General features: G+C 42.9%; 1 pseudogene; it reads left to right on the top strand.

The window, feature by feature from the left end:
* The first annotated feature begins 37,258 nt into the window (after positions 1 to 37,258).
* On the top strand, positions 37,259 to 39,175 carry LOC144296418 (heterogeneous nuclear ribonucleoprotein C pseudogene; annotated as a pseudogene).
* The last annotated feature ends 32,914 nt before the right edge of the window (positions 39,176 to 72,089 follow it).

Consider the following 72,089-nt stretch of genomic DNA (forward strand, 5'->3'; position numbering starts at 1 on the left):
TCTGCTACCTCCAGAGCAGGTGTTACTTTCACTATAGCATATTACATTTGATTAGAATGTGGAGTGTGTGTTCCATAAAAATTACCATGAGATCTTAATGATCATGTATGACACTGTATGTGTTACATACACACATACCATATGTGTGTACAAGCAGAGACCCTCTTCACAGATCCGGTGGTAGTTCACAAAACTCTATTAAACACATAAAGCAGCTGATATTCACCATAAGACCTGATACCCTCATTTCCAGAGGATTCAGAGGCCTGAGTCTCCCCGAGCTCTTTTGAATCCAAGCTGGGAGGAGGCTGGGTGAGCTGCTGTGTAAGGGACATGTCTGTCATGTCTGTCGGTGGGGCAGGAGCTGGGAGGAGGACGGGGCAGGTCAGTGTAGGAACAAATCCCTGAGCCAGGGTTCTTGGGGCTTGAGACGAACATTGTCTAGAGCAGCTCCTTAAACTTTAATGTGCACTGCGCTTGTTAAGACACAGGTTCTGATTCAGAACCTGGAGTGGACCTGGAATTCTGCATTTCTAACACACTCCAAGTGATGCTGCTGCCCCCAATCCAGATGACACTTTGTAGAACAAGGATCTTAGCAGCATTAGAGAGGGAAACGTCACTCTGAGTATTCTGCTGTAAAGCAAGTCAATTAAGGAAGGAACTGGCCATCAAGAAGTTACAGGACACAAGAACATCAAAGAAATAGTACTGAGAAGATGAGTGTGGCCAGAGGGGTGTGGAAGAGGGGAGGGGTGGCAAGGAGCAAAGAGCAGCTAGGACCTTCCTGCCTGATAACCAGATTATCAGAGACAGAAGTGGCCTGAAGCTTTAAAGAACAGGAGTTTGTAAAATTGCAACTTCATATAGCAGGTAGCAAGCGTATGGAACTCATTATCCCTAAACTTTAGTAAAAATTAAAAATATAGTTATGACAATGCTATAAATAAAGTAGTAAATTACTACTTGCAGTAAGTTGCTGAGGGAAAGGAGGGTGTTTTGGGACACCTCCCTAACTTTTGAGGTTGACACACATGTGAGTTCTGTTTTCATAGTTTCTAAAACAAACATAGAGATTTATGATTCACAAAGGATTCCTTCCCCCTTGCCCCCCCCACCCCCCGCCCTCCTCCCTGCCCTTACTATCTCTGGATGTAAGAGATACTGGAGGATGCAGCATGGATGCTAGAGCATAGCTTTTTTAAGGGCTTTGTGATGGTTTCTGAGAACAAAGTGCTGGACGTCTGCAGTACATGTGAAGTGAGTGCCGTACCCGGTAATCCAGGGTCTATGGACTTTCCTTTCAGATACCAGATATCAAGTCGAGTTCCCTGGTCATCTGGGTAACAATGGGATGAGTGGAACGAAGATCTGATGTGTTGTCCTGCCCTTTGGGGCTAGGTGATCCAGACCTGAACCCCATGCACAGATACTTTGTCTATCCCATTATAGTAGCTCTTCCTCACAGCTTTTCTAGGTGGCTCATAGGATGGGTCTCTAAATATTCTGGTCATTGCATGGACTGAATTCACTCACTTATCCCACTATTATTTGTAAGTCACTACGTGCCCAACTCAGGGCAAATCAAAAGGGACAAAACAACCACCTCTCTCTTCTCATGAAGTTTGCAATCAAGTGGGGAAAAAAATGAGCAGCAAAGTTCGTAATTTTTTCATGTGTCTTTTTGATAACTTGTTAAAGAGACCCCAAGAAGGATAGTTTATAAGCACATATACCCAGGGACATTCTCTGGTGGGGTGGCTCTCAGAAATTGTCTCTAAGGAAATGACTTTCAAGCTGAAACTGAGGATGAGCGGGGCTTAGCTTGACAAAGAGGGAGGGGAAGAGCGTTCTGGGGAGCAGGCAAAGGCCCTAAAGCAGGAAGGGCTTGAAGGCAAGTGTCGACAGGCATCATGACTGGGATGAGAACGCTGTCTGCTGAAGCTGGAGACCATTCACAGAAGACCCTCTAGGCTGCGGGGGGGTTCAGGTCCCCTCCTATACATAGTGGAAATCTGGCATATTTTGAGCAGGAGTGCCTCTTCATTGGCCCTGGAGCTCAGGCTTTTCCAACTCACAACCCTGAGATGGAGACATGACCCAAGACTTGGGTTTAGATCCGACCAGCTCAGATGCTCAGTGGCACAGAGCCATGGGCACAGGCTGCTCCACAACCCACCCCCCACCTGATGGACACTAAGGGTTGTGTGTCCCTGCCCAACCTATAAGGCGTGGGTTGACTTTGTGACAGAGAAGAGGGGTGGCACAAACACATGCAACACACGACAGAGAAGGGCTCCGAATGTCCATCGTCATTCACCCTCTGGTGTGAATGATGGACACACAGAACACTCAGGCCTTTGTCATTAATTATGTTCTGTGCTTACAACACCTTCTTCCGGGATTAACGAGGAGAGTGCTGTAGAGACCTCTACAGTTATCAAAAAGCTGTTTTATATTCCGAATTCTGTCACCTGCATGTAGTATTCCCTCAGGTTTGAGGGATAATTTAGATTATTATCTGCTAAAAGGAGAAGCCTCTTAGTGGTAGCTAGTAGATGAAGGTGGAAAAACATTTGTTGTTTTATGGCTTACTATGATGAGTAGAAAAATCACTTGCATTTATATTTTTTTAAAGTCCTCTTATAATAAATTTAATTTGAAGGAAATGAATTCACATTATTTTCATTTGCTTTAGTCCTCTTGGTCTCATTTATTTATAGTCTCTTAGCCTCTAGATATGGGGCTGATTTTAGCTCTTGCCCTGCCTTAAAAACCAGGCCTCCCTAAGGAATGAGAAGTATCAACCAGGAAAGGGAAATCTTTTTTGCATTAGCCCAGACACCCCTTGATAAATTTTCTGGGGATATACTGGCAGTCTGGAAAATAGAAAAATGGAGCTTAGAAGACTGCTGCATGGTTTTTAGCCAAACAATTCACTTTTCTTGAGTGAATTCAATTTTAGCATAAAAATTTTTTTCTTGAGTGAATTCACTCAAAATTGTTTTCTTGAGTGAATTCAATTTTAACATAAAATTTTTTCAGAAAGAAATTCTTATGCTGCTTTGGTATTCCCCCCCCCCCCAACCTATACACCTCCCAAAAAGATGTGTCAAAGTTGGAGTCCAACAAGGGAAAGATGAAATTCAGTATTTGCCCCCACAGGAAGGCATACATAAGATGAGAGAAATTGAATTGTCTGAGACTATAGAGTCAATATAACTGAGGACTTGGCCTTAATTCTACCCCATTGTTATCTGGATTAACTTGCTATCTGAGCATCTCAAAGCAAGAGAGATGAGGAGAAGCTGGAGCACAGGCTCATTCTACCTATTTTGATGTGAGATTTCCCCATCAATCATCACAGATAAGGAGCTTCTCCAGGTACTATCTGGGACTTGGGGATGAAGGAAAGAGTAAATACTTAGATTTGCCTGTAACATGTATGGCGAATGGGAGTTCTCAGGTCCGAGTTGTGAGACCTCAGCTGAAGAATGAAAGCAGAAATAAATAGATGTTCAAGAGCTCAGAGGAGAAGTGTCTGGGGTAGAGAGAGACGATGTTAGAGAATGATCTTCTGCTTCATTATCAGCGATAACAATAATTAAAGGGCTCTGGAATCCCAGTGGTCACCACTGCACTGTTTAATAGTAATTATTGGGTAATTACATATTATTATATAAGAGAGATATAATTATATAATTGTTATTATTAACTATGATGTTGACCATTGTGGTTCCAACGCCTTCTTCATTTGTGGAGCCTCTTTCAGAATGGTAATTGAGATAATAAGGATAAAGTCGAGAAGAGGGAAAGTAACTGGGTGAGGGCATGTCTTGCTTGGCTAGGCTAGAGCACAGGACAGGGAGATAGGACCCAACGAATCTATAACACCTGCACTGGAGTGCTTTGGTTGCCACCTCTGACCTATGAGATGATTATGCTCAAAGAATTTCTGGCCCAGAGTGTGTTGGCTTCGTTGTTCTCCACTGCCTTTGCCAAGGGTCTAACTGTGGCATCTCAGGAAAACACAGAAGAAGTCACTCTGTGATACCCTGCATTGGTCTTCGGGCCGTCAGGTGCCTGGGGCCAGCTGGGAGAGCGGGACGTGGGCAAGGAAAATGGGGATGGAGAAGAAGTGGATTCATTACCAAGGGCAGCTCTGGCCTGGTGGGAGCTTCCTAGGCACACTGCCCAGGGTTCTTTTTTTGATCCTTCCACCAACCCTCTGAGAGGAGGCCCTGTGTTCTAATGGATTGAGCCTGGATCTGGAGCTTGGAAGACTAGATGGAGTCAAACCCAAGTGCTAACTCTTCCATGGTGGTGGCAATGCCCCTGGGTCTGTCTTCGCCAGTGTTGAGTGGAGATAATGTTGTCCTCCCTTCAGGGTAGCTAGAGGGGCTGAGGCCATGTGAGAATGGCTGCTAGAGCAGCCCTGGCCTGTGAGGAGAATCTAGTCATGGCTGTAGGCAGAAGTGGTTGTGGACATGTGCTGCCCCCGTAGGAATTTCATCCTCAACGAGGACTGTGAAATTTGCCCCTCAGCACCATCTCTGGGAAATGGGGGAAGTCCTGTCCTTACGCGGAGAGCCCCTGGGGACCCCTGGGTCTTCTTCTGAGGAAGGGCCTTCACGCAGCTCTGAGGAGACATGGCATCTGAGCTGCCAGTGCTGTTCTCTGTTGAGTGCAGCAAGAGGCAGGCCCAGGCTTGTTTGCCTTTGTCACCAGCGTGCCGGTAGCTACACGGAGGGAGTTGCCAGGTGATGAGTGGGAAGCTTTCCATAGGCAGTTAGATCAGTAAGAGAACAGGGCGGGCTTTGTGAAGAGGCCACGCATATGGCAGAACATGACTCTCCCCAGGGAGTTCCCCCTCTGGAGGAGTAGATGATTCCTGAGGGGAAGGGTACACTAGTTTTCACAGTGGAGATCATCCCCAAATCGTCCCTAAACGACGTAATTCCTTGGTCACCGGCACATTTGCAAACGCTCGGTAGGAAAATGAACCAAAGAGGCACACACTTAGGGTGAGGAGAGCACGACACTCGGAGCAGGACAAAAACCTCTGGGGTTTTATGTTAACTCCATTCTTCCTGGAAGGAGTCAGGTGGAGAGAAAGCAAGTCAATATTAGACTTAGTGTAGAAAAATAAAGGAAACTGGGCTCACTCGGTCACTTGCTATAATTCATGGGTGAGCCAGAGGAGTGAACTCTGTTGTGCTGTTGATGGCTTCCTGTTTCGTTAACTGTGTTAGAGGCATGGCTCCAAAAGCCTTGGACCAAGACTTGGGAGATTGGGTTCTGATCTTGGCCTAAGGTTAAGGCGACAATATAATTTGTTATTCAAATGAGGACACTTTTGAGAGTGTAAGGAGGCCGTTAGTAATTATGTGTAACTACATGTGGAAACAGGACTGTCCCAGGTAACCTAGTGCATCTTGGCTCCCCTTCCCACCAGCCCACCGCCCTGGCCTTGCTCTCAAGTAAGTCACTTAACCTCTTTGGCCTCAGTTTTGTCAATTTTATTTTATTTTTTATCATTTTTAAAGATTTTATTTATTTATTTGAGAGAGCATGAGAGAGGAGGGAGAGGGAGAAGCAGACTCACTCCCCACTCCCACCCCCTGAGCAGAGAGCCCGATGTGAGGCTCGATCCCCAGGACCCTGGGATCATGACCTGAGCCAAGGGTAGATGCTTAACCAGCTGAGCCACCTAGGTGTCCCAGTTTTGACAATTTAAAAACAATTAAAAACACCTGTCCTGTCTCACAAGGATGTGAGGCTCAAGGAGATAATACATTGGAAAGTATTTTGAAAATAAGGAATCACTTCAGAAATGTATAGGTTGTTTCCAGATATCCAAAAAGGACCCCCAAAGTGGGTGAAATGGGTGAAAAGAGTCAAAAGGTACAAACTTCCACGTACAAAAGAAATAAGTCCTGGGGATGTCGTGTACAGCATGGTGACTATGGTTACTGCATTGTCTATTTAAAAGTTGCTAAGAGAGATTTTTTGAAGTTCTCATCACAAGAGAAAAGTTGTAACTATGTGTGGTGATGGATGCCAATTAGATTTATTGTGATCATTTTACAATATTTACATATATAAGTCATTTTCTTGTACACCTAAAACGAATACAATGTCATATGTCAATTATACCTCATTAGAACTGGAAAAAAAAAACATATGAGAGAAAGGAATCTGCAAATAGTATTATTAGTGATCTATATTATTTTTTCCCCAAATGAAATGAATTATTTTTATTTTTTAGAGATTTTATTTATTTAAGAGAGAGAAAGCCAGAGACAGAGCAAGAGCAGAGGCAGAGGAGCAGAGGGAGAGGGAGAAGCAGACTTTCCACTGAGCAGGGAGCCCCATGTGAGGGATGTGGGGCTACATCCCAGGACTCTGGGATCATGATCTGAGCTGAAGGCACATGCTTAACCAACTGAGCCACACAGGTGCCCTAAATGAATTATTTTTCTAAAGGAGCCCTGAGAGCACTTCTTAATAGTGCTCAACCCTGCAAACAAGCTTTAAGAGTTCCAATTTTTGATTACTGCTTCATTGTTACCATCCTAACCCTTATATGTCTGTGGAGCCGAGACCATCACCAGATTCATCTTTTGGTGTGAAGAGTGAAGACCAGTGGTAGAGGTTACACAACGTCCCCATTTTCTTCTCGTGGTCAGGGAGTAAGGAAAAGAAATTTTTTTTACCAGTGTTTTGAGACACTTCTAACCACAGTCACAAGAATTAGCATCAGAAAACCAAGGAATGGCATCCAGTTTGAGGTTTCAGTGTGGTTTTTAAAACGTTTAGAAAATGATTATCTATCCAAGCTCGTCCGTCCCTGCTTATAACTATTTGGGTGGTCTCTAAGTGGCAATAATTGAAATATTGTTGCTTTTGTGCTTTTGTGCCATATAATTTCCCCATAACACAACGCCTAAATATATTCCCCTTAGCTCCATTAGAAGACAGTTGGTGCAAATGCACAGATTGGCTATGGCAATCTGTGTGTCTGTGGCCACATCGGATTGTGGGGAGGGCTCTCTTTGAGTGTCCCTGGGCCTCAGCACCTGATAAACTCACTGCTGCAAACGCTGATCTTGACTCAGAGATAGAAGCTGGGGATTTAAGGTCAAACTTGAAAAATATATATACATATACATAAGGTCAGACTTGTTATAATTGCATGGTTGGAAGCACAGTGTGCCTGGAGCCAAATGTTGATTAATGTTAATTTTAGGGTAAACAGAGGGAGAGAAAGACAGGAAAAGCCAGTGGACTCCTAAACTAAAAATATCCTTGAGTTGAGACTCAGCATCTATGGGTGTGCAACCTGATAATTACTTCTGAATAGTGATTACCTGTTGTTATATAATTAACCTCGAGGTTCATCTGGACTGCCGGAGCCTTTCTTCTGGGACACACCAATCGCTGTGATTCATAGACCACTGAACTAAATCCAGAAATGCCCACACACCAAGTGACTCCATGCTGTTCGTTCAGAACAAGTGTCTTCTCTTTCTGGAATACAGGAGGGATATTGTTCACTAGGACTAAATCGGTTGGGAAGGTAATAGCCATGGCAGTGTGGTCGATGTTTGACTTGCTGAGGGTGATGTGATTTGGAAGGGAGACACAGAGAAACTTTCAGCTTAGTTTAATGACGGCCACTTGAAGAGCCTTCCCATCCTAGAGCTCTTTTCTGTTTCACTTGGGAAAGCCTAGAAAAGAAAATGTTAGCAGCCCTTCAGCATTCTGGCACTGATTGCTACAAGCCGTATCCAAAATAAAGAGAAAATGAGAGACCCAGGGAGAAAGAAGAAGGATCTTGAAGTCTGTGAATGTGGAATGAAATTGAATACTTTAGAACCAGCTTGCAATGAAATGCAAGGCGGGGCAGGGTGGGAGGGAGACGAGAGGAGAATACTGTGCTCTCTTCTCTTTCAGACATCTGTTGACACTTGGAGAGACCAAGATCAATTCTAGCCAATGGATTTAATTCATTTTCTAGAGCAGAAATTGTTGGTGGCTTACCAACAGCTATTCTCCCTTTCGTCCTTATTAACAGAACCCTTGTTTTGTTTGGATAATCCACCCTCCCAACCACAGCCAGGTGTTTCAAAAAATCAGCCATGGGCATCCCATGTGCCTTTCAGGCACTGGTTTAGGCAAAGGCACACGGTGTCTTTTTGCTCAGTGAAGTGTGAAAGAATATTCTCTGGGAGATGAAAGCACCTGGCAAAGATTTTTTTTTTTTGCTTATAAAATGAGACCACCAGGATGAGGCAGGCACCTTCATCTCCTGCTGGACGTAGGTGCTTACACGTGGTGCTAGGCTCTGCCCTCTTGCTTCCACGAAATGTGCTAGCTTGAATACCCGCCAACCCGCTGAGGAAGGCAGAGCTGAAAGATAGGAGGAACTTTGCTCGAGGATGATGTCAGGGAGCCCATGAATTAACTAACCTCGGAGCTGCCCTGCGCTGGAACTTCTTACTGTGTGAATACCTCCCTGGTTGTTTATGGCAGTTGAGTCAGGGGTTTCTTTGTCCTGGCAGATGAAAACTGATGCAGTACTTTATTAGGAGAGTTACATCTCTTTTATAACAAATCTATTTCTCTGTCCATATTAGGAGTCTCAAATCCTTAGGAGCGGTCTTCTGAACACTACGTTGGGCCAGGCTCAAGATCAGTAATAAAAACTATAATAATAAACTATTTGTTTAGGCTATAAATTTTCCAAAGTACTATTACATTGATCCTTGCGAGGTAGCTAAGATGAGTATTATTATCCCTTTATTCAAGATAAGAAAACAAACAAAGAGGGGATCCCCGGGTGGCTCAGAGGTTTAGAGCCTGCCTTCAGCCCAGAGCATGATCTTGGAGACTCGGGATCGAGTCCTGTGTCGGCCTCCTTGCATGGAACCTGCTTCTCCCTCTGCCTGTATCTCTGCCTCTCTCTCTCTCCCTTTCTGTGTCTCTCATGAATAAATAAATAAAATCTTAAAAAAAAAAAGAAAACAAACAAGGAGGTAGAATGATTTACCTGACACATCTAAAGACACATTGATTACAGAGTTACAATAAAAAGAAAACAAAAACAAAAACAAAAAACCTAAATCTGGCCAAGAGAAATGTTTTGATAGTGAGAAAGAGTAAATGGCAAAAAGAATTAGTAAGTATGGACTTCGGAGGCCACAAGAACTGGGTTTGAATTCCTACTGTACTTCTTGTTAATATTATGGCCTTAGACAAATGACTTAAATGTCTCTCTCAGATCTTCAACTTCCTCATCTGTGAAATTCTAATGATGAAGCCCAGATCACCAGGACATTTCAAGAAATTAATTTAAAAATGTATTTAAAGTACTAAATAAGTACTTGGCACATGATAAGTCTCCAAAACACTGCTTACTCCTTACCGAAAGAAAATTGTGGTGACTCCATCCTTGCTGCTTTTTTTTTCCTTGCTGCTTTTTAAAGATGAAATGAGCAACCATGAGTCCCAAATAAGGTAGCAGACTAGATAGAACTAAATCATTTCTACAAATCCTTCAAAGTACAAAGAGTCTATGGAAATAAAGAAAGAAAGAAAGAAAGAAAGAAAGAAAGGAAAGAAAGAAAGAAGAAGAAAGAAAGAAAGAAAGAAAGAAAGAAAGAAAGAAAGAAAGAAGAAAGAAAGAAAGAAGAAAGAAAAGGAAAGAAAGAAAGAAAGAAAGAAAAAAAGAAAGAAAGAAAGAAAGAAAGAAAGAAAGAAAGAAAGAAAGAAAGAAAGAAAACCAGAGAATTAACATTGGAAGTGTTTCTGGCTAGTTGCTGAAGGTGAAAGATATAAAACAAGAGGCCACATAATGGAGACAGGGCTAGGAAGTTTATGTGGGAATGAAGAGGAAACCAGAAGAACAGCCAGCAGGGAGCTGACAATGTACAGGTATGGAAGGAAAAAAAGCCAAGGGCCATACCCACACTACACGTGAAGCCCGTTTTGTTTTGCCCTTATTAAGGAAAAGGCAGCCTTGGAATTTTTCCAAGCCTCATAGCCTTGGAATTCATAAACACGCATTCAGAGTGAGGGAACTTTAAGCTGACCATCCACCCTGACCAGCCTCTATCAGGTCTGACAGACAGTTCTATATTTTTTCTGGTTTCACCTCTTAAGTAAGATGAAAAAATCAAGAAAGGATTTGGAGAAAATCCAGAGAAGGCAAATGAAAATGATTCAGGAACTGAAGGCAGGACAGAAGGAACTGCAGTCCTTTAGTTTGTCTTACAGGACTGAAGGCAGTCAGGCAGCCCAATAATTGTGATGCCTGAAGGAATATTGTGCAGAAGATGGGATCCCGACCCTTCCAATCTTCCCTATCTTTTCTGCCTGGTCAGGTGTCTGCACATATCAAGTGTCCAGGTAAACAACTGCTAATGATGTTGGTGATGTCAGTTTTAAATGCCTTCTGGACATTTAGGTTGAACATCATAAAAATCTCTAAGACACTAAATATTAGAGAACCTGAAATATGAATGCTAACATCTTCTTTTAGGAACCGTTTAGAGAATATGGTAGAAACACTGCAAAGTTTATTTTATTCCCTCTTATTTAAGCTCTCAAAGAAACTAGGCCAAATAAAAGGAAAACTAAAACCCATGGAGGTAGGTAATTGGGTTCCGGTTTATGTCCCTGCTCTGCCACTTACTGACTCTGTAGATTTGGGCAAGATCATTAGCCTCTCTGAGACTCAGTTCTCTTAATTGTAAAGTGGGGTAATAAATGCTCACTTCATAGGATTGTGGGGGTTAAATGCAATAATGCTTATCTGCATTTACACAGTGCTTAGAACACAGGATAAGATTTAAAAGCACAGATATTTATGCTTAGGAAAAAGTCAGTAGATTTTAGCTAGTATTATTGAGTAGGCAGGGAGTGCCAATTTGTTCGTTTCAGGAGGTGACTTAAAGCGTCCTTAGTCTTGACCGGTTTTGTGAATTCGCCGGAGTGTCTCCGTTCTGGACTGTAGCGGTGTGTTGGCCTATTGCCCTGCCACGCCCAAACCCCTCTGCCAGGTTAACACTGACTCCCTCCCATCTGCACCCCCCTCTGAACAGGGAGACAGGTGGCTGCTGTTGTCACATGTGCCTCCGCTCTGTCCTGATCTGCTGCGGGGGCCAGATTCATCCCTTACCTTTACTTTTCCTTGGAATTCCAACTAAGAGACAAAACAGGCCAGGATTCAACTGGTGGTGATCTCCAAAGTTGGAAGGTCATCTAGATTTGGTGGCTGGGGCTTCCATTTCAGCGCAGGCTGTGTGGGCCAAGGTTGTGTGGTCCGTGGGCACTGCAGCTGGTCTGCAGAGAGGGGACATCCGTCAGAGGTGAGAAATGATGTGGCCTCAGGGAAGTGGAAAGCTCTTTGCCTGATGACCTCCCAACTGGCCTGAGGCCTGGCTGTGATGCTGGCTAATTTTCTGCAATAAACCCTCTTGTGATTTGAGCTGCTTAGTTCCTTGAAACCACCTGACTCTCACCTGGGACACTGGCCTGTAGTCTCCTTTGTCAGGCATGAGAAGCCACCCAGGAAATGTCAATGACAATGGCAATAAAGGTCACGAGGTGCTGGGGGTGTGCACAGACAGTCGCTTTTGATGCTAAGTTCTGAGATCCCTCCGCGTCCCTGGGGTTTCATTCCTGCCCTTTCCTAGCCCTTGTCTGAGATAGTGAGGAATGGGACAGCAGATATAACTTCAGATCCAGTTTCTACTGAAGTCTCCAACTTACCCTTCTGTCCTTTTCTTCTTTATGTCTGTGGCTCAGGCTCTTGGGTACCTAACAACCATTATTTACCCCAACACTGGGTCCTTTCATTTAGCAGTTTATGAGTTAAACATTCTAGTCAATTAGTGTAATTAAACAACCTTTTATATGTAAAAATGTGGAATTGCATCTTTTAAGGAGATTAAGTCCTAAAGTCCGTATAGGAGGCAAAGATCAAGTACACTAAAAATTGGGGCATCTGGGTGGCTCAGGGGTTAAGCCTCTGCCTTAAGTCATGATCCCAGGGATCCTGGGATTGAATCCCACATTGGGGCTCTCCGTGGAGAGCCTGCTTCTCCCTCTGCTATGTCTCTGCCTGTCTGTGTTTCTCAAGAATAAATAAATAAAATCTTTTCAAAAGGACACTCAAAATTATTGTAGAAAGCCCCCTCCATTGTCCAAGAGTAGGCAGCAGTATATGTGGTTTGCACATGTAAATCTGCACAGGAATACTCTTGTATAAATGTTTAATCATTCATGCAATAATTGGAGGGAATGATAACAGTTTATACTAAATGAATATCCTGCTTCCCTCTTCCTGGGCCCCCATTTCTCTTTTATGCTGAGCACCCATAGTTTCATGCACGGAAATTAGATAACATGCACAAGGCACTTTGCTATTCTGAAGGACGCTGCATTTTCCAACCTCAAGGGTTTCGGGGGTAGGGGGTGGGGGGAAGCACTTGTCATCTCTGGTCTGAGCTAGGAGGGTCCCAGCAAGCCCTCCCTCTTCCCACCCTTGCTTCACAGACACTTCTGCAGCCCCGCAGGCGAATATACTCATCTGAGACCTAATCAGGAAACTAAAAGGGAAAATGAGGAGCTGGGAAAAGATGCTAAAATCATCAATTATCCACCTGGGACAGCCACTCTTGGTTTCCTGGGCAAAGACAGATTATGAAAAAGGAATACAGGGTCGGGAGGGTTGCAGGATGGGGTGGGGTTGTGAGTGGAAGGGCCATTTCAGGCTCTTGACCTGGGATCATTTTATCTGCATCCACGAGCTCTGGAGGGCAGGGTGTGAAACAGAGACAGCTGGAACCTCAGGTTTTTACCATGCTCATGGGTCGCATATCGGAAACTGGCAATCCCTCTGAAAACTTCAGTTTGCCCTTCAAATATCAATAACGACATCCCCAGGAATGGGAATGCTTTTGTTCCCATGGAGCGCAGGATGTCTGACTGTATGTGCCTTTTAGTTCTGCATTTGGCATGACGGACTTTTCAAATAAAAATCACCTAGCATGGTTTACCATATGTCTGGTGAAATGCAGATCTGCACCATTCACTCTTGAGCAAATACATATGTTGTTGCATCTCAGAGCTATTTATTTCTCCTTATTTTAAGTGTGCCCAGTGCCACCCATCCAGATGCACATCAAATGCACAAGTAAAAATGGAAAATAATTTCTTGATTATTTGAATATTTGTATTTTATTTGTAACAAGGAACAGATAACAGTGTTTTTGATGAATAAAATTTTGAAAATAATACAGTGCATTTTATAAAATATAATAAAGGATTTTGTGTGATAAAATTACAAATAATAAAAGGCAATAATATAATAAAAACTTCAGGAGAAAATAGGCCAAATGTGTACCTCTTAGGAGTTGGAAACTTGACTCAGGGGTTTGGAGATGCCATTCAAGTCTCGCTCAGGTTCTATTGTGCCCTGTGTCATTGGATAAACCAGGGTGCTGTTCAGTGACTTATTTTCCTGACCCTCCATGGAGACTAATTCTACTGGGGTCAGACCACCTTGACATAAGGATCATCACAGGAACGAGAGAACTAAGTGGTTCGTAGTAAACCAGAGTTCAGCAAGAAGGTCTTACATGTGTGCGATTTCATGCATGTTTTGAAGGCCCGACAATAGGTTTATTTAAATAAAAATCGATTATTAGTTACTAGCAAGAGAATTGCAGAAAAGCTGCTGCCCTCTGACCCTGAGCCTGAGCCTGTCATCTGTGACAGGACAGATGGGTGTGGGCTCAGCGGGTGCTCGGTGATGAGTGGAGGGAGAGCCTCCTCCATCTTGAGGGAGTGGGGTGAGCAGGAGACTGGGACCACATAACATTGCCGCCCCCTCAAGGGGTATGAGGAGCTGGTCTTTGCACTGAAGTGTGTGTGTGGCTGTAGCTGCCACTGCTGTCCTGGGATTTGCAGCTTTTTAACATTCTGGCTTCTTGTGTGGCCTGGCAGTGTCCCTGGAGAGGCCAGGCTCTCTGCGTCCCCCGAGGCCATGCAGCCCTCTGTAACAAAGAAGAGGTCCCTCCAAGCTGCCAATGTCACACAAGTAGATGGGCCCGGGGTGCAGGAGAACAACTACCCCGAGGTTGGCCCCAGTACCACCCTGACTTGTCAAGCAACCTTTTCCATGGAGAAAGAAAAAGCCAATTCACACCATATGCTGCGCCTGGCTCTGGTTCTCCGGTTTATTGGCTTTTGCGCAACACATGCCAGGTTCTCCACAGAAATTATGGAGCATTCAAACCACTGAACTACTTGTCAACAGAACAATCAGCTCAGCTTCTTCTTTCAACCAGCTTGCTCCCCTTCTCTGCTGCAGGAATTTCAGATGAGAAAGAAACTTTAAAAATCATGGAATTCCATGCCCTCATTTCAGCGGTGAGTCATTAGCCAGGCTAATGGCTTGCCTACAGGCAGTCTGCAAGCTGGCCTGTCCCCTGCTTCTGTCCAGTAGGAATCGGGAATGGCAGAGAGTGTCCAAAACCTTGGATTCTTGAGTCTTGGCTGGGGGACCTGCTGCTATGTCCCCCACCCCTCTGCAGAGCAGAAGCCCTGTGTATTCCTCCCAGGAGGCCATGCCCAATCTCTGTCTAGCTGTCTCTTTCTTTCAGTAGGTCAACCTGTGTCTAGGGACACAAGGGCCTGTGCATTAGGTTTTCAGGGCTGCCATAACAGAGTGCCACAGACTAAGGTGCCCGAACAATGGAAATGTATTTTCTTGCAGCTCTAGAGGCCAGAAACGCAAGATCAAAGTGTTGGCATTTTTGGTTTCTTGTGAGGCCCCTCCTCTTGGCTTGTAAAGGACTGTCTTCTCTCCGTGTCCTAACATGGTCTTCCCTGTGGGCTGATCTCTTCTTGTAAGGACACCAGTCAGACAGCATTAGGGCCCACCCAAAAGGCCCCATTTTAACGTAATCACCACTTGAAGGGCCCCATCTCCAAGGGTAGTCACATTCTGAGGTCCCGGACTAGGACTCCAACATAGGAATTTTGAGGGGGACCCCACCTGCCCCGAAGACACTGGGCTTCCAAACACTCAGGAGGTCACAGGTGACGGTGATGCTGGAAACACAGAGAAGGGGCTGTGCCCCTTGCCTGCATCTCTAGTGAGCAGGGGCAGCAGTCCCCCTGCCGCAGGACATTCGGCCTGAGGTTCCTTCCCATCTGCTCCTCTGGAAGGGAGCTCTCGCCAGGAAGGGGGGGGCTTATCTCACCATTTCCAGCAATGTAGACCGAATCCCTGAATTCCCCACGGTCAGCCCCCTCCTCCTGTGATGGAACCCACACGCATGAATGTTGAATATCAGCGTGATTCCTGTTCCTCTCATCTTGGCAACTGGTGGCTGGCACAGCTGCCCTTTGCCGTGGCTCCTGTGGGTGGCAACCCTCAGGCAGCAGCTCACCTTGTGACAGCAGTCACTGCCATTTATCAAGCCCCTGGCATGTGCCTGGTCAGCTGAAGTGCTAGGAACATATTGTGGATATTTAATAGAGTCCCACAGCCATCCAGTGAGGTCCCTCTTGTCCCTCTCCTGTGACAGGTGGAAGAGTGGGGTTCTAGGAAGTGAAGGGGACATAGCTGGGAAACAGAGGAATCCCAACTTGAACCTGGGTCTGTGTCAGTTCCTGAGCTTGATCCTACACTGCCTCCCTCACTGACCTGATCAGCTTCTCTCTTAAAATCCTATGTATTCTATGAGACTTTCTCTGACCACCTGGAATAGTTCTCAGGTTCCAACCTCAGTATCACTCTTTCAGTATTGTCTCCTGAAGACAGAGCTCAGACAGCGCAGGGAAGGAAAGGGGGTGGCCTTTGGAATTAGGGTTGGGGTCACCTCCTGGGTATGGCGTTTACTAGCCATGTGACCCTGGGTGAGTTACTTAACTAGAGAAAGCTTCAGTTTCCTTATTTGTAAAAGGGATGAAATTAGATAAGATCTGCCAAGCCACTTGCACTTAGTTTAGCATGCAGTATGTTCTCGGGAAAGGTCCTTCTGGATTAAAGGAAACTCAAGGAACATACAGTTAAGTGTATTCGGGATCCTCGATTGGATCTTGGATCAAAAATAAAATGAAATAAAATTGTATTATAATAAATTAGTAATATATTAATAATGTGTGTATGTATATATACATATACAAAGTTCATATGCAAATTCCTCCAATTGTGTGTATATATATACCACTCATATGTGATGTGTGTGTGTGTGTATACATATATATACCGATATATATGCATATACACAATATGTATTTATGACATATTATATATTAATGTGACATTAATTATATGTATATTTGTGTCCATACAGTTGTACATATAGACAGACACACATATATTGGGATAATTGGAGGAATTGGAGTGTAGACTGTACATTAGCTCATGAAATGGTATTAACATCACATTTCTTGAGTATGGTCATGGTATTATGGCACTGTAGGAGAATGCTCTTGTTCCTAAGACACACATTCTGAAGTATTTAGGGGTGAAATGTCCCAGCATCTGCCACAAATGGCTCATCAAACAAATACACGTGTGTGCTTATGTGTACATGTGTGCACATGCAGATGGAAATGTGACAAAATGAATATTTGTTTTATTATCATTGTAACTTTGTTGCAGTTCTGATAGTTTTCAAAATGAAAAATTGTAGGGCAAGGAGCTGCTTGCAGAGTGTGGGATCCAAGCCTGTGGAGCAGCATGGTGGGAAATGGGAGTTCATTGTCATATTCCTCCTGTGCTCTGTCATGACCAGAGGACTGCTTCTGTCCAGACCATGGGAAACTGCCTCTGTTAGCATGGAGGGTGACTTTCCTGGCTCCTCAGAGGGCTCATCACCACCTGAGTCCCTATGCTGAGCTCATCTGCTCTCCCACTTGTGTCCCCACCCAGCATTTTAGAGATATGCAGAAGCCCACGTTTAGGATTGCCAGATTTAGAAAATAAAAATACAAAATGCCCTGTTAAATTAGGAGGTAAATAATGCATATTTTTGTTCAGTGTTAAGAATGTCTCAAATATTGCATGGAACATAACTTGTACTAAAAAGAAAAGTATTTGTTGTTAGTCTGATTTCCAGTGGAATGCGGCATTCCATATTTTATCTAGCGGCCTTACTCCTACCCCATCCCCATCTCACCCGCACCCCTACAACTGAGGTCATGGTTATCTCTGAAGACTGGAGTCTTAACAACACAGCAGAAAGGGTTCTCAGTCCCCTTGCAAGGTTTGCAGACTGCCTCAGTGACCCTGGGCGCTCTGCACCAGGATTCACAGGCAGGCAGATAAGGGGCAGACAGTTGAGGGGGGACAGACCCATTAGCTGCAGGGGGCAGGTGCAGAGGACAGCCACAGAAGTCCTCCAGGAAATCTGAGTGGACTCTTGCCCCAGCCATGCCCACTCAGATGAGCCTGAGAGATCATCCCCTGCTCCTTACTGCCCCAGCTACCAGCTTCATGCAAGCCCAGGGGCTGCAAGCAGAGAGACTGGAGCCCCTGGCTTGGGTTTGAATCCTGGCCTGACTGCTTACTGGCTGGGTGCACTGGACAATAGATGATCTTATTTATCTTAGTTTCCTCATCTGTAAGATGCAGATAACAATAGTGCCTCCCTTCTAGCCTGGTTGTGAGGATTAACTGAGCTAATATTTGCAAAGCACTCAGGCCACTGCCCAGCAGGGAGTAAGCTCAGTGTAAGTGTTTGTTAAACAAATAACCCACCTGTGGAGGAAGGTGAGGGTCCCTGTGTAAACCCAGTGGCTGGAGACCCTGCCAGGGCTGCACCAGGTCTGTTTGATGGCACGGGCAATGCCTCTGTCCTTGACATTCTTTCCTTGCTGAGACCCTCTGGTATGAAGTCAGGAAGATGCTCCAGAGAAAAAGCTGGTGGTGGGAGTGCTGCACCCAGCTAATGCCAGTTGGAGGGGAAATGGTCAGCATGGGCTGTGTTGGAAAAAACCTCATGAGCTATCCCACTGCTGAGATGTTTTATTTATTTATTCTTTGCTGCCTTTTTTCATGCAGGCAGTGCCTTGCTCCCTTTTCTGTAGTTTTCAGTTTTGATTCATGGCTTCCTTTCCCCTGTTTTGATTTATACTCCTTCCCTTCATTCTTGGTTTCAGAAGGAAAAAAAAGTCACTCACATGGATGTTGAGGGTTATGGTTGGGGTAGGTCACCTGGTGTCCCCACCTAGCCCCATGGTGGAGATACTGGTGATGACAGATGGACTGGGGCTAGGGGCTGACCTAAGCCTCGTGTCCTGGAGGGACGGATGGAATTCTCGGGGCCAGGGAAGCAGTGCCACAGTGATGCACGCTAACAGCCTGGAGGCAATGTTGCTTAAAATGGAAGAGCTGGTTTCTTCAAGTACAATGAGAAGTGTAACTTCCATGTGGCCAGTGGACTCTCGTAGGCAAAGTGTATGAGAAGGAGCCTCCAGAGGATTCCAGCTCCTTCTGTGGAGGCAGCCCAACATTCAAGTCTTCCTCACTGATGTCCCACACATCATGGAGCAAAGACAAATGTCCCTACTGTACTTGGTCCAAATTCTTGACCCACAGAATCCATGAGCATGATAACATAGGTGTTGTTTTAGGCCACTGAATTTTGGTTTAGTTTATTTTTTATGGATTAGTTTATTTTTTATGCAGCAAGAGGGACCAGGACACTGTTTCCTGTCGGCTGCACCTGTGGTTTTTTTCTCTGTTAATCTCCTTATTCTATGCTTCCATTGCTGACCAAGCCTTCTTATAATTGACATATTTAACACTTTTTCTTCTAAAACACTATTACTATAAAAATAGAAATTCTGGGGTTCCTGGGTGACTCAGTGGTTGAGCACCTGCCTTTGGTTCAGGTCGTGACCCTGGGGTCCTGGGATTGAGTCCCACATCAGGCTCTCCATGGAGAGCCTGCTTCTCCCTCTGCCTGTGTCTCTGCCTTTCTCTGTGTCTCTCATGAATAAATAAATAAAATCTTTAAAAAAGATAGAAATCCTAGGTATAAGTCACCTAAACAAAATTTCTTATTTATTTGCCCAGACTTGTCATTTAGATCCATGAGTGCTTTCTACCTGCTTGCTATGTGATAGGAAGGAAAGAACCAACATTCCCTCTTTTCATACTCTCCAACAAAACTGTTTTTTCCATATAGATGAGCCCAGGTTCATGTGAAGGAAACAATTATTCAATGACAGTTGTTAAAGAGCTTATTCAAGTGGTGGTTCAATTGTAATGGGTGTGGGAACCACTGAAATGGGGTCTAACACAAGGAGAGAGAGAGAGAGTGAACTCAACTCTGCAATACAGCCTGGGCCAGTAGGAATTTACAGCCAAGGATCGGGGTGGGCATTGGTGGATGGAAAGTTGCTAAGAGGGAACATGAGGGGTCAAGTGGGATTCTGGGTAAGCTGATCTAATAGGGTTCTTGCTGAAGGCAGGCCAGGTGACCAGACATCACCTGGGGGATGGTGATATCAATATCTGATATTGAGTGTGGGGGTTTCGGTTAAAAGTATCAGATATCAATATCTGATATTGAGTGTGGGGGTTTCGGTTAAAAGTACTTATCAGGATTCTTGCTAAAACTGGAAAATGCACAGAGAAACATGAAATCCCAAAGTTAGGGTTAGTTGAAACGTTACTCAGAGGAGCCTGAGTAGAAAGATTGGTCAAGGAGAGAATATTTGTCATTCATACTTTTTTTTTTTAATATACTAGAGTTACAATCAAATCTTGCTCTCCTGAGATATATTTTCACTTCATAATTGACTCTGAATATCGTTGATATATTTTTTAAATTATTTATTTATTTATTTATTCATGAGAGACACACAGAGAGAGGCAGAAACAAAGGCAGAGAGAGAAGCAGACTCCCTGTGGGAAGCCCAGTGCAGGACTTGATCCCACGATCCCAGGATCCCGCTGTGAGCCGAAGGCAGATACTCAACCACTGAGTCACCCATGTGGCCCTCGTTGATACTGATCTACATATTATTTACCTAATTTCCAAGTTACTGCGGTGGTAGCTGGCACCTACACTTACTTTCCACCTGTATTAGTTTTCCTACTTCTTTTCCTCTCCTTTTATTATTACCTTTTCCCCAGGACAGGTTTGTCAATCATATGGCCTAGGGCATGGGGTATCAGCAAAATCCCGAATAGCTGGGTACTGGAGATGTGGACTGAGCCCAATAATGTGGACGTGGACTGAGATTCATAAATTTGAAGAGGCCAGAAGACTAGAGTTCCCCCACTGTTCCCATTCCTGCTTCTGGACTGTTAATCTAACACTAATCCATTCTGTTTTTTGAACCTGATTTTAAACTGAGTTTAGGCCTTTGGGTCTACCAATTCCCTCATCTCCTGCCAACTCTCACTGAGGTCTTCTGTCTCTGTGTCTACCTCCTTTCCCCACTGTTAGTGCCTTTCCCTCAGGCACAGAGGCAAGGACCTTTCCGAGCTTTAAATTTTATTATTTATTTGTTTGTTTGTTTGTTTGTTTATTTGATAGCATCTTTAAATTGTTGCAGATGGGCCAGGAGACCCAAGGCTGGAGTTAGAATGAAGCCAATGAGAGAGGATCATATAAATGCAGGGTTGGAACTATCTAAAATTTTGATAATCTGTTTATCATGGAGTTTTCACAGGGATTTTGATTTTTTTTTTTAAACATTGCTACAAAAGGCTCCTGTCTTGATTGGTGAGTTTTGGGGTACCCCTTACATTTTATGCCCAAGACAAGTGCCTTCCTCACCCTTTCCTGACAGGACGGACCACAGGCCTATTTCCTTGTGGGTCTATTCTCCTTCCAGCTCTTGTTCAGGGGAAAGGAGGCATAGACATGTGATGTTGTCCTGGTCCCAGCTCTGTCCACCCTTGCAAAGCCACTGCCTTTTCTCTTCCTCACTCCTGCTCCTCCGCATCGTTGCCTTTCTCTCATTCTCGAAAAGGCCCGCCCCCTGAAAACACTGGAACATCTGGTCAAGGTCTGTACCTGAAGCAGAGATGAAGGACTGAAACAATGAACTGGACAAAAATCTGGTCCATGTGACTCTCAGGATGTATGGAGGTGAGTGAAATGATGTTTTGTTTTCCCCCTGAATTATTAGAACAATCATTTCAACATTCCTATTCAGGCTGGGGCCCAGAAATGGCCCTCCGCTGTGACTCACATGGAAGGATGGCATTAGATGCGTCTGGTTAAGGACAAAAATCACTTTTTAAAGCCAGTAGTGTGGGCCCCACTTGTCCCCTTCCTGAACATCCTTTATCCCTTTGAGTGGGAGTGGGGGTCTGAATTTCAAGGATGTTGGGATGGATGGTCCCTTGGATGGGATGAAGTTATCTGCTTTCCTATTCATTTTTAAAAATAAAAGCTGAAATATTTTTAAAGACAACAACATATTCTTTCACCACATTCATTGTATCAAAGCAGCAATGTCCAAAATTATGACCCCCACTTTGCTGATTATACATTCTCAATGCATACTTACTATGGTTCTTGTAACTGGAAATTTAAATTTAACAAAGCTAGGAAATAAAAGCTAACAAAATGGCAGATTTCTCTGACATTATGGGTATATGCATAACTCTAGGCCCCTTCCCTCCCTCCTTCGCTCCTTCTTCCTTTCCTTCCTCCCTCCCTCTCATCTTCCCTCACTTCCCTCTTTTCTCCCCCACTTCAGTTTTAAATATTCAAAGTCATTTGGGTTTGGTCTGTTAGCCATTTACAGCAATGCGTTCTGTTATCCTAGTAAGCCAGATACAGTTTTGTCTACATTTTAAGTACTGATAAATTTGGTTTAGCAATGATAATCTAAGGATTATTTTTGGCCAGATTAGGCGTAAAGAATGTTTTCTTCTAGATGTTTCTAGGCATTGAACAGTACTGTCTTTTACTGCACAGACAGAAAACGTTTGGATAGACTGCCATACAGTATGGGGCACATCAGAACATCAAAGTTCCTCTTTCTGGAACATGTTTTGACTGAAGCTTAATTCACCCTCTAGAGGAATTTAAAGTAGATTCTTTACCTATAACATATATTTGGCAACACTTTGAATTTTAATGTGAACCTGTGCAATGGAGACACAACTAAACCTGGCAGCATATTAATGTCACCAATAGCACACTTTATTTATAGAATTTACCCTCTCCCCAGTTCTCAGTTAAAAGCCCATACACAGTAATTAAGCCATTATAATAACACAATAGGATATAACATAATAGAACTATCCTGCTGTCAAGGCACACAGAGCAGGAAAATCAGGATAACACAAAGGAACACAATACACCCAATTTAGTCTTGCTGTGGAAATGCCATAAACCAGTGCCCTCCAAAGGATAAGTAGGGGGAAAAGTTATTTCCACAGACAACTGGGGATTGAGTCTTCATTTTCAGAAAACAGCAAAGCAACAAGCAAACTAATCAATCAACCAGCCAATCAATCAGTGAGGAGCAATTGTCCATGGCATAGTGAGGAATATAAGGTGCAGTCTTTGTACTCAAGAAGCTTACAATCATTTGGGAAGTAAGGCTTAAGACAAAAATACGGTGTGACAGTAATGCAAGATATATAACAAGAAGGACAGGATTAAACATATAGAAAGCACAGTATATAAATCCAAAGGAAGACCATATTATAACAGCCCAAACATGCTGGAGAAGACTTTACTCAAGAAGGGAGCACTTGAAGTGAACCTAAAAGAATGTTGAAAATTTGCATAGCAAGGAAGGAAAAAGGAAATGATTATAAAATATATGTATATATTAGGAAGCCAGACATTCAACAAAATATTCATATTCAAATATTTGCATAGCAAGGAAGGAAAAAGGAAATGATTATTATATATAGGTATTGATTTATATAGATATACATATTAAAAGCCAGACGTTCAATAAAATATTCACATTCAATATTTAGTGTGTTAGTTCATAAAATAAAATATCAGACAATTAAATTGTGGATATATTGTCTTTCTTTTAAAATTGAGCAATGATAAAATGATAATATATAGTAAAAATGTAGATACAAGACATATATAATACAATACATAAAAGAAATTCCTATGTAGCAGAGAAAAACGACTGGCAGGAAATATGTCAAATGTTAATTTTTTTAAATGGGAAATAGGAATATGGGTGATCTTTATTTTCAATTTAAACTTTTCTGTGTTTTCTGAATCCTATCTAATACAATCTCTACAATGAAGCAAAAACAAAAGGAGGCCAAAAAATCTCAAAATTTATTGTTAATGGCTTCCATATATAAATCTTGCATTCTACTGTTCATTCATCCATAGACTAATGGGTAGAGTGTGTTAAAATGATTTTTCTAGACTAGGTATATGAACTAAATTGTTTCTCTCCAAATTCATATGTTGAAGCCCTATGCCCCAATGTGACTGTATTTGGAGATGAGGCTTTTAAAGAGGTAATTAAGGTTGAATGAGGTTATAAGGGTAGAATCCTAATGCAAAAGGACAGGTATTCCTATAAGAAGATGAGGAGACACTGGGGATATGCATTGCAGAGAAAATCAATGTGAAGACACAGGAGAAGGCAGCCATCTGCAAGTCAAGGAGAGGGGCCTCAGGAGAAATCAAACCTGCCAACACCTTGATCTTGGACTGCTAGTCTCCAGAACTGTGAGAAAGTTAACTTCTGTTGTTTAGACCACTCTGTCTGTGGCGTTTTTCTACGGAAGCCCTAGAAAATGAATATACTATCTTTATATAACTTATATGGATAATATCATTTGTCCACCAATGTTTTTACTATAAAATTAACATTAAAATTACTCATGACACTTATCCCCCAGAGAGAAACTTCAGTACCAGTTATGTCTCTTGGTAATTTTTACTGAGCACAACCATTGGCCATTGGTTAACACCTGAAGAAACTGCAGGTTGTATGAGACACAGAGGATAGTTTCTACGTGCCATGAAAAATAAAAAGTAGTATCAATGGGCCCTGCTGGTCATCTAAAGAGGCCATCCAGGTAGGAGATCCCATTCACTTCTCTTCTTTTGTATGTGGCTCCATTCAGCTCTTCCTTCCAGATTGAACTATTCCCTCAGCTCTGGGTGTGCTCCACTATCAGCCTTCTTTTGGGAACTGCCTTCTATGAAGACTGCCTCTTCACCCAAGGACTCCACCTTTCCTGGGGGCAGCCTCCATCAGATGACTGGCAGATAATTGGAGGCAGATAAAGGTCTGATCCCCTTCTCCCAATTGGAGACATTTCTGAAAGTCCAGCCCAGCTTCAGAACTCACCATGCCATCAGCTGAGACCTTTACTGAGTCCATCATCCAATGTTACCCTCAGGCCAATCTTACTTTCTTCCTTCTGGACAGGTATTAACCCAGAGGCCATACCCTAATAAATTTCCTGTTTGCTAAACCCTATTGCAGAGACTCTAGGGCAGTGACCTACAACATTTCTTGGTTTATCTGCACCATCTCTTCCGGCCCCAAACCCAGATTGCTTATCTATGTAATCTCAAGGCAATTACCTGCACATCAAGGATCATGAAACACCCAGTGAAACATCTGTAATGCACTCAGGGGGCATGTCGACTTCCGGTGAGGAGGAAGATTTATTTTATTTCTTATTTGAATTCCTAGTGATACTGTTGTTGATTACTGGGATTAAGTCATGAAGATTGTTCAGCTCCATCTGCCTTTTCCACCAGGTAGTTTTTGTCCTTATCCAGCCTTAGGAGTTTAAAATGGGGGAATCTAGGTCTCCCTTGGTCTTAAGCAATCGATCTATATTAGAACCTTAGAATATTAAATGTCAAAGCTGCAAAGCACTTTAGAAATTTTCTAACTCTAGAATGGCCAAGGAGTTTTAATACATGTTGTGACTTAGATTCATTAGTAGTAGCTGTTGGAGAGCTGCCTGGAGGATTCTGAGGATGGCCTGGGCTTATTTGCAAAGAGTGTTGTGGTTGGTTATGGATGTCAGGGGTGGATGTGGGATGGGGACTGGTGGCAAGCATTTCACTGACATCCTTGATAACCCTACTCTTCTTTTTTCACTGGAGATAAAACTGACCCAAGGTCAGACTTACCCAAGGTCATATGGCTGGTTATAGGAATTTGAACCATAGCCAATATGTCTCAACTAACAGTCCAGAATCCTACATCCCATGGATGCTATATTTAGCCTCTCAGTCTAAACCCCCTCTGTTCCACCCCTGGTCTACTTCAGCACATGAGTCTTGGGCTGGATCCCAGTCCCCTCTTCCTTCTTGGCTGTCTTCTGTTGCCATATGTGAGCGTGATTCTTTGGGCCAAATTCCTAGGAGTAGTTTCTGTTTCCTCTGTGTCTCTCATAGTTAAGCCCAACAAAGTTCTAGCACTTCAGGATGGGTAAACTTGGTAACAGATTAATTCTCTGCCTCTGATTTGCCTCCCCTCCCATCCGTTCATTTATTCATGAAAACATGTTTTAGGTGCTTGCCATTGGAAATATTAAAATTGTGACCAAAAAGGCTACCAACACTTTCGAGCAGTGACTTAAATGTGTAATTCTGCCCGTTCTGTCTCGTAGTGGACATTTCTCTCTTTTTCCTCCCACTGCCAACAGCATCCTGTTCTTCACCAGGGGTCTTATTCTTCCTTCCCCTTCCACATGATTCTATTGGAGATGTCAGTCACACCAGCCCATGCTATGACTACACAGGTGCATATATGACAAAACCTGTCTATGATAGTTAAATAACGCTGCTCTTCTTTTCCAAAAGATGGTGATGCTCTCTTCTCAGAACCTGGGAATATGTTTTACATATTGGCTTCCATTTACAGATGAGTCTGCTCTTTGAAACACATTGTCATTACATGGCAAAAGGGACTTTGCAGATGGAAGTAGGGTTGTGGACCCTGAGATTATCCTGGGTTATCCAGGTGAGTCCAAAGTGATTTCATGGGCTCTTATAAGTGGTCTCTAGAAGCTGAGAATGGCACACAGAAGAGGGAATAAATTCTGGCAAAAAACTGAATAAGCAGGAAAACAGATTCTCCCCTAGAGCCTACAGAAAGGAATGTATCCTTCCGGCACCACCTCTGCAGGATTTCTGAGCTCCAGAACCATAACTTAATAAATGTGTGCTTTTTAAAGCCACTTGATGCGGCAAGAGAAAACGCAAACACCAATCAAATCTCCTGGCCACAGGGACTGGCCCAGAGATGGGCATGTGATTCAAGCTGAGCCAATGAGAGTCCTTCTCCCAAGAGTCCTTTTCCCAAGGGTCCAAGAAGTCTTTTTCTCTTGATGGAAGCTGTAAGTTGCGTGGCCCTGGACCTGCTGGGAGCATAGTCCCTGCCAAGTAGAGAAGCTGATAAAAACTGGGCCAACACATGGCAAGGGTTGGGATGGGAGTCAGTGCAGGTCCTGACAGGGTTCCTCTCCAGCTGGGCTTAGCTCCAGCTGAGGACAGCTCCACCCCTACCCTTCCGTGTCACATAAGCCAATTAACTCCTTCTTTTGTTCATATTCATTTCAGTTGGCTTTCTGCTACTTGTCATTGAAAGACTTCTGATTAATTCATGCCCGTCAAAATACCAATCCCTGGTCTTCCGTACTTCCATACAAGATCACTTCTTCAGTTAACACATCTTCTCTAAAAATAACCCAGTGAATGCATATATCCCTTGTGAGTCTTGGTACATGAGCAGAAATGATTTTATCAAATAACAGCTTCCATTGAGCGATGACAGAGCCCAGAGGGAACAGTACACACAGTAGGGGTTTTGATATAAGAGGGGATGGGGAAAGATCTGGACCATGGGTGTAACAGACCAGGGAGGTGTGGGAGAGGGTGTGGTATAGAGTAAATGAGTGAATGCAGGTGGAGGCAAACCATATTGATCTTAAACACTGGGACAGAAGTAAGGGTTAAAGAAGAGAAGGGAAGTAACCTTCTGGAATCTACGTGGTGCTATATACTTAGCCAAGATTTTCAGTCATCCTCGGCTTTCATGACAATTTTGATAATCTGTCGAATCACAATTCCTGTAAAAGCCAGGTAAGTGGCAGAGCCACCCCAGAGGAAGGAGGACACCTGTTCCTGGGCATGCCGCTAGGGCTGCCAGTGCTCCCCTACATCAAGTGCCTCTCTACCCCTTGGATTAACTGCCCGAGTAGGCTGCTCTGAGGGCTACCAGGGTGGCCACTGAAGTCCTGAGTGGGCACAGACAAAGTGCCCACAGCTTTCTGGAATGTCACAAGGTAGAAAGGCATTTTTCTATAGAAAAGCAACACAAGACAATCTCCCTATGCCATTTGCTTATTGTTGGAGTTTGAAATTCTGCCCAAGTGTTCATAGTTCTTAGTTGTCAGCAGTTTAGCTTGAAACAATAGTGAAAACAGTCCTCTTGGCCTCTACCTAAACTTCAGCAGAGAAAAAACAGCTTCAGAAGTTGAACTTGAATGGTCTCCTTACCTTATTTGCCCTGACCTTGAGTTGCACTGCACTAACAAGGAATCTAGAACATGGGGCATGGAAATGGTGTGTTTATAAGATGAGGCTCAGGCTTACATATTCTTTGAGTCAGAGCCTCTGGAGTTGGTGATTTAGTAGGGATGTGGGAGGGAAGTGTGTTGCCAACTTGAGAACCCCCTTCTTAGGTTCAGCATTTTAAGCAAATTTGAAAACTCTAATCTTTCAGCTTTGGGAGTTTATTTTCTCTTGGAAAATGTCTGGATCCTTGTTCTCTGTAAGAAGGGAAGGAAAAGGCTAAGAGTGAAGATGACAGGTTTACTTGGGCATGAAATCACTGTTGGCCAACTCATTATGTTTGAGTTAAGTGTCAAAAAATCTGCAATTTACAAAAGAAGTTTTCCTGAAATTACACATGGGATGGATAATTGAGAGCAAACTGCCTGGGCAGTCCGGCTGGAGCAGTACTGCCCTTTCTGGGAACTTGTCCCTCCCAGTGTAGAGCCCCTGGGACAAGTTGTTTCCAGCACCAGGGTCTGACCCACACCTGCTGAAGTCTCCAGCCCCTGGCCTTGCCCAAATGCCCTCATTTTCTGAGCAGCCCTGAGGCAAGTCTCTAGTTTGTTTGTAAGATCTGTAAGTATTCAGTTTTGTAGTTCCACCTGATAATTTTTTATGTGAATCCTGGGAAAATTGGTAAACAATTAGAGTTTTATATGGCCTGAAAGGGAGGGAAGCTGTATCCTCCCCATTTAACAATAAGTGATTGACAGCTTCTCTATCTGCAATGGACGGTCACCAATGCCATCAGAATCTAGAAGTGGACATTCTAGAGTTTTCTATTTGTACTTTTTGTAGTTCTGATCCGTAACTATCTCATCTCCCTATCTTTTGGCTGCTTTAATACATGGAAGAATATTCTCAAATTCCATGATAGCATGCAGGGCCTATCTGGAAGCCCACAACAGGCCATGAAATTTTAGGTCAGTGCAGTAAATGGCTTATTTCAAAAAGCCTATACATAATGTGGCTTTCTCAGTTAATGTCCTGCATACAGGGTTTTCTTAACTCTCATTTGTTTATTGTTTCTGTGTGTGTGTGTGTGTGTGCGCGCGCAGCACACATACGTGCGCGCAAATGTTAGGAGTTTATACCATTGTTAATTGACATTAATAGTATTATTTGTCATTCAGGGAGCACCAAATTAATCTTTAAAAACTGAGAGTAAATTATAAATGTTACCCAAAGAAAGAGAGAATCTGGAATGAGTCAGTGAGCATAGGGACCTCTTTAGAAATATTGGCATAAGTTTTGCAAATTTTGGCTTCCCACATGAGGCCCAGTGGTGTGGACCAGCTTTCTGTTCCAATGCCAAATGGTCCCTTGCTATAGGGAGCAAGGATTGAGTATACTCTGTGCCCATAGGAAGGGCTATTTTATGCCCAGGGTGTTCATATGATCCGAGTACAGACCAAGGGAAGTTCCTCTCCTCTGATATCAGACGGTCTATGAAGAAGCAAAAGCTCCCCAGTGAACAGCCTTTCCCCTGGCCTCTCCTGACTGAAGTGTAAATGATTTTTGAGAGCGGACTAAGCCGGTCAATAAATTCATTCTTTGAACTTCTCTGACTGGGTAGTGGTTCTGAGACTTTGAAAATCTTCAAAGATCTCAGCCTGTGAAATCAATAGCTCATGTTTCAAGTTGCCGGAGTTAAGGCAAGAATTCCGCTCAAGGAGCACTGTGTTGAGGACCTGGTACATGGGAAGTAGTGTTCTGGACACTAAAGATGCTACTGAGTGAGGAAGAGCACAGTCCCAGCCCGTGAGGAGCAATCTGGAAAAGAACAGAGGACAAGGACATACATGCCAGTAGGCCTAGTAAAGACAGCTGCAGGAACCCAGGATGAGGATAGGCACATTGGGTTGGGCTTGGAGGAGGGAAGATGGGGAGGGCTAAGGGCTCTTCTCATGCAAGTACTTAGGTAAGTCAAAAGTTGGGGAACCACAAAAGTGATCCAAAATATCCTATCCTTGTGCATTTCTTGACTAAAAAGTTTAAAACAGTAACACAAATACTAATGACACCTAATATTTATCAAGCATGTACCCAATATCAGATGTTATGAATTTATGTAAATTATGTCCTTTAATCCTTACCATAAATTCTGAGATTTGTAAAGCCACTCCTTTTTTTTTTAAAAAAAAGATTTATTTATTTGTTTGTTTATTTATTTATGAGAGACACACAGAGAGAGGCAGAGACATAGGCAGAGGGAGAAGCAGGCTCTCCACGGGGAGTCCGATGTGGGACTCCATCTGGGGACCTGAGCTGAAGGCTGATGCTCAATCACTGAGCCACCCAGGAGTCCCCCTTTGTTTTTCAGATGAGAAAACTAAAACTCAGAGAGGTCAAGTAACTTGGCCAGGATTCTTCAGCTAGTTAGTATAAGAACTGGGGTAAAAATCCATGTCTACCCATGCAAGTCCAGTGTCTTCCCCCTAAATCAATCTTTCTTTCTTTCTTTCTTTCTTTCTTTCTTTCTTTCTTTTTTTCTTTCTTTCTTTCTTTCTTTCTTTCTTCTTTTCTTTTCTTTTCTTTCTTTTCTTTTCTTTTTTTGGATTGCCTTTTCTTTTCTTTTTTCCTTTTTATTCATTGTTGAGACCTGAAGAAGAGTCCTGTGGTCCTGGATCCTGAAAAGGGTCTACCAGAATTCAGGAGATCTTGTGCCTCTCTTGATCAAAGGCATGGCTCCTGGCAGCTGGGACCTATGTCTCACCGCATGCACCATGCATCACTAGCTTCCAGGTGCCAGGGTCTGGGGCTGAGGCCACACATATCCACAGTTGTCTGCACAGGGCCTGGCTCCACCGCAGGCTCTACGAAGTGAATGCCCGGGATGGGTCTTCTTTCTTTGCCAGGTTACTTCCCTCATCCATCTGCCTCATTGGCTTTTAATACAAGCAGGAAACAAAACTGAGAAAAGGAAAACGATGCTTTATAGAAAAGGAAAAGCATCTTCCTTTAGCCAGTGGGGCTCTGAGAAGGGGAGTGATGACTAAGGTTTGTGGGATACTGTTACCTGGCAGTGTTACCTGGTGATAAGGAGCCACAGAAGCCAGAGGCAGAATGGGCGATGCCATTGGTGCCTGTCCCTGGCTGATGCCCAAGTGTCTTGTCAGCTGGAGGGTGGCAGTAGGGGCTGTCAACTTCAAGGAGGATGCCAACCAAGCCTGCAACACCCGGGGGGCAAACAGTTGAAGAAAACACATACTCGAGGAGAATGTTTGGCTTACAGATGTCACTAAGCTGAAGCTGTGATTCCTAAGAGCAAATAAATCACTGCTTGCAACATTAGATCCCACCAACCTGATGCTCTCTCTCCTTACCCACAAGTGAGAAAGGATACAGGATAAACCACTTCTTGGCTGCCAGTCCTGGGACTCATTGATGAGCCAGTACACTGTGTTGAGTAAATCAGTAGTGGTGGACTCCCTTCCATGTTACTGAGGAGGAAGCCAGGGCAAACACATATTCTGATACACGTTGAGTGGGCAGGCCGAGGCACAGCGTGTCCTGCGCTCTTTCCCTTTGGCTCAGGTGTGAGATGTGGGTTGGCTATCACTGTATACTGGGGCAGGCATGATTGCGTCTTCTGACTTCAGAGGTCATTGTTCTTTAAGGTTGTATGCTCAGGAGCAGATGATCTGTCAGACGTAGGGCGCCTGCTCTTTCCCAGTGAAGAAACACTGATCAAAAACCACACTGGGCTTTGCAAACAGTGCTCACAAGCAGCAGCCAAAAGATGCTCTGTTGTGTGGTGTCCAGGCAATACTTCCATGCACCTTTGTGTCTTAACAGTATGTTTTCAATGATTAATAGAAAATATCCATCCCTATGCTTAGGAAATTGAGACAAAAATACAGCTATACTCTCATCATCCTAATTTGCTAATTATTGACACGCTTGCATACAAATTCCTAGTCATTTTATCTAAACTTTTTTTTTTTTTTTTTTTTTTTTACATATCTGTGGTTCAAGTCCACAACCATTCACTGAGCACCTACTAGTTACCAAGGCTGCTGAAGAAGTTCTGGGGGTTTTGGGGAATATCCACTTAACCAAATGGTAAGTGACTTAAATGATTTTTAAAATGAAATCAGATATGGTTAAACTATGCAGTAGAGGCAAACAAATGTGCATGAATCAAATGTCAATTCCAGCTAAGACTTCAAAGATGGACTAGTACTATACAGCCTCAGTGTGTGGGGTGGAATAAGTGGGCTAGCAGCAGGCTTCCTTAGGAGGCCTTTGCAGCTGATTGAGGACCATCCCATGAGAGATGAAGAAAACCCATTGAGGACTGGACAGAATGGAGGACAGGTATTCTTACAATGTGGAGTTGAGAGGTCTTGGGAGCTGGTATGTATAAGACAAGAGGCAGAGGAAGGAGTTGATATTTTAAACTAGTTTCCTTGGATATTTTACAGAAATTGGGTTTGTGTGGCTCTTGATCCTTATGGCAGCACACTGTCTATTACAGCTGCCCGACAATAATGCAGATAGCAGTCAGAATCTTAGCTTGCACTGACTGAGTTCCCTCTATGGGCTAGGCATCGTGCTGACCTCTTCGCATGCGTTATCTTGTTTAAGCTTTACAACCACCTATGAGGAAGGTTCTATTGTTATATTTCCTTTACAGATGAAAAAATTGAGGGTCCGAGATGTTAGGCAACTTGCTCAAGATTAAACAGCTTTTCACACGCTAGCACCCACGTGGCTGAAACATCAGGAAGTCATCTTCCAAGATGAGAGACCTCACAAAAATATTAACAGCACCTCCTCAGTTTTATTAGAGTCCATTGAGTATGAATCTTTCTGCATAATGTAGTTCTTTTGGATATTAGAAACATAGTCCCTTTTGTATGCCTTTTTTTAAATTTTATTTTTATTTTTTTATTGGTGTTCAATTTACCAACATACAGAATAACCCCCAGTGCCCGTCACCCAATCACTCCCACCCCCTGCCCTCCTCCCCTTCCACCACCCCTAGTTCGTTTCCCAGAGTCAGGAGTCTTTACGTTCTGTCTCCCTTTCTGATATTTCCCACACATTTCTTCTCCCTTCCCTTATATTCCCTTTCACTATTATTTATATTCCCCACATGAATGAGAACATATAATGTTTGTCCTTCTCCGACTGACTTACTTCACTCAGCATAATACCCTCCAGTTCCATCCACGTTGAAGCAAATGGTGGGTATTTGTCATTTCTAATGGCTGAGGAATATTCCATTGTACACATATACCACATCTTCTTTATCCACTCATCTGTCGATGGACGCCGAGGCTCCTTCCACAGCTTGGCCATTGTGGCCATTGCCGCTATAAACATTGGGGTGCAGGTGTCCTGGCGTTTCATTGCATCTGTATCTTTGGGGTAAATCCCCAACAGTTTGTATGCCTTTTTTAAGCTTTAACAACTTGGTGAGAAGGCCTTTTAAAAGATAGCCTATAAATCTCTGGTCTCTTATGTAGATTATTCTGTATATCATTTAACCTTTGATTGAAGGGTTGTTTGGCTTTCAGGAGCATCCAAACCGTCATTCGGAGAGGCTCTCAGGGTGCCAAGATGGGTGGGGTTCTTGGTCTCCCTGGAGCTGGCCCCTGTCTGCCACTGCCTGCAGCCTCCATTCCCTGTCTGCCACCTCTGGTCCCCGCTTCCCTTGTCCTCTCCATGTTTATCTTCCTACCTTCCTTTCCCATCACTTCCTTGCTCAGCTTCCACAGGAAGCATATTGGCTCTTGATGCGAAAGGCTGCTGTGTACCAAGTGCCAGACTCTGTGAAGTCTCTACATGGTCCTGGTTCATCCTCACCACGGTCCTGGGGGCATCTCAGACTCAGCTTCCAGCCGAGAACACTGGCTTAGCCATAAGGCCATTTGTGTCTCCACGCTTACTTGCTTTTTTGAGTGTGGAGCTGGGATTTGAACTCATGTCTATCTAATTCCAATCCCATTTTCCTTAAGATGTGGGTAGTGTCATCTGTAATAACTGGGCCTGCTCTTGGCCTTGCACATGACAAATGAAGGCATAGCCGTAGCCTACATTGCTTCTGGCTTGTTTTCACTAGAGCGACAATAAGCTCAAGGAGTATTAGGGAGGTAGCAGAGTCCTGCATGATACTCGGTAAGGAGCTCAGGTTCTGGAGACAGAGCTGAGGCCAAGCCCTTCATCTGCACACACTTGTTCTGTGACTTGGGAGTAATACCAATGGGGCAGGGGTGTTGCTGAGGTGCAAACAGCGGCAATCTTGTTTATGCGGGGACATTGCCACTCCGGTCGCCTGCCAGGCAGGGTGAGCATTTCTCTTTCTCTCTGCACCCGTGCCTTACCCTGTGCCCTTCTGTCCAGCTCAGGTCTGTGCGGCTGCTGTCTTGCCCCCTCTCCCATCCCTCCCCCTCCTTCTTTCCTCTCTCCCTGCCTCTGTCTCCTCTTTCCTCCCACCTCTTCCTACCTCCTCCTCCCTAGACTCACTCCCTTTCTTCTAGTCCCCAGATGGCCCCTGACCCTACAAGTTGCTGATTCCAGGTAACCCAGCGGTTGCTGCTGGCATGTTCCTGTACCTTGGCATGCGGCATTCCTCCCCAGCAGCCATGTCTGCCTCGAGCATGCAGCCTGCTGTAGAGTGCAAGTTGCTACCCTGCCACCGATTATGCCCATGTATCATAATTGTGCGTTTTTTTCCTTGAAAGCCAAATGATGAAGCTAATAGGGTTCATGCTGAGAACAGATGTTCTTATTTCTGCCCAGATGCCGTACATGGCAAGGATTCTCTGATTCTTTTGTACTTTCATTTGAAGTGTTGCTGGTTGAAAGGTTCTTGGGAAGGGCTGAAAAATCATGCTGTCCTTCCAGTAAAGAACTGGGCACAGGTCTTGAGGGGGTGTGAAGTAGCCATCCTTGGCATTTTATAATCCATCTGCTTCCTGAGGACATTATCCTGTTCCTATTTGAAAACTGCCTTTGCTCGCATTTTATAATTAGGCATTCAGATTTTCGCTTTTCTAGTTGTTTCAATCTCAGGGTAATGTGGCAATTAACAATTCTTCCATTTTCTGCTTTATTTCCTCTTCTCTCCATACTTGGAATTCATGGAAGGTTTTTCCTTTCCATTAAGAATGCTGAAAGACTATGATAGTGTTATTCATTCATTTAATATTTATCGAGTGCCTTCCATGTGCAAGGCACTAGTGTATGAAACAGACAAACTTTCCACTTTCATAGGGATAATGTTCTGGTCAGGGAAGTCAGGCAATAAACAAACAAATAAATAAACTCATTTCAGATTGAGGAAGTGCTACAAAAAAGGAGCAAGATGGAAAATACAGACAAATTGGGAAGTGAGGGTGACTTTGTATAGAGTGGTCAAGGAAAGTCAGTGAAGTTGAGGTAAGGGGAGAACATTCTAGAAAGGACAAGTGCAAAGGCCCTGGGGCAGTGAAGAGTTGGGACATTAAAGGCCAGCATGGTTGGATGTGCTGAGAGCATGGGAGAAGCAAGACAAAGTCAGAGTGGATCCTATATACCAGCACCTGGCTAAACTCTACAAGAAGTTCCTTATCCAACACTTGATGGTGGGGCTGATAAGTAGTACACGTGTTCTCCTTTACCCGTTAGGGAAAGATTAACTCAGGCACATGAGCTTAGTATGGCCTGTGCCCATGGTCACACAGCTAGCAATATGGAGAGCTAGGATTAGACTTTTTATCTCTCTGGCTTCAAAACCCATGCTACTAATCAGTGCATGTGTCACCTTGTGCTTTAACACAAGGAAGAATGTTCTCAAATAATGGAAGGAGAATATGTGAGCTCCTTGTTGTTGGAGGTGCTCAAGCTGAGATGCCATCATTACTCAGGGAGGTTTGTAGGCAGAGATGTGGCTGCATGACTTCCAATCCCTCTTCCAACCCTGAGATGTCACAGTGGTTCAGGAGCTAAGGAATTATGGGCCAGCTTGTTCACAGCTGTGGAGAGGTGGAGAGCCCAGCAAGGGCATAGGCTTCTCTCTTCAGATGTACTCTGCATATTTGCCACTCTGTTCCAGCAAGAGCCTATATGTATGTTGTCCACTCTGTTTCATAGATCTCAAACCTGTGAAAAACCAAATGGGAAGCACTGAGATGGTGGCCTCAGAAGTGGGGATTGGCAATGACTCACCTTATATTTTTCAACATTTTCCATCCTGAGCTACTTCTTAGTTAAAAGTACCACAATTATTAGGAATGGCCCTTCTGTATAAAAAAGCACTTCTTTTTAATTTTCTGAAACTATTGCAAGCTGATAAGCACATTGCTTGATTTCCCCAGTCCTGAAATGGGTGATCTAGGTGGAGAAATAGTGGGACTTGGAGATGGGCACAGATAGAAAAGTGTTCTGGGCAGAGAATATACCAAGCGTAGATCTGCTGGTCTCCCAGACCTGCCTGAGGCCCTACCTTCAGAAATGCTTTCCTTCAGGTCAGAGGGAAGGGACCTCCTTTCCCACATGTTGGTTGTATAAAATAGCAACTGGCATCTATTAGTTTGAACCATTGGAAACTGCAATATTTTTGGTTGAATTGGCTAAATATAGTAATATGGAATAATAGTAATAATACTAGCAATTAAGCAAGTGGTAGGCATTGAAGTTTGCTCATTAGTACTTGGATCTGCAAAGGATTGTAATGTGTTATTTTCTTTGATGGTCTCATTTCTCACTTGATAGCAGAAGGGTGGCTAAGGGAGGGAAAGCATGGTTTTTAATTTTCTGATTTAATGCAATTCTGGCTCTCTGATTTCAAACAGCCTCTTTTATGTTAACAGAGTTCATTTTGAGAAAATATTGGTCCTTTGGGATTTCTTCCTGCTCCTCTCCTCTTTCCCTTCATCTAACAGTGCCACAGTCTCAGAGCAGCTCAGGTCACATTATGGGGCAGGGGAAGGAGTCCTCAAGGGTGTCCCCGGGTCCTTGCTGGGTGTCCCTGGGTCCTTTCTGGCCTTGCCAGAACTGGGTGTCCACCAGTGTGAGTGACTTCGGCAGGCTCCTGGGGACACCTATAGGCTGGGCCTCTGCCTCCGCCTGGAGGCCCTTGGAGCTGTTGCCTCCTCTTCCTGACAGTCTTCTTTCTGATCTTTTGGTTTTTGTAGCATCGCTGAGATCCGTGGGGGCTGGTAAACTTTTAACCGCCTTCTTTCTGCGTGCCTCCATCGAGTGGGGCTCCGGAAGCCTCCGCCTGTGCTTCCCTCTGTCCAGGCTTCTCGCCCGCTTGTGGACCATACCAGATATGCTGGATCCCAGTGAGGCTTTCTGCAAAAGGCTTTCAGGCTTTGCCCAAGGAGGAGGGACCCTGACCTCGGTATGCTAGTAGTTTCTCAAACACATAGAGAGCTTCGAGGAATTTCATCTCCTCTCCCAGCTTCCCTCAAGATTCACTTTAATGGTAATGGGCAAAGAGAAGTGGGGACCCTCCTGGGGGGAGTGGGGACCCTCCTGGGGCTGACTCCTGCCCAATTCCACCCCCCCCTTTTTTTTTTAGCACAAACACATTTATTTACTAACCAAAGGGATGATCCTGATTAAATCAACACTTTGAAATATTCGCATGTAAAATGTTGGTGATAAAGATAATTGAACACAGTGATGAAAAAAAAGCAGTATGGAGAATCGCTCATTGAACTGAGCTTGTTCATCCTCACAGCTAATTCCTGTCCAAAATGATGGAATTTTTACTCTACTTTTTCATAGACCTGAGTACCGGTGACACTGTTCGTGATGCATTCCGCCACTAATTTCCCATCTTCCAATTTTCTTGTTATCGTGCTTTCCTTGCCGTCCCGTTCCTGAGGTGGAGCCGGCCGCCGTCTGTGCAGTCGCAGACAGTCTGAGTTCTCCTGCCATCAGCTGCAGCTGCTTCAAACTCCCCTCCCAGATGACATGAAAACTGTGTTGTTTTCAAAGTGCTCCCAGTTTTTACGGCGAGGTTTTTGCCGCCAGAAGAGATGACACGGTCTGGTTCGGCCCCGCGCCACTCGGCAGAGCCACTCCCGCTCCTCCGCCCTTCCCGGGTCCGCCGCAGCCTCTGTGCTCGGGCCGGGCCGCAGGGGGCCGCGTGGGCGCCCCGGGGGGGGGGGGCAGGAGCCCGGTCACGCCGCGCGCCCTCCCCTCCGCCAAGGCGCCAGCGTGTATCAGGGAGCACCTCGCCGAGGGGCGAAGGTGGCGTCGATCCTAAGCGGGGACCGCGAGGATCTTCTTCCAAGTCTGGAACGTGGAAAGGCGAGGACCTTCAGACCACGAAGAAGGAGCCGACCCAGATAAAACAGAAGCTGGACTCTCTACCGGAAAGCCTGGAAAAAATTGAGAAAGAACAGAGCAAACAAGGAGAGATGGAGAATGCTGAGTCAGAAGAGGAGCAGAGCAGCAGCTCCCTGAACAAAGAGGAGACCAAGGTGCAGATGGAGTCTGAGGGGTGCAGAGCACTCTGCTGAGGAGGGGGACTCACTGGACGATGAGCACAATGAAGCTCGGGGGGATGGCCGCCTGCAGTTGATCAAGGATGATGAACAAGAGGCTGAGGAAAGAGGATGACAGAGACAGCGCCAATGGCGAGGAGGACTCTTAAGCACATAGTGGGGTTTAGAAATCTTGTCCCATTATTTCTCTACCTAGGCGCTTGTCTAAGATCAAAATTTTTACCAGATCCTCTCGCCTAGTATCTTCTTCAGCACATGCCCACTGTTCTCCCCATCCTTATCCTTCCCATGTTCATTAATTCATATTGCCCTGTGCCTAGTCCCACTTTCACTTCCTTTGATGTTCCTAGTAGTTACGTTAAGTCTTACCCTGTAATTTTTGCTTTTAATTTTGGTACCTTTTTATGACTTAACAATAAAAAGGATGTGTGGTTTTTTAAAAAAACAAAACAACAACAACAACAACAAAAAACAGGAGACTCTTCCTGTCTCCTCCTACTTCCCTTCTGGGTGGAAAGAGCTCCCCTTAATGTCAGATCACCCTCTTTTCCTCCTTGATGGAAGTTTTCTGCGGATTAATTTGTGTGTTTCTACTTTATAACATTCTCTGGTCTTGGTGGAATGAACGTCACCCTTGCTTGGGAATCAGTGTTAGGGTCCATTTGAGAGACAGTATGCTTGATTTCTATGAAAGGTGAGATAGGTGCCAATCACTTTGATTTGATTCTCCTAACAACCCTGTCTACAAACTCATTTTATAGCTGATGCAACATAGGTGGAGAGATGGAATGATGTGTCTGAGATCATGCAGAATGATTGTTGCTGCAGAACCAGGATTTAGAATCAGACCTCCCAGACTATAAAATGTAAGGAGTGCACATTAGCTGTAACCATCACGTCTGAAATATTGCTAATACTAGGGCACCTGGGTGGTTCAGTCAGTTGAGTGTCCTGCTCTTAGTTTTGGCTTAGGTCCTAATCGTGGGGTCCTAGGATTGAGCCCTGCGCCCTCAGTGTGAAGTCTGCTGGAGAGTCTCTCCCTCTCCCTCTGCTCCTTCCCCTGATTACACGCACTGTCTCTCTTTCTAAGATCAATCAATAAAATCTTTAAAACATCACTAATACAGCACATATGTGTATCATATAAGTGTGCTTTTTGTGGGAACACCATATATTCAGATATTACCTAAAGTATAACTCAGAGAGAAAGAGGAACCTGGACTTTTAAAATGTAATATTTTGATGTTATTTTAATATTTTATTATTTAATAAAATATGTATAATATTTATGCAATATTTCAACTTGGAAAGTTTTGTACCTCAGTCTTGTCATCATCTGGCTTACTTCCTCCCCCCCACCCCTGCAAGGCCCCTTTGATGCAGTGAGTCTCTCTGCTGGCCATTGGTTGGGCCTGTTGTTAATAGTCCCAGATGTGGGTTGGCAGAGCTGGAACCCCATATCCTGCTTTCCTGTCCAGCCCAGCTCCACAAAACCTAGCACTGTGTCGTGTTCTATTCCCAGGGTGAGTGTAGGCTGAATGACAGGCTGTCTGAGAGAAGCTACCAGCAGATGGTCGCGGCCAGCAATCAGAAGTGGAGAACATTGTTTTGGAGTCAAAGGGATGGTGAACCATGAACCCCAGAGGCAGGTAGGAAGAGCAGCAGCAGACTTAGCAAACATTGCCAGCTCCCGCAGACCAGCTGATGGCCTGTGTGAGCCCAGAATGGAAAAGATTGTCACATGTTGGGTGCCTGGCCTGGACCTCACATCAGGCGGTGAGTATTGTCCATTCTGACCATGAAGGTCAGAGACTAAGGCATGAATACAGTGTGGGTCTAGTTGCTCTGGCTTCTCACTATGCCAACCTGTCAGCCCAGTGTGGGAACTCGGAGAGACAGGGCCTGGGAAGATCCTCCTGGCTACTCTCGCTCATGAGGACTTATGTAAGGCACAGGTGCCATGATTGTTGTGGGCCAGAGCACATACTACAGGACTGTCAAGGCCAATGAGCGAGACCTGAATGTCATGCCCTAAAGTCCTAGCTTTAGGGCTTCCATGGGAAGCATCGCTGTGTGAACTCACAATAGAGATGACATTTGACTTGGCTTCTGAATGGTGAGTGAGAGTTTGCCAAATAAGAAGTGGCAGAAGGTATTCTAAAGAACAGGAAACAGCAAATGCAAAGGTGTCAGAGCAGAAAGGTATGTCTATATGTGGGATCTAAAGAATACTTTGTTGCAGGGCTGGTGCCCATTATGCTGTGTGTTCTTGGGAGGTTGTATTTTCTACTCCCAAATGCACTTTTGGACATCATCATGGTGACAAATGTCTGCTCCCCTGCTTTGTCCCTGACTATTTCCTAGCCCCTCCCTAAGTGGAGCTTACTTCTCACTCTGACCTCGGCCCACAGACTCAGCCCACCCTGATCCTTAGCACCAGGCAATGACTTTTGTAACAAAAGAGCTCTGGTTTAATTCTGGATTTTACTTGATCTTTCTCTGGTGAAGACTTCAGCTTGGTCCTCAGAGACTCATAGATAGGCCCATAGCCCCGTGTCCTCCTGGTTTTACTGATCTTCAAACATTTGAGTCCTTTTTTTGAAACTTAAGCTCAATGACTGGAGACCTAACACGTGCTGTAAAATTCCTGTGGTGCAGCTGCCTCTAAATTGATCCATTATTTGTTTAGAGGAGCTACTTTTTTCATCATTCTCTGAAAAAAATCTTGATACTAATTATTTATTGTTTCCAAAATTGCCTCAGTCTCCATGTGTTGGCTCTGAGGTTTTCTCTCAGTTACCACTTTGTATACTCTGTGCTCTAAATTATTAGTGCTAAGCCCATTCCTTATGTGCTCCATACTATATCCACATTGGGAGTCCATCCTCCCTTCTTCCTTCCTTCCTTCCTTCCTTCCTTCCTTCCTTCCTTCCTTCCTTCCTTGAGTGCCTTACTATGTGCTAAGCACTGGAAATAGAGCAGTAAGCAAGACAAAGTCTCTGGTATCATAAGCTTAAGTTTTAGTAAAGGAAGTCTGATAATACCCAAATAAATAAGTCAATCGGCAAGGTATTTAAAGAAAAAAGATTGATGTGTTAGAGAGAATCTGACAGAAGGTAGAGAAGTGGTAGTGGGATGACCTCTCAGGGGACCTCTTTTTGTCATTTAAAAAGAGAAACTAAATGACGAAAACAGCTGAGGGAAGCACACTCCAAAAAGTAGGAATGGCAAGAGCATTTGCCACGTGGTGGGAAAAAAAAGCTTGAAGGCTTGCAAGAAGCAGTGGGGCATGCCATGAGACAGGTTAATAGACAAGAGCCCAATCTTGGGGAACAAGGCAAAGTTTTCATATCTTATTCTAATAGCACACTATGTTGATCCATGTTATGTGGGATCTATGTTAGTTAGGATGGATTAATAAAAAATGATTGCATTGGAAGATCCAAAGACTATACTGTGAGGATGGAGGCTTCAATGAGGGTAAGAGCCACACTGAGAGACAGAAGTGCCCCATGCTTTTGTAGTGTTCAGGAGGCTACAGGGAGACAGCCAGTTTTCTAAATTCTTTTTTTTTGTATATATATTTTATTTATTTATTCATGAGAGACAGAAAGAGAGAGAGGGGCAGAGACATAGTCAGAGGGTGAAGCAGGCTCCATGCAGGGAGCCTGACGTGGGACTCAATCCTGAGTCTCCAGGATCACACCCTGGGCTGAAGGGGCGCTAAACCGCTGAGCCACCCGGGCTGCCCGAGACTGCCAGTTTTCATCTTAAATGTCCATCATCAAGTCCAGAGGATAGAAATTGCTACCAACCCTTTAGCCTGGTAGCATCATATTCTTTCTTGAGAAGGTGTGTGTGTGTGTGTGTGTGTGTGTGTGTGTGTGTGTGTGTGCGCGCATGCAGGGAACATGAAATGTATGTCAGGCTGAACTTCTTTTTTTTAAAATCTTTTTTTTTTAATTTTTTTTATTTATTTATGATAGTCAGAGAGAGAGAGAGAGAGAGAGAGGCAGAGACATAGGCAGAGGAAGAAGCAGGCTCCATGCACCGGGAGCCTGATGTGGGATTCGATCCCGGGTCTCCAGAATCGCGCCCTGGGCCAAAGGCAGGCGCCAAACCGCTGCGCCACCCAGGGATCCCTGTCAGGCTGAACTTCTCATTTGTTTTCATTTTGTAACTCAAATAGCACATTGGCTTGGGTACTTTTGAGATGTCAGCTCTGGCTAAGAACTAGTGCAATTACAAACAGGGAAAAGGTATCAACGGGTCACCAAAACAAAGCACTTTCAGAACAAAAGTCAATATTGGCTTGCATAAACTACAGTGATTTCTTCCAAATTTTATTTAAGAAATAATTTTTTTGCATTAAAGGCATATAACTAACAACAGTGACATAGATTCATTTTGCATCAAAAGAGATTGCGCTCACTCACAAATTTGTGCTGCCACATCCATTTAAGTTATGTAAACTGTGAGGGAAGGTTTCTCTTGCATATCAGTTGAACTGGACCATAAAATGATATAGTTACCTAAAGAATTGTTACACATAATACTTATCTATACAAATCAAAATTGTCTTAGTACAATAGATTCTGAGGTTAAGACACTGACTGCCCTCCATCACTGCTAGCTTAAAATACCGAAGTACCCTTGTGTCTTTATTAATTGACTCTGCATTTTATAAATACTGGAGAGCTAACAAATAACTAATACCATGGGAAAAAGTGAAGGAAAATTAATTCCAAGTGAAAGATAAGAAAAAAGGCAAGAGGACAGGGGTAAAGGAGTCCTAGGCAGGGTGGAAGACTACTTTTTCCCGGCAGCCTCCTCTGGTGTTAAAGCATCAATATCTTTATGCCTTTTTTTGACAGTTGTCACAATTACAACAACTATTATGTAAACACAACATAGACTCAACATAGACATAAACTTATACCTGTATACACACATATGCATGTACAAACACATGCATACAATACATATGCATTGATTACAAAGGCATTTCACAAACATTCACTTATTCATTTAAATGACAGATATTTGAACTCTACAAAGTGCCAGACACTCTTCCAGGCAGTAAGAATATAGCGGTGAACAAAAAAGACAAAATCTCTGCCCTCAAAGAATTTCCATTAATTTTAATAATTCTGGGTTATTCTGTCAGATATTGATACCGTATTTGGCTTAGCCATTCTCCAATTGGTTTTGTGATCTAGTTGTTTCTCATAATTATAGAAGGTCCGCAAATTACGATGGTTCCGACTTAATGATTTTAGACTTTATGATGGTGAGAAAGAGGTACCCATTCAGTAGGAACCATACTTTGAATATTGCATTTTGACGTTTTCTTGGGCAGACAATATGCAGTGTGACCGTCTCCTGTGATAGCTGGGCAATGGCCACAAGGGTGAACAACTCATACACTGATAATCACTCTGTATCCATAGGACCATTCTACTTTTGTACCGTCAGTATAGTAGTTGATAAATTGCATGTGATATTCAACACTTCATTATAAAATAGGCATTGTGTTAGATGATTTTGCCCAAAAAAGGCTAGTTTAAGCTTTCTGAGCATGCTTAAAGTCACCTAGGCTAAACGATGGTTTGGTGGGTGATGTGTATAAATACATTTTTGATTTGTGACATCATCTACTTTTGATGAGCTTGATGAGGACGTAACTCCATTGTAAATCCAAGAAGATTTGTATTAAAAAATGTTGCACTAAGCATCCTTGTACATTTTTGTTCTATCTGTAGGATAGATTTTTTATTTAAAACTTCTACAAAAAGTTATTCCCCCAATTAAAAGCTTTGAAATGAGTTTCATTATGAATTATGCATTGTGATTAATGCCATTTTGCCAAATCTAGAAAATCATTTTAATAAAAGATTAGGGGAAAACTCCTCTTGTGTTCTTTTTCTATTTCCCTGCCTTTTGCCATATGCCAAAAAAAATTTTTTTTTTTAATGATTTCCTTGCCAGTAACTACTCTTGGCATAGCCAGAAGCTGAACATCTTGGGGGCGGGGAGGAGGCGGAAAGGAGCATTTGGCTCCAAATTGCATAATTTGGCAAGTTTTCCTACTACGGTAGTCATGTTTTTGCAAGATTCAGTGAACTTTCTAAAGGCTGACTCTCCATCGATAGTTTGCTGCAGCAAAACCATGACAGCATGGCTGCCTCTCTCTCTTGACTCACTCCTCTCTTCCCTGTAGTTCAGGGCTCTGTGGAGGTCATTTGTTCAGGTTCTCTCGCCTAGTGCTGTAGGCCTTGCTTCTTCTTTATTCCTTCTTGCATTTAAACTCTTTTTTGAGTACAGGGGACACACAATGTAACACTAGTTTCAGGTGTGCAATATAGAGATTTGATATGTCTGTACATTACTGTGCTCATGGCAAGTGTAGCTACCATCTATCACCATACATGGCTTTTACAATTTTATTGACTCTATTCCTTAACAGTAGCAAATATTCTTGAGCACTTACTCTGTGCTAGGCACTGTGATAAGCCTTCATCTTTTTTGTTTCATTCCCTTAAGAACCCTACAATGTAGGAACCATCCTTCTCATCTCCCATGTGGGAAAATAAAAGATGAGAAAGCAAGTGCTCAAAGTGCACACAGCTATAAGTTGGAAGATCTGGGATTTTTTTTTTTTTTAAGATTTCATTTATTTATTCATGAGAGATACAGAGAGAGAGAGAGAGAGAGAGAGAGAGAGGCAGAGACACAGGCAGAGGAGAAGCAAGCTCCATTCCATGCAGGGAGCCTGATGTGGGACTCCATCCCGGGTCTCCAGGACCACACTCCGGGCTGAGGGCAGCACTAAACCGCTGAGCCACCCGGGCTGCCCAAGATCTGGGATTTGAAGCCAGGTCTTTTGGATTCTGGACCCCCACAGTTCTTTTTTTCTTTTCTTTTTTTTTTTTTTAGATTTTTATTTATTTATTCATGAGAGACACACAGAGAGAGGCAGAGACATAGGCAGAGGGAGAGAGGCAGAGGGTCCCTACTGGGAGTCCAATGTGGGACTTGATCCTGGGGTCTTGAGATCATGCCCTGAGACAAAGGCAGATGCTCCTGCTGAGCCACCCAGGCGTCCCTGGAGTCTCACAGGTCTGAGTGCCATGCATCCTGTCTCATTTCTTGTCTAGGTTATGTCTGAGGGTGTTTCATGTTAGAGCACCTTTTCATTACTTACTTCTGTGGCACACATCAAGGCCATGGCCATGGACCAATGCTGAGCTTCTGAGGAACATAATAAGGGTATTTATGATGCTGCTGATGATAATTATGACCTCATCTTCCGAGACAGACCTACTATGTGGGATAGAGAAGACAAACAAATTTAGACTCAGAGACCTGAATTAGAATACTGTCTCTCTTACTTATTGAGCATTGTGACCTTTCCAGGTTTCTTACCTTGGAAAATAGTGGCCATAATAACTCCCTTATAAGTTGTGGTGAGGGTGAGACAGGATGTGGATAAGCGCCCACTAAAGGATACTTTTATTGACATTTCTTATTATTGTTGCAAGTGAAGCAAAGACAATTCAAATTTCCATGAGAATAAAGAATATAAGTCTGAGTTCCTAACTGAAGAGATACAAAAGTTTCCAGGAATTATGACATGGAGGACTCTTGAAAACATTACACAAAGTGAAAGAAGCCAATCACAAAAGGCCATATATTACATGATTCTATTCATATGAAGTATCTGGAATAGGCAAATCTATATGGACAGGAAGTATTTCAGTGTTTACCTATGGCTAGGAGGTTTAGGGGGAATGATTTGGGGTTTTGGGGTGATACAAATATTCTAGTGTTGATTGTAGTGATGGTTGTGTAACACTGAACATACTAAAAGCCATCAAGATGTGTACTTTAAGTGAGCGAGCTATAAGGTAGTTGATTTATATCTCAATTAAAAAGTTTGTTAAAAATAAGTTTCAGATGTCTGTTTAGTTCAAAGAAATTGAGAAATATCACATTCTATCATGTTTATAGTGAATGCATTTCTCAAAGAAAGAAGTGTCTCTTTCTTAGCCATGGCACTTAGACAAAAGTATTAAAAAATACGTATAAAGTTAAACACAAAAAAGCTAAAGGCAAAACAAACTCAGGAAGAGAAGCTAGACGGAAAAAAGTAGAAAGCTGGAAATGAGACTGCCTATAAGTCCACACTGAACCTGACTCATGCTCAGCAGGGTACACATTTTGAGCTGTTTGTGATTCATTCACCCTCTCTTGTGGGGAATCCATGTGACAAATGGCTTCCACGAAAAAGCAATTTGACCTTGCCCCACAGGCCACACAGATGTGTGTGTGGCAAGATGCCGAAGCAAGATGCGGACAATTGGGTACTTGCGGAATCAAACTGTGGTGTCTAAATCCCTATTAACTGACCTATCCAGGTCCAGCTCTGGGTGTTTGGTCTGCAGCAGATGTGAGACCTGCCAAAATATGAGAAGATGCAGAAGTAACTTGGTTATAAATGTCTTATCTTTTGTCTCTGAGAAAAGAAAATACCTATAAAAGTGCCTGGCTCATGTTAAGTCCTTAATGGATGTTTGTGGAAAGTATTGTTATTGGAATGAACCCAACCATAAAAGATCTTGTCTCCCTCCCTGATTCTTGGGTGGTGAATTCAGCAGAAAAAAAGACTTGAACCGCTTTTTGACATAATAACAATTTTTATTTTTGGTGGTACCTTCCACTTTGTAGGGTGCCCCTATGTCAATAGCTCATTTGATTTTTTGAACAGCACTATAGGTTCATTGAATGCTAGACAGTAGTATACTGAGAGATGTCTGTTGTGTTCAAGGTCACATTGGCCAGGGCCAAGACCCAAGTTCGGTCCTCTTTCCAGGACATGTAAGTTGAATTACTTGGCCTAGTTAGTCAACCTAATTTTTCAATGTTTCAAGGGATTATATTGATGCTACATCAAAGAGAGTGTTGTTGGTAAAACCATCACATATGGCAATGATGGGGACTGGCCAACCAAGCTACCACTTCTTGAGGCCAAAATGAAGGAGTGAACTATGCCTAAGGGCACAGAATCTAGTTCCTGTCAGAGAAGGAGCTTAACGAGGTGGTTAGGAGCACCATCACAGTTCTGTTACCTATAAATTTGGGGTAGTATCACCATCATATAAGATTGTTGCAAGGGTTGAGTGTGCTACTGTGTGCTGAGTATTTCACAGAGTGCTTAGCATGCAGTCAGTGCTCATTAAAAACTATATTTTAATCTGTCATTTCTTTTTCCTATTTATTTTTATTTAATCATTTCATTGTCATCCTCTTCACTGCCATTTGCTCAGGAAAATATAGGGCCATATTATAACAGCTGAGAATTTAGACCACTTGTGAGGAGGTATAGAAATAAATACTTGAGGGATTCAGGGTCAGCTGACATGCAGGGAAGATATGCTTTTTAGCTTAAAATTTGAAAACTGAGGCCAACCTGATCATGCTTGTTCTCCCCTTTCTCCAAATGCAATTTATCCATCTATTCCATTCTTCAGACCTTCTTTTCTCACTAACATTAGTAAGCCTCAACCATGCTTTAGATTTAAAGCCCAGGAGGCTTGACCTTTCCAGACATGACCATCCACTGAGTTGGAAAGAGTGGCTGCCAGGTCACCGAAACCATGGGTGAGAAATGACTGGGAAGGGGTGCCTGGGTGGCTCTGTTGTTAAGTGGCTCAAGTCATGATCCTAGAATCCCAGGATTGAGTCCCACATCAAGCTCCCTGCTCAGCAGGGAATCTGCTTCTCCCTATGCCCCTTACCCAGCTTGTGCTCCCTCTTTCTCTCTCTCTCAAATAAATAAAATATTTTTTAAAATTAAAAATAATGGTAATAAAAAAGCAATGGGCAGGAAGATTTTGGACTAGAGGGCAGGCCGGGCTTGGGATGGATCATCTAGAGGGAATTAAGGGCCGGAGGACCAGGTTGTGATGTGAGACATGGGATTGGGGTTTATGTGAGCTTCAAAGGCAGAGCTGTGATCAGAGTCTAACTTATCCAGCTGAACTGGAAGGCATGGCTATAGTCTGGCCTCTCCATGGGCTGAACAAGATTGGAATTCAGAGGTCCACACAGGGCAAGAAGCACAGGCAGAGACATGATGAAGGTGAAGTTGGTGTGCAGTGGTGGAGGAGGCTGTGGCAGTATTCAGGTTTCAACATTGCTATCTAAGCAGCCAGACACAGGATTGCATTGAGAGGCTGAGACATGTGAGTAGGCCTCTCAAACTCCCTATCACACACTGAGGTTGTCCCAGCTCAGGGGCATCAGCCCTTTGCCTCCCTAACCTCAGGGCAAACTCAGGCTAGCAGATGGGTGCTTGCCCTCCAGGCAAAGTACTGACCTTCAGAGGTTAGAGCTTGCAGCAGAGGGCTCTGAAGAGAATCCCATTAACTCTCAAATATCCAAATCTATTCTTGATGTTCCTAAGACATGAGAGGCAAATGCAAACTAGTAAGAGGTTCAGACTTTTAGTTTCAGATATTAAAAAGGGCTTAATTCTTTCATTCAAATGTATTTGATAGCCCCCTATTGGTTACTAATTAAATGTAGCAGGCCAGGAGGGGGCAAACAGAGCCAAGATCACCCAGGGTCTCTGCCATCTAGAGGGTGAGGATGGGCCTCAACCAGCATGAGAGAAGGAAGCAGAGAGGGGAGGATAGGCAGAGGAGCAGGGTCTAGAGCCTGGAAGGAGAAGCCAGTTCCCTCAGGTTCAACAGACAAAGACTATGTCCAGTGAGCCAGACTGCAGGGATCAGGAACCACAGAGCCTGGGACACAGAGGCTCAGAGGTTCAGAAAGGGCACTACCAAAGCCCTGAATGGTAACCCCAGCAGGTGCAGAGTGCAAGCAATCCAAAGGGAGAACTGGCCTTCTCAGCATCACCTCTCCTCCCAAATCAGGTGAAAAAGATGACTGAAGAGACACGGAAGCAGCTCTAAGTACATGCAAACCAAGTGGTGGTGCTCCAATGGGAGTGTACATCAGGATCACCTAAAGTGTTTTGTAACACAGCTCACTGGGCCCCACTCTCAAGTTTCTGATTCAGTAAGTTTGGGGGAGAGGGTGTGGAGTGGGCCTTGCCCGGAGCATTTGCATGTCTAACAAGTTCCCAGGTGCAGCTCATGGGCTGATCTGAAGGTGACACTTAAAGACCTGAGCACACTGGGGCAGTCACTCTGAATTCTTGGCCTATGAAAGAAATGATAAGCAGAGGAAGTATGTCTGGACTGTCCTGGCAGCCTCCTCACCATGGCAGGTGTTTTAACTTGGCTCTGGCACAGGCCCAGACCCACCCAGAGGTGACACCAGACTAAGAGCCCTGGTGTGGGTGGTGCTGTTACTGCTTTCTCCATCTCTTTTCAATCTTGGGTGGGGATAGATCCTTTGCTTGAGGGCCTGGTGACCTCTCTCCTTTACCTCCACAACTTAGGGATGCTCGGGACAGGTTAGGACTATCACTTAGGGACACAGACAGTTTAGGGGCATTTTTATTTTCTGGAATATTTGCACATGGGCAAACATCTTCTGTATCATGTTGACTCTCTTCCCTCACTCTTCATCTGCCTTTCTTCAAAGCTTGTGAGTGGTTGTGGTTACCCAATGACATCTTTTCACTTTCTGTGATTTGTGTGTGTGGCAGAATGCAGCTGCTTGTGCCACTTAAACTGGAAAAAGTTGGGTAGCCCGTTTACTTTCCATCCCTTGCACAGTTTTAGCAATATGACTGATAATTCATGGAGGTTCTTCTCCCCCTTCCCCTTCCTTCCTATACCCCCTCCATTGAGACATGGAAGCTCTTCACTCTTCATTCACAATTTTCTCAATGCTCTGGTGGTGGGGAGAAAGATTAAGTAGAATGTATGAAGCAAGTTATTACTCAAGCATAGAGGATGAAGTGTGTTGGGCATGGTTGGGTCAGGGAAAATTGTCTAAACTGTTGTTTCCTAACTCCGGCTGTGTGATAGAATCACCTGGGAGGTTTTTGTAATTCATGGTGAGGACAAGATTTTCACTTAAGCTGATCTGGGATGGGACCTTTAGCATTGGAAAATTTGAATCTCCTCAGAGTATTGTAATGTGTAGTCAAGCCTGAGATTTGCTGTTCTAAACCCATTTTTCTTAACAACACCTGGGTGCTAAGCACAGCTGCATTTTGGTGTGACTTCCTTTTAATAACCACAAGGCATATTAAGGAGGGCTGGAGGCTGCCACCTATGGGGTAGGAGTCCATACCACAACCCTAAATTTAGACAGGTAACAATAGGAAGTACGTATCTCAGGACCAGGTGGACAATATAAAAAATGCAAGTTCTGAAGGCAGCAAAAAAATCGCCAGCTGAGGATGACAGAACCAAGTCAGGAATATGAGCCAAAGGTTGAAGTGCCAAGAGAGCAAACTACCAGGGTGAGGTTATATCACAGGTGGTGGAGCCAGCATGGGGATAAAGCTTGATTCTAGAACCAACTGCAGCTTAAATCAGGAACTCCATATGTCCCATGTCCTGGGGCAGAACTGGGTGAGTGGAAGTGTATTTACTTGGGGTTTTCACAACCAGGACACAAAGACGAGAAAGCTAGCAGGGTCTTGAAAAAGGGGAGAGGAGGGACGCCCGGATGGCTCAGTGGTTGAGCGTCTCCCTTTGGCTCAGGGCGTGATCCTGGAGTCCCGGGATTGAGTCCCATATCAGGCTCCCTGCATGGAGCCTGCTTCTCCCTCTGCCTGTGTCTCTGCCTCTCTCTCTCTATGTCTATCATGAATAAATAAATAAAATCTTTTTTTAAAAAAAGGGGGGAGAGGATATTGTTTGGTCTACATAATGCTTATTGACCCATTTTGCCTTTACCAAATTGACCAAATGTTTCTGGCATTGTTTCTGACATAATGAGAATTCAGACAGAAGAGTCTCTTAGAGCAGTGCTCCTTAAATTTGAATAGTGCAAATGAATTCTGTGGGGATCTTGTTAAATTGGTGATTCTAATTCATTTGGTCTGGGGTATGGGGAGGGGGCAGGTGGGCTGGAGGGGCCTAAGACTCTATTTCTCACCATCCACCATGTGATGTTCATCTGTGGACCACTTTTGAGTAGCAAGGACTTAGAGGACAGGATGTTATCTACCTTAAATGCACTGGAGATCAACACCTTGTAGAGACCTGTTGAGTCACTGTTGATGAGGAGGTTGACACATTTCCCTCTTTTCTCAGATTAAGGGAGTCTATGGTTTTTGCAGAAGGGTCCCATTCCTTGAGCAAAGTAACTTTCTGAAGACCTAAGTACAAGGACAGCCTCGTGCCATAAACAACATGTGTTTTCACATCATCCACTTTCCTTCCCCTCACCCTGTTCCATCAGAAAGGCCGATATTCCACAGAGTGAACCAGTCTTGAGATGACCTAGTGAAGCAAGAACCACAAATAAGTAACCTGTTACCTGGGAACAGAGCAGCAATTCTTTCGTAAATGAATGTCAATGAGGTATAATTTTCTGCTGGAGCAGAATTCCTACACCTGACAGTGTTCTTAATATACTTTAATTAAGAGGTTAATCTGTTGTAGAAATTGCTTTTCTCTGAAGCCACCTGAAATCAATTTAAACTCAATTACAAGTGGTTAGCTATTGTTTATGTGGTTAAAGATTAGAGAATACATTTTTGCTTGTCAGGAGCCATCTGAACAAATTTTGAATGTCATGATCAGAGGAGAGTATGAATAGTTGAGTGCTCTTTAATGGGCATAGAGAAACCATTAGAAAATATAATCAGTCATATTTGATGACTTGACCTTGGGGCTCAGCTAGAAAAGGGTCTAATCATTTCTGTCCCTTAAGTGCCACAAGGATTGCTCTACCGAAATTAATTGATCATTACGTGCTTTCTGAGAACCTAATATACCCTATTTGATGGAATATAAATTGCAAAAATAATCTGTAAATTATATAACAAGCTTCAGAATACATTTGCCCTCTGTCTCTTTAGCACAGATTAAATCTGACAGCTAGTTTCAAAATGATCAAAATTGCTTAACTCCTCCAATAGTTTGGAATGCTTGAGTTCTATGAAGAAAAAAAAAATCTATTGCCTGGAGTGTGCCCAGTATATAAATTTGAATTACAATCCATTTTCCATCAGTAAAATGTAGAGATAAAAAGGTCTGAAAAGGTTTTCTGGGGCTTGAATACATTATTTTATTCAGTTGCTTAGTAAGGTACTTAGCTGCTATTAAAAATTTGGATGCATGTCAGAGAGAAGGAAGCTGTTTTGAATCCTCTCCACTTCCGCGCTAAGTATATGAAAGAATTACATGCCTCTAATAGGCCAGCCAGCTTGCTAATGTGATATCCCATAGTCTGGTTGAACGGTACACAATGACAGCACACTCTGCTGATTATCAGTGGGTTAAAGGTTTCTTGTCATCCTTTCAGGTGTCAAAATAATGAATCCAATTACCTCCTCTGTTTATGTGTATTCTTCTGGGATCAAGACATTCTGCCATTATAGTGTACACATTCCATGACATTTGGGTTAAGTTGCTGAAAGCCTTTCTCTAGAACTCTTCCCCTCCAGAGAATTATTTGAAAAATTTTCCTTCGGTTGACACTTTTCATATTTGAAATAAACCTTCCAGGAATTTCTTCCCTAAATGTTGAATGGTTAACTATTGAGTAGAAGACCATCTGTTCCTCCTAATTGGCATAATGAGGGAAGACCACATTTTTGGAGCGTGAAAAAAAAAAGTGTGATGAAGTGGGCTCAGACTAGTGTTTAGCATAAGAGACTGGGGCAGCTCCCTAGATGCCAGGACAGTGGGGGGTTTTCTGGGAACTGGGCCTTTGAACGCTAATGTCTCTTGGGAGTTGAGTGAGGGGTGAAGCTATGGGGACCAAGTTTATTATGCTAGGACTCTGGGTTGGACTACAGGGGTTTAAATCCTGGCTCTGTCATTTCCTAACTGGGAGCCTTCTTAGCTTCTTAAAGCCTCAGTTTTCCCAAATGTAAAATGAAGATAATAATGAAGATTAAATGCAGGTGTATAGGAGACTTGGTAGAGTGTCAGGCATGCACACTTACTAAGCTCTTCATTCGTAATTAAGCAAAACATAAAATGATTTGGTGTCTCTCTTTTCTGAGCCCTAATCAGGGGTTCTTGATTTGAGAAAGAATTTTTTTTCTGGCTCATGAAATTTTTGATTTGAAAGTCTTCCAAAGATACCGAAATGAAGTTGCATCTGATATTTCATTTCACAGGTACCTTTATAACAGCTCCTCTTGGAGTGAGGGTGGAGGTGAGGGATTGGAAGGATACTCAAGATAAACTCTGCACTGGGGAGGGGGTGGGGGTGTGTGTGTAGTAGTTTCAGTTCCTCCATAATGCAGCTGTGTGAGTTGAGAGCAAGAAGTCCCTCCTCTGGGCTCAGTTTATTTGTGTAAAGTGACAGGGTTGAATAGATAACTGTTAAGGTGGTTTAAAGCACTGAGATTCCATGATTCTATATTGCTAGCCATCCCTGTTAAAACATTCCCTGCTCCACACGCAGGCCACCATGGTCAGAGGGTGGGCACAGACAGGGCAGTTGGCAGTGCAGTGACCCCACATCTGTGGCTTTTGGCTTCATGCTGTTTGACCTGTCTGTTCATGGCACACATGGTCCCCCATGGGGGGCCCCATGTGGGTGGCCATTCACTAAGGTATGGTTTTAAAGCCTTTAAAACTCATACCTCCCTTTCAGAAATACAAAATAAAAATCCTATATTTCCTGAATTCACTCTATCCTGTGAGATGCTAATAAGCCTCCTTCACACCCCCAACAACCCTTTCCCCGCTTTATGATTTGAGGAATATCTGTGCAGTCCCACCTCATTCTACCCTTTCCCAAACATCCATCCCCAACAGAGGTCATGACAGGGCACCCTGAGGGCCAGATTCAACTCTTAGATGATATTACTTGTCTCTCCGGAAAGGATTTCCACAATTGGAATTAGTTCCCAGCATTTAAAAATCAGAAGATTTCATATAAAACCCAGATTTCCAGCTTATTTTGGAAAAAAATAACAAAGAGGAAAATATGACCAGAATTTCCTCTAGAAGGATGACCTGGTTCTTACACCAGAGGGTGAAGAGTCTGGCCAGGAAGTAAAAAGGGTGACACCCTGACTCTTCACTCTGGAGTGTCTCAGTAGCAAATTGAGCGATGTCCCCTGGAGCCTCTCTGAACTGGCCCAGGACCATCAAATTAACCAGTCACACTGAGACCCTTGGTGCAGAGGAGCCTCATGGGAGAGCTGCGCTCCTGCCCTGTGGCTTTTTTCTCTCCAGGTTGCTGACCAGGCCCTCGTAGTCAGTTGAGTCTGTACCCCTCCCATGGGTTCATACCTTTAAGAGTTTCAGTTCTTTAAGGTTCAATCCTTGTGAACATGCAAATCCCTCAAACAGGATCTGCACTTGGAGATTTAAATATGTTATACATCACTGTGCAAAAGGCTCTGTATGTTTTGCTAGGAACAGAGGAGAGGGCTTGGGGACATAGAGGTTCTAGGAGGGGCCTAAGGGTTAAACCAACAATCTGGGAAAGGTGTAAGAGGGTGTGCGTCTGGACAAAGTGATGGCTTTTCACAAATCCCCCTGAACTGCTTGTTCTGAAAGGAAGCCTGGGACAGAGTGAGCTAGGGAGTGACATGGCCCCCTCTCACTGGACTGATCTTCCTCTCATCTCTGCATTCTCTTGGGAGGACTGGTGCTCCTAGCCATCTGCTGTCTATAGGAGGACAAAAAATCTTCAGAGGCAATAGAAAAGTGGAGAGGAGGTCTGGAACAACCTCACTGCCACTAATTTTAGGACTGGAACACTTGTAAATAGCATGCTGCCTCTGGATCTGATTTTGCTTGGATGCCAAATTGCCTTCCAGCCCTGGATCTCTGCCATTCTGATTTCCTTTGCTATCTCACAAGAATTGTGACTTTGTGCCACACGGAAGGGTTCATCACTAGTGTAAACCTGCATTTGACTTCACATGATACTCCACAATTTATGTGTTAGTCAGGTCATCGTTGAGTCCTGTTGAAAGCAATCCTGTAGAAATTGTACTCTTGAGAAGGTTTATATTAGAACTACAGCATCACTAAATCAAAACTAGTGAGGACAATACCACCAATTGCTAACGTCAACCCATGAGATTGAGTTCAATGTGCCGGTCAATGACTGACCTCAGAAACAGTCAAAGGCCATGAAATCAATATCTACATAGTAACTTCAATATAACATTAAGCACTACCTTGAACTGAGTCATTCATTTGAGAACCCAGCTACTGAACCAAATGCAAGGACAGATGCCCCACACTACACGTGCAGACAAAAGGAAATTCTGGCTGAGGAGATAATCTCCATTGACTTAGTTATACAATGAAAGGTTTCACTCGTGTACAAAACTTTAACAGGCAAAGGCTTTCTGCTTTGTACTCTAAAAGCTCTAACTCCATTTCCCTAGAAATAGCAAGCGTACTATGTCACATTAAATTCCCTCTCTGTCAGCTGAATTGTCTGGCATGGAATTATCGGGTTGAATCATTTTGTCTAAAAAGGCAAAAAAAAAAAAAAATAGATCATTTGCTTTTTCTCTCCATAATTCTTTTGTTCATTCACTGGGTATTTCAGCCAAATCCTATTGAAGGAATGAAATGTGGCTTATGCTGCATGCAGATGTGATAGGAGGTTTGGGTTATCCATGAAAGCTGTCAGGATATTTTTAGAAAAATAGTTAAAAACACAAATTCTGTCATCTTGTCATTATGCAACTATCATATCTGTATATCTCTAACATTTTTATGTACATTTATGTGGTTATAACAAAAATTAACACGCAGTTTTTTCTTTTGTTAACACTCTAAACTAGCACCATAGGCTTCCTTTCTAATGACTGGATAATAATCCATCAAATGAGTATTCTATTGTGGTAGATTGCAGAACCTCTTCTAATTCTTCACCTCTCCCTGTTTCTACATCCTTTGCAATGTGATTTTGTAGCTCCTCCCATTGGGGAGGGGGATGGGATGTAAAGTTTATTTTCCCACCCCTGGAATACCATTTGGTTTTATGACTTGCTCTGGCTAACAGAATGTAGCAGAAGCGATGGTGTACAGATTCCAAACCTGTGCCTCAAGAAGATTTTTATAATTCTACTTGCCTTCTTGGAACCTGACTGTAGATCATCATCATGAGAAAAATCCCAAGGCTGTTTATTAGAGACTGGGAAACCACGTGGAGAGAGGCAGTAGTCATCCCACTGGTCATAGCTAAGTCCTTCCTAGACCAATAGGCTTCCAATTGACCTGTCAGCTGACCAATTTCATAGAGGAGTCCAACTGAGACCAGAAGAAACCCTCTGTAGCCTATATGCAAAAGCAAATGCATATTGTTGTAAGCCAAAGAGTATTGGGATGGTTTTCTATGCAACAATAACTGGCAGAACAATAATTCTCAATTTCCATTTTGTTGTTTATGTAGGTGTTTCCAGGATTTTCTTAATTAGAAAACAATGCTATGATGAACATTTTGATGCAAGTGAAGAATGAGTTTCTATGAGGATTTTCATTTTGTTTAAGGAAACTGGCAATTAGACTTTATCTCCTCTAAGTGTTTGGTAAGTGTTACCAAAATACTGTTATCATTGAAATTCTGGGGTTGACTTTAAATTATCATTGTCAAGCAAAATTTAAGCTTTGATATTACATAATTGTCTTCTATGTCCATATGAGGAACAATAACAATGCATTTTCCTTATGGAAACATATGGCACATGGTGTATCTCATCTCAAACCAGGCGAGTCAAAAAACCTCAGAAGCTCATAGAGACTTCTGTTTCATCTGGGCAAACCCTGAGCATATTGACTCCTTTCAGATAGTTGTAAATAATAACATATATTATTTTTTTTCTCTTCTTTGATGAACCCATCTTTTCTCCTCTAGAGAAACTGTAATTACCCTCCAAAGTCTGGCAGCCTCCTGAAAATGCCAAACCTCTTGCTGAACAAACTCTGGGTTGTATATTGGCAGGGTGGTCTCTAGCAAGTCATTTGCTTAAATAAAAAAAAATCATTATACTTAATGACTGCTTATCAGAAATTTAGAACTATCATCATGGAGTATTAGAACCACTTGGTCCTTCACTCATTTTGGAGAGACATGGAAGTTCAGAAAGCCTTCCTACCTGAAGGAGGAAGGTAGTGTGGTACTTACTGTGGTGGTACTGCCTCATGTTCTCTGAATTATACACATTATGTTCAGTATTCACTAAAAAAATGAGAAAAGCACCCCCTGTAGTATTTCACTCATCATTAGAGTCTTCATGATTAAGAGAAAGACCTTTTTTTCTTTTCCATGTCAGAAGTTACATTTTTGAAGCATTTCTGACATCTCCTTTCTTACCCAAATCAAAACAAAGTCCAAGAGGTTGATGAGTTGAGCCCCAAATTTTACAGTGTTCTTACCCACTTACATAATTCAAGTTACTTGAGTCACACCCACTAAAAAACCAAGCACAGGACTCTCCCTACCCAGTCATCTTGAGAGTCCAGACTGAAATATTTACAAATCTTCCGTATTTTCCCTGGGGGTCTCTTGTCACTTCTATATGAATGGAGAGAGAGAAAAAACCCCACAAGTGCCCTCCTCCCTCTCCCCAAGCAGTTGAAGCTTCAGGTTAGCATCATGTGCTGCAAGGGCCATCAGGGCAAAAGTCCTCTATGTGCCTCTCTGCATCCAGTATGACCCCCACCCTCCTGTCCCCGCTTTCTCAGGACCCTTCTTGCACAACACTGTCCCGTGAGGTCTAGGGCCGTTATTATGCACCTGAGGTCTTCTGGGATCAGGCACTTAAGTGATCGGATACAATTTAGACTTAACTTGAAAACTGGACCAGCTGCCACCATATAATAAAATTGCATTTCCCTAAATAAATATTTTGTGGATAATCATTCCATCTGTCTTTATTAAATATAAGAACTTAGCTAAACCAAAGAATTTTGTAATAACCGTCAATAATTAGCTGAACACTGAGAAACTTTCAAATATTTGTTGGAACCTGCATTTTTTCCTTAAAGGAACACCTAATGAACTGTCTCAAATCAGATAAATACATAATGTGTTTTACTGAAAGATACTAAAATCTCAAAATATTCTCTGAAACAAATGGATTAATCAGTCCCCACCTTTTTGCTGCTTCATGATCAGGAATCTTGCTGTTAATAAAGCTTCTGTCTTCTTATGATTGCCTTCACTTCCCTTTCAACAGGTTTTTCCTTTCCTGTCTAAACAGAATGAATGTCTTGGTGGGAGAGAGTCAAAGTGAGGATTTTGTCCCATGGCCATGGGGAGGCTCCAGGATATTGTCTCTGGGGTCATATGTCATCTAAAATCATGGACAGTTAATTTAAGTAAGAATAAAAATGATGATACTGTTGATTAACATTTATTGAAGGCCTATTATGGGTGGTAAATTAATCTGCCTCTTTCTTTTTAGACTAAAGTCAACCCTTTTCTTACTAATGCATAAAATGAACATTTAGTGAATCATCTTAGATAGGTGTTTGATCAGATCCATTCATTTATTGATACCTTCTGGGAGCTGAGCAGTGACCCATATGTTGAAGGTACAGTGGTGAATTTTAAAAAAGCCCTGCTTTCAAAAAGCTTGCATTCTAGTGGAGAAAGGGACAGACAATAGACAAATCTATTTGTCAGGTAATAATAGGTGTCACAAAGGGCGGAAAAAAGCAGGGAAGAAGGATAGTGATAGAAGCAGAGTAGAAAGGATTTTTTAAAAAAGATTTTATTTATTTATGAGAGAGAGAGAGAGAGAGAGAGAGAGATAGGCAGAGGGAGAAACAGGCTCCATGCAGGGAGCCCGACGTGGGACTCAATCCCTGGTCTCCAGGATCAGGCCCTGGACTGAAGGTGGTGCTAAACTGCTGAGCCACCCAGGCTGCCCTAGAAAGGATTTTTTTAAAAGTTTATAAAGGTGGTCAGATAGAGGATAAATATAAATTTTTTGCTTTGAGATTTCAAAACTGTGAAAATTTTCTTTTCCCCATAGGATAAATTCAGATAATCTAAATCTCTTTGGGCAACAATTCCAAAATTGGACTCTAACTTGCTAAAAGCTCCCTTGCCATGCATTTGTATACCTGTTGAGATGTACCTGGCAAAGGCAAATAATCTAAAGAAACAAGAGCATATGACCCTGGAGGTCACCTTGTCCTTAACTTGTAAAACACCATTTGCAGCCAGTCTGACGTCAATTAGCAAGGGTTGAGAGATGATTCATCTGTGTTCATACCATTGTTGGTTCCTGTTATTGTTTTTCTCCTCACATTTTAGTTAATCATCTCTTTGAATTAGGTTAAATACTCACGTGCTTTATTAGGTCTTTTCCTACAGTTTCATCCAGCCAAACCTTTGGTGAAAATGTAGGTGTGGGTGACATAAAGTCCCTGTCCTTTTCCTGAGGGGGCCAGCAGATTGGCATGAGACACCAGAATGAATGAATCCAGTTTGTAAGACAAAATCATGAATATCCATAAGCTGGGGGAGAGAATGTGCCACTCTTCACACAAGCAAGCTCACTTTGAAGGTCCTATTTCTATTCTGAAATTACTGGAAAGTTTATTTTTAAAATTATTTTAATTGAGGTATAATTGACATGTAACATTATGTTAGTTTCAGGCATACCATATCATGATTTGATATTTGTATACACTGAAATGATCAGTACTATTAGTCTAGTTAACGTCTGTCCCCATACAAAGGTCCAAAAAATTGTTTTTACTTGGGATGAGAATTTCTAAAATTCTCTCTCATAGCAACCTTCAAATATATAATACAATATTATTGACTACAGTCACCATACTGTGCACTACACCCCCATGAAGTATTTCTTTTGTAACAGGAAGTTTGTACCCCTTGACCTCCTTCACTGGTTTTACCCATGCTCCCCACCATTCTGTTCTCTGTATCAATGGGTTTGGTTTTGTTTGTTCATTTGTTTTGTTTTTTAGATTCCCCACATAAGTGAAATCATACAGTATTTGTCTTTCTCTGTGTGATTTATTTCACTCAGCGTGATACCCTCTAGGTCCATCCATGGCACAAATGGCAAGATTTCATTCTTTTTTTATGGCTGAGTGGCAAAGTTTAAAATAATTCCATAATGAGCCATTGACCTGAATCCACAACATCAAATAACAAGAGAAGGGAAGGCCATGAAGATTTAAGGATAAACACAGGAAGGACAGAGACCAGACTCCACCAGGATTTCAAAAACCCAGATCTGCTTACAAAGTACATTCTAACCAAAGTTTCTGAGTCAAAAGTCACTCTTAAGATATGCAGACATGAAGGGAATAGCTTAATAATACTGTCCCACTGCCTAGCCAGGGAGAAGCATAGTCAGACTTCAGGCGGTCTTTAGCAAGTCCCGCTTTCTTCCTTTTTTTACTTTTTAGTTTTTTAAAATATCCTCCTCCTTAGCTTTGCAGCAAACAGGACAGACATTCTGGATCTGACTGGCTCCATCTAGATTGGGAAGCCTTCTTCCTACCCACTTGTCAGAAGATTCTTTTCCTCAAACACAGAAGGAGGTAGATCTCACTATTATCAACAAATGAAACTATTATTTTTTTAAAGATTTTTATTTATTTATTCATGAGAGACACAGAGAGAGCCAGACACACAGGCAGAGGGAGAAGCAGGTTCCCTGTGGGGAGCCCAGTGTGGGACTCCATCCCAGGACCTGGGATCATGCCCTGAGCAAAAGGCAGACGCTTAATCACTGAGCCACTGAGGCATCCCTCCAAATGAAACTTTAGACTAGAGTGGAGTCTTTCAGGGTTGGGTCGAGCCCAGGCTGGGCCGTGCTTGCAGAACCTCCTAATGACTTGCTGGTAATCACCCAAGTCCGAGAAGCCTACGAAATGCTTGAAACAGGGTTTTGGAAATGAAAAAAGAAGTTTCTTCTCTTAGTTCATCTCATCACCATCTGGCTAGCTTTTACAATCCTTATTGCACTATGATTAATTTTTTATGCCATAGACTTCTGCTAATTAATTGTAATTACCAAGAACAGGAAATTTCAGCGTGACCAGATCATGTTTACTCAGAATGGCTGAGTTGGAGAACTGTTCTTTAAGAGATGTTCTTGAGATTGTCTGATTTTAAGAGCTGGGTAGATCCTTGGAAATCCACTGGTTCAGACAGTTCACTAACACCTGAGCAAACCTGTGTGAGTTAGCCTAGGTCTTGTGCTAGTTAATAGCAGAGAGAAGAAGAAAATGTCAGCTTCCACACCACCAGGCTGGTGGGTGTTTGTACCAGGCTTTGCTGCCTTGAGAACTAGTTCGAACCAGAAGCAGCCACTCCCCTCTCCGTTTGGGTGGATTCGTCAAATCCTGGATGGAATTTGGTCAAAATGCCTCATTGCATCATCATGTCACTTTGAAACTCCAAGTTCTTTGGACATAGAGTTCTTGTCTGTGTGATGTGAACCAATAAATTCTCTGGAAAAAAATCAGTCCAAACACTTGGCTGGTGTTTTGGGGGAAAAAATAAATGTGAGTGATTGAAGTTTTAAAAATGAATTAAGCAGCTGTGTTTGCATCTTATGGGCACTCATATTAGATCTAGACAAGCTTGTCCAAGGCTGGGATAGGGTCACAAATTGTACGGAAATTGCGCTGTGACTGTTAAAGCAGCGCAGGACATGTCAGTGGTCCACGGATGTCCAGGGCGATCGGCAAAGCTCCGGGTTTTAGTCTGGCAGTTTATTGGTTTTTAAACTGCCAAGCTATGTTTCACTTTGGAAGAGTATGTATTTTTTTCAAATGAGATTTTTATGTGTAATCTATGCATATAAAATAGCTAAGGACAATATTCTATGTTGAAATGATAAATTTCCCCTTTCTAAAAATAATAAATGAGAAACATTTATTATTGAACTAAGATTTGAAATGGTGAGTTACAGGAGTCAGTGTTAGTCTCGGGGCATCGTCAGCACCGAATTCATTTCTGTATGTGGATTTACTGGCACTGTAACCTATTCGTCTGGTATATCAAGTGCTCAGCACATGACCTGGCTTATGGGAAAAATGAATGCATCAGCAACTCTTAGCTTGGAAGCTTCGTAAAGGTAGGAGCCACATCTTAATTCACCATTTTTAATCCATCCCTCCCTGAAGTGACACCAGCTGCCAGACTTTACTGAAGGAGGCCTGCAACAAATACTGATTGGATTAGGAGGAAGTGAGTTTGTACCTGAAGAGGTTAACTGATGGTGTCCATCGGAGATGCTCAGAGCAGGGGAGCCTTGTGGCCATGGCCATGAGCTCAGTGGGATTCTCTAACAGCCATGTAGAGGGTGAATTAGAACCCAATGCATCAGCGTGCTTCATACAGACTCTTCCTCCTTGTGGCAGGTTTTAATTAAAAATGTTCTCTCATATATGGTCGTCAGGACAAGGACATTTTTCAGTCCATCCTTGGGCCTTATTTTCCTCCACTTTCAGCCAGTGACAAAGTTTATAGATTTCTATCCCTTCTGTGGCCCTTTGGCCACTTGAGATCACCATCTTGACTCAGGTCTTCATTATCTTTCACCTGGACTATTGCAATAGCGCTCTAACTAAATACACCTGTCTCAAGAGTCTGGTCTTTTCTGGTTCATGTTGTGGTTTGTTATAAAGTTTATTTTCTAAAACTCAGGTCTGGAACTTGCCTGCTTAGATGTCTTTAACAGCTCCCTCATGTTTGTGGGTTAAATTTCATTCTTGGGCATGGCATCAACGGCTTTTTCTTCATCCTCACTGTCTCCCCTCAGGTGACCCTGACTTTACCTACATGGAAGACACAGCTCTCTTTGGGACTTCTGCTTTTGTGCTTGTGTTATTCTTCCAACTGAAATACCCTTGTACACTCTCTGCCTTTTGTCTGTCCCCCAGTAGACAGCACTCCCTATCAGAGCAGGCGCTGTGTCTCTTTCTCTCACTATTTTATTCCCAGTGTGTAGTCCGGTATCCAGAGCAAAATAGGCATCTGGTAAATATTTGTTGAATGAATGACAAACTGAAAAGGCTGAGAAATAGGACTTGCATTGAATTAAAAATCGAATATATGTCCAGTACTAGGAGATGGTATACATAGACCAAGCTGGCTCAGCGCAGTTAAGCATTATACAGAGTAGGAAACACAAAGACCGAGAAGACATGGTCTCTACACTTTAGGGAGTCAGTCTGAAATGATCGGGCTGGCAGGAAGTGTGGAAGCTCTCAGAAGAACAGGGCAGACTCCAGTAGGTCTAATGGTAGTCTCCTTATAGGATTCCCAGGGCCCCTGAGTGGCTCAGCATTTGAGCATCTATTTGCCTCTGGCTCAGGGCGTGATCCTGGAGTCCTGGGATCAAGTCCCACTTTGGGTTCTCTGCATGGAGCCTGCTTCTCCCTCTGCCTGTGTCTCTGCCTCTCTCTCTGTGTCTCTCATGAAGAAATAAATAAAAATCTTTTTAAAAAATAAATAAAAAATATATATATATTTTAAAAGATTTCCTGCTCATGATTTCTGCCCTCCTCAATCCAATCTGCACTTGTTTCCCAGATTCACCTTCTCAAGGTGCCCTTTTGGATATATCTGCCCTTGTCTTAAAAACCAAATGTCCTGTGAGTCTTGCTGCCTGCAGATAAAACTCCAAACAACTTATTAAAGCCATATATTCTCCCCAAAGGCTCTAGTCTTTGGCTGTTGGGACCTGCTTTTGTGGGATTCTATCTTGTTCCATGGAGCTTCTTACATTCCACCAGCCCTGTGTTGGCCCATTACTGAAAGGATGCTAAGAGCCATGGCAAACCTAAGGCAACAGTATTGTCCCCAGGACAGTCATCATCTGTGCTGGTGTGTGATCCTAAGAGGCAGGTCTCAGTGTTTCAGACCAAACTCTTTTTTTATTTCTTCTGACCCCTAGTTATGCAAATCACCCTCAGAACATGCATTCAGGGCTCTTCTGCCTGCAGGAGCCTTGGAAAATATAACGGGGCTCTCTCTGCTGGCCTCCCCCAACCTTATAGTCAGGATCCACCACAGATACCTCTTAGCTTCACTTCCATGTCTCCCAAAGGCAATTCCCTCCCTCCTGCTTTCCTCCGTCCACAGCAAAAATTCTCACATTTAGAGTTGTGAGAATCACCCAGGAACTTGCTAAAATTCAAATTTCTGAGCCTTTGAGGCTATGCATTTTGGTTAAACATTCTGGATGGTTTTGATGCAGGGGGTTCACTGTCTACACTTTGAGAAATATTTTGAGTATGGTCACCCAACAATTCTCCTGCATATTTTCTTTTACCCACTCATTCATTCTTTCACTCAAGTATTCAGTCACAAACATAGGCATTTTTTTCTACAGCAGAACTTTTATAACAAGAATTGCATATGATAGGATCAATTAACTAAGAACAATGGGTTACCTCTGCTGTTAACAGTTATAAACAGTTTTCTTCTAAAACCATCCAATAATCATCTCTTCTTAAGGGAAAAAAAAATGCTGGCATCTCCTCTGCACAGCTGCTTGAAGAAGCAGTGTGATTTACTTGGCCCATCAGTGGCTCATAAGAATACAGAAGAAATTTGCCCTTATGTGGTAAGAGGAAAAGAAATGCCTCACTTAAGTGAGATGGATGGATTTCCTTAACGATGTGTAGTTTTTAAAATGTAATTCTTATAGTATTTTTAATTCCAAAAGGAAAATGATAACTTTGTAACTGTGCATCTAGAAATTTAGTCCCTAAGGCCCTCATAAGAGTTTTACTAACTAAGTATTGGTTAGGAACATAACCAACAAAGTACAGAGAACAAATTATATTGGTTCATTTAGGCTTCTAAAGTCCAAATGCTATGGCAGGGACACAATGCTGGAATCCCAAATGGGACTTACTTTCCTGGCTTCAGTGTTTGGTCAGGGTTTTTAGTGGGTGGTGACATATGAAGATCACATTTTCTCAGATTCAAGATTAGGGGCCATGATATTGTATAGGGTCTTACAAATTGCAATGTGAGATTATTTTTAGAATGCCTGGATATATGTTTCTTTTTCCACATAAATTTACAACTTCAGCTAGACTGATCTGTTCATCAGCCTCTAACCTTGCCCTGCACCTTCCATGGTTTCTCTTTAGCTCATGCAATTTTCCATTCTTGGAATTACCCTCCTTCTATTGTTCTACCATCTAAACCTAACCTTTATCCAAGATCCAGTTAATGTTCTACCTTCTTTGTGAAGCCAACCTAAATCATCTCAGACCACAATGAACTTCAGAACACCTTTATCCCTTATTGTTTACAGTCTTACTTGGCATTTAACATTGCAAACCTTCTTACGTACAGATCCCATTTCCCCATTACACTACTCTAGTCTTTTGGGTGGCAGTGATCATGTTGTATGTATCTTTGTAGTCACAGGATTGAACATAACATCTGACTCATGATGGCTGCTACTTAAATTTAAGATACGAATAAGAATATGGATGTTGTCTTTATTTTTTGTGTGTCAAAATTTCTGTTTTGGGGGCCATTCCATTGTGCAGGTTCTGAATTCCACTTATGCCTATGACATCTAAAATTTCAACAATGGATGTCGTCAAGTTCAAAGTTATTTCCTGGAGTAATGGCTGTTTAAAACCAGAAGCCTCAAACTCATGTTTCCAGGGCAAGTTAAGTAACCAAGTAAGTCTGTGCCCCCCAGCTTCATATTCTTGCCATAAGGGTATATGGGAAAAGCTAAGCCAAATGGGTCTGTTCTGCCAACAGCCAGTGGGGCAGCCTGTTTGCACCTGACAGTATACACCACTAGGGTTCTAAATCCGCCAGCACTCCTTGGTCATCTCACTGTTATGGCAGTGTGTTCTCTGATTAAGACCCTTTGGACACCCAAATGCTGATGACTGACTGGAACCGAGTGCAAAATCCTATCTTCAGGTCTACTCTAACATAGTACTAGCTTTTCACACAGAGCCAATTCCCAAATACCAATATGGTCTTGCCAGGCAGGGCTTATTGTTGGCTTCCATCTCTGCCCTCAGTTTGATAGCCAAAGGTGTTCACCAAGTTACTCTCTGCTGCCCTCAACAGGCCCTTGACCTCATTGGCAACTCTAATTAACTGTAGGTCCCAGATGAGATAATTAAGGTCTTGCAGTGTGAGATTCATCATGTATTTTGTGTTGAGTGATTTTGTGTGCTTGGTCACTAATGTTTGTTCTGGTTGTGTGTGTGCAGTGGGAGGGATTGCTTGTTTCTTGATTTTCAATTATTTAGGTGCATTTTGATTTTTCTTCTCTATATATCCACAATTTTTCCTCTCATCTGCTTAAAAGATCAGTCCTATGAAGTAGGAGAAGTCAATTATTTTGAGAAAGGCAGTATGGTTTATTTTTTTATTTTTTAAAAATATTTTATTTATTCATTCATGATAGAGAGAGAGAAAGAGAGAGAGAGGCAGAGACACAGGCAGAAGGAGAAGCAGGCTCCACGCCGGGAGTCCGATGCGGTACTCGATCCCGGGACCCCAGGATCGCGCCCTGGGCCAAAGGCAGGCACTAAACCACTGAGCCACCCAGGGATCCCCCGGCAGTATGGTTTAAACTAAAAACATGTGACATTTGGGGTAAGACAGATCTGTGTTTTAATCTCAACTCCACCTTTCACTGGCTCTATGAATTTTTCTGTTTTTTTTTTCTTTATAAGAAGTACATTATGTAACAACATGCAAGCAAAACCGACTCGTAGAGAGTGCTCAATGCTGGTTTTCTCCCCCCTTCCTCATGAAGTATTTTCGCTTTGACTAAGGTAGCCAGTCATCAGCTTTCCTGTTATAGAGATTAGCAGTCACTGTGTGGGAGACATTTGTTATCTTCTTCTCCCTTCCCCTTCCCGTTTCTTTGTCATCTTCTGTCTGTGGTCTCTTAGATTCAGGAGGAAGAATATGCATTGAGCAGGTGTTTAGTTGGCATTCCCAGAACTTTCTCCCAGCACTGACCAAAGGGACCTCACTTGACCTGTGATCTCAGGAGCCATCCTTAGCCTACAAGCTGCAGTGTTATTTATATAAAAACTGCTATGTCCTGTTAAATAACACTGGATTCTGAAGGGCTTGTTGGAAGGTTAGGCACTGGTTTCAATGTGATTCTACTAGCAACATCAGTACAGGGCAGGACCTGATTGGCATTACCAGCAGTTGAATTTTTACCGTGTCAGAGATTTTATGGATCATATCATTGAATGATCAGAAGAGCCTTGTGTGTTAGAGTCTCATTCCCACTTTACAGATGAGGCAACTGAGACTCAGAGAGGTAGAAGTAACTTGTTCAAAGTCATATAACTGGTAAAAGTCAAAGCTTGGATATGAGCCCTGAGCCTGACTGGACACAAGTCTGTGCTTATATCATTGTGTTCTCTCACCTCTAAAAAGCAAAGGATTCTGAGAACCAGCCAATGGTAAGGGCAGCCTGCAGGGATATAGATCTTCATTTGGCTCTGCACAGAGCCACAGGTAATGGCATTTAATTGCCCTAAAGAAGCTTTTAAAGGGTAAGTTGAAGGCCAGTTTTAACTATAATACTATAAAAGACTAATGTCAGATCATTGCCTTTTGTCTGTTTCTGTTCCAGTGTTGATTGATAGGTTACATTTTTAAAGATTGCATCAGTAATTCATGCTTTATTACTTCTGAATTAGTGTAATGCTTCAAATCATCTTGTTGTAATTCAGCATAATTATCTATAATTAAAAATAAATTCCTGTAGGGTGAGAATATTAATTCCTATGTAAATGTCTTTATTTCTACTGAGCCTATCAAACATTACCAGCTCATAGCCAGCAATTCTGAGCATTACCGTGGCACTAGCTTTCCTCTATCCAATGGGTCCATACTTTCTGTACCACAGTGTGTTCTCTCCTGGGGGTCAGCGTTCCTCTATTATTTCACCTGAGTAAATGTTCTTAGGGCTATTGGCTTTTGTGTGTGTATGGTTTATTTCACTTTGAGATTCTGATGAAAGCTCTGAAGCATGTTCTAGGACAAAACACATAGGTACATTTACACAGATTGTGCATAGAATTTTAGAAGAAGCAAGGATCTCCTAGGACCTGGGCTCTCCAAGTGGGGTCCTCAGAACAGTAGCAGCAGCATCGCTGGGGACTTTTAGAGAAGCAAATCCTTTGGCTTGAATCAGAAATTCTGGCAGTGAGGACCAGTAATCTGGGTTTTAATAAGCTTTCCAGATGATTCCAATAATGAACGTTTAAAAACTGTGGCACCAGGAGGAGTTATGAACCTTGCCCTGGCAGGGTGTCTGTCATTTAACATAACTTCGAAAAACATCAGCACTTCTGAAAGCAGAAAGATAATGGATCCTTGCAAGCTCTGAACTTGCTATTTTCACCAGATATTAAGAAGTGCTTCATGTTTCAGACCAGGGATCCATTTGCTCCCAGGGAGCAAGGAGGAGGCTGGTGACACCACCATGGACCCCAGGGAAATGTTCCCAGGTGCCTGGGAATATTAAAGTAGATTCAAAAGGTGATAGAAACAGGCAGATCCTCTCCTTAAGTACATATGAATCCTTAAGTGGCTCTCTGGCCCCACCTGTCCTCATTTGGAGTCATCCTTGCCCTTGAGGCACAGATGCTCTCTGGAGACTTACTCTCTACAGCAGAGCCTGGGTATGATTCAAGAACACAGTTTGGTGCTCAAAGTTTCAAGAAGTTAACTATTGAAGTACCATCTCTAAGTTTTTTCATGCAGGATATTTTATTTTAGCCAGGTAACTTGGTCATTAGAGCTTATTTTTAGACTATGCTTCCATGTTTAAGTTTTATTGTGTGAGGAAAAAAATTACTTAGACTTGTAAAGAAGTTCTCACCCAGGGCCTGAATCTTTCTTGAGTAAATGCTTTGACACATGGAGTGAATCGTCCTGATTAATCACAATTATGTGTCTGCGCATCATAGACTCTGCTCCCAACTCTTGCCCCTTCTCCACCTAAACCCACCCACCCACCTCCCGAGCTTAGTGCAAAGAATTACAACACACAGAAAAAGTTGTCTTGAAAAGTGCGCTTCCATTTAGATATTTATCATGTTAAGTGTTTACGTTTGTGTTTTCCTCTTCAAAATGTAGAGGGATTATGTGCCTTAAATTTAACATTTTGCCACTTCAGTGTATTAGAAGTTCTCTTGAGTATTACAAGTAGAGTGCTTATAAGAATGGGGAAATAGGATTATTATTTATTTTTATGTCTTATTTTTACTTTTTAAAAGATTTTATTTATTTATTCATGAGAGACACAGAGAGAGGCAGAGACATAGGCAGAGGGAGAAGCAGGCTCCCTACGTATAGCCCAATGTAGGACTTGATCCCAGGACCCCGGGATCATGACCTGATCCAAAGGCAGACACTCAACGGTGAGCCACTCAGGCATCCAAGATTATTACTTATGTTGGTTAATTGGCTTCTCTGTGTTCAGTGGCCATATTCCTTACAGATTCATGTTGTTGGTTACAAGGAAGGAGCAGATTGCAGAATATATATATATATATAATATATTATATATAAAATATATTATATATATTATATAATCAAGCCCATATATATATATATATATATATAGAGAGAGAGAGAGAGAGAGAGAGAGATAAATTAAGAAAAAGAGTCATCCTCCTCCTTCCACAAGCTCTTCTCCTGAATATTTTTTCGCTTTCGTGAGACTGCCAAGGTTTTACTCATTCTTTAAGATCCATATTAAATATCATGACTTCTGTACTAACACTGTCTTTTCATTATACTTGTATTGTACACTTACAACACTGTTTGGTACCTCTGTTTTCGAGTCTATTCTCTGGCATTCTGTGACCCCCCCCCCAAATTCATGCACTATGTTTTATTAATTGTGGTGCCTTCAACACCGATCATAGACTAGCACACCGTCAAAGTGTAGTAAGTACCCCTCGAATTCAGAAATGTCAGCATACACACAAAGAAGGCATGGGGGTTGGGGTAGAAACAAAGCACAACTTTGCTGAGTGAGCCACTTTGTGGATCCAGTGGCAGGCTAAAGTAACCCTTCTTACCTCTATTGACAACCAAGGCACCAAGATGCTTTATGACAGAGACTTCACTCCATTCCTACATTTCAGGAGATCTTACTCTCTTAGAAAGAAAAGAAAAACAAAACAAGAAAAGAGGCTACTTAATTGAATATTTGAATGGGCACCAAACTGCTAAGCACTTTACATGAATCTGAAAATTTCCCAACTTGCTTTCCTCTCTGGCTAACACCCCACCTCTTATCTGCCCAACATCTGTCTTCAGTTTTCCAGCCCCAAACTGGCTTCAGCCCCTCAGTCCATTGAAATGGTTTGTGCCAAGATGACCAATGCTGACCCTGTCTCTGCATCTAGCGGTATTCAGTTCTTACCTTAGTCGGCTTCTCTGCGGTATTTCATGCTACGATCACCGTGTTCTCTCTTCTGAAATGATTCCTTTTTTTTTTTTAATATAAAAACACATTTTGGGGGAATTGTAATTCATTAAAAACAAACTGTTGTTTCTTGGATGCCAACATGTCTTAAATGATGTTTCCTTGTCAGTTGCTGGATTTCCTCAGTGTGGATTTCCCTAACAGTTTTGGAGTGTAAAGGGGGTATTTCAGTACCACTTGACCAGCCCATTCCCAGTGTTCACCATCCCACTCAAACTGTTCCCTATCAGTTCTTTGACGTGTCCTTTCTGCCCTGGAATCTTTATGCTCTCCACTCCCTCTGCCTAGAGATCTCTCTCCCCAGCCCTGCCTTCTGATATTTGCACAGGGAGCCTGTCCTGACCACCAGACTACCTCCATGCTAGCTAAGTTACCCTTATTACCATTCTTATAGCACAAGATGCTTTTCCTTCAAAGTACATATCCACATTTCTAAATCTATATCTGTTTTTGTGGAATGATTGATACCTCCCTTTCCATAGACTGTAAGCTCTGTGATGGCAGGGACCAGGTTGGCTTACTTATATAATGACTGCTCAAAAAACGTTGGCTAAAGAAGTTTATTATCTCATTGAATTTTTAGAACAATGCACTAAACTTTGACCTGACACTTATCAGGTGGCACCATTCCTCCCCATCTCTGCATTTCTGTCTTAACTGCCAAGTAAAAAACATATGCTCTTTCATTTTAGCATTCACAAAAGGGAGGAGTGCCTGCGTTTTTCTGGCAAGTTTGAGAAAAGCAACTCTTGTTATATACCTCTGCCTGGACGAAGGACATGCTCTGCTCATAGCCTGCTTGTCTAAAGGTTTTTTGGGGTGAGTAGGCATGGGTGACTCCACCTGCCCTGTCACTAGGTGGGAGATCCACCTGTTTCTGGGTTGAAGACTAGCAACTGGTCTAAGCCACTTCTCCAGTCCTGCTTTATCAGTCTGATATTTTGATTCCCGTCTCCTTCACCTCTTTATTTTCTCCATAGGTTAATACTTGTGATGCTAAGAGTTGGTGTTATTTGATACCCTAACAAAAATAGCAGCCTTCTTAATTTTTCCCTTTCCCCATTGTAACTCATGGCTTTGTTCCCTGAGCTGACTAGGTCTGAACACTTTTACTGTTTTCCACAAATTATGGTATAAATCTTACTGAGTTCTTTTTTTCCTCTGAAACTCCTTTCCTAGTCAAGCACTATAATTCATTTACATGACCACAATACATTTCTCATATATATTTGGTCTTCCATCATGGTTCCTGACTCACACCTACCAAAACTTTTGGAATTTCCTGAATGTTGAGAGTGACAAAAGTATCTATTATGTTAACACGGTAACTTTCAGACCCCACCTAAAGATGGGGTCCAGTTGCCAGGAGAACCAATGCATGAGTAGAGGGTTGGAAGTTTAGGTCCCTCCTTCCCCCCACCTCTACTGCTGGGGAGAAGGAGAGAGGGCCTGGAGGTTGAATTAACTGCCAGT

This window comes from Canis aureus, chromosome 24 (genome assembly GCF_053574225.1).
Source record: "Canis aureus isolate CA01 chromosome 24, VMU_Caureus_v.1.0, whole genome shotgun sequence".
In the NCBI taxonomy this organism is placed as follows: Eukaryota; Metazoa; Chordata; class Mammalia; order Carnivora; family Canidae; genus Canis; species Canis aureus.